Source organism: Somniosus microcephalus, unplaced genomic scaffold, assembly GCF_052327205.1.
Source record: "Somniosus microcephalus isolate GS21.2 unplaced genomic scaffold, FLI_Smic_1.0 scaffold1048, whole genome shotgun sequence".
Classification (NCBI taxonomy): domain Eukaryota; kingdom Metazoa; phylum Chordata; class Chondrichthyes; order Squaliformes; family Somniosidae; genus Somniosus; species Somniosus microcephalus.
The window spans coordinates 1-58,599 of record NW_028226235.1 but is presented as its reverse complement, the minus strand read 5'-3'; the positions used below and the strand labels follow the sequence as shown (position 1 = coordinate 58,599).

The window sequence follows — 58,599 nt, the reverse complement described above, 5'->3', positions numbered from 1 at the left end:
GCTCTCTCTCTTCCCCCCAGTCGCTCTCTCTCTCTCCCCCCAGTCGCTCTCTCCAGTCTTCCCCCCAGTCGCTCTCTCTCTTCCCCCCAGTCGCTCTCTCTCTTCCCCCCAGTCCGATCTCTCTCTTCCCCCAAGTCGCTCTCTCTCTCCCCCCAGTCGCTCTCCTCTCTTCCCCCCAGTCGCTCTCTCTCTTCCCCCCAGTCGCTCTCTCTCTTCCCCCCAGTCGCTCTCTCTCTTCCCCCAGTCGCTCTCTCTCTTCCCCCCAGTCGCTCTCTCTCTTCCCCCCAGTCGCTCTCTCTCTTCCCCCCAGTCGCTCTCTCTTCTCTACCCCAGTCGCTCTCTCTCTTCCCCCCAGTCGCTCTCTCTCTTCCCCCCAGTCGCTCTCTCTCTTCCCCCCCAGTCGCTCTCTCTCTTCCCCCCAGTCGCTCTCTCTCTTCCCCCCAGTCGCTCTCTCTCTTCCCCCCAGTCGCTCTCTCTCTTCCCCCCAGTCGCTCTCTCTCTTCCCCCCAGTCGCTCTCTCTCTTCCCCCCAGTCGCTCTCTCTCTTCCCCCCAGTCGCTCTCTCTCTTCCCCCCAGTCGCTCTCTCTCTTCCCCCAGTCGCTCTCTCTCTTCCCCCCAGTCGCTCTCTCTCTTCCCCCCAGTCGCTCTCTCTCTTCCCCCCAGTCGCTCTCTCTCTTCCCCCCAGTCGCTCTCTCTCTCTTCCCCCCAGTCGCTCTCTCTCTTCCCCCCAGTCGCTCTCTCTCTTCCCCCCAGTCGCTCTCTCTCTTCCCCCCAGTCGCTCTCTCTCTTCCCCCAGTCGCTCTCTCTCTTCCCCCAGTCGCTCTCTCTCTTCCCCCCAGGCTCTCTCTCTCCCCCAGTCGCTCTCTCTCTTCCCCCCAGTCGCTCTCTCTCTTCCCCCCAGTCGCTCCTCTCTTCCCCCCAGTCGCTCTCTCTCTTCCCCCAGTCGCTCTCTCTCTTCCCCCCAGTCGCTCTCTCTCTTCCCCCCAGTCGCTCTCTCTCTTCCCCCCAGTCGCTCTCTCTCTTCCCCCCAGTCGCTCTCTCTCTTCCCCCCAGTCGCTCTCTTCTCTTCCCCCCAGTCGCTCTCTCTCTTCCCCCAGTCGCTCTCTCTCTTCCCCCAGTCGCTCTCTCTCTTCCCCCCCAGTCGCTCTCTCTCTTCCCCCAGTCGCTCTCTCTCTTCCCCCCAGTCGCTCTCCTCTCTTCCCCCCAGTCGCTCTCTCTCTTCCCCCCAGTCGCTCTCTCTCTTCCCCCCAGTCGCTCTCTCTCTTCCCCCCAGTCGCTCTCTCTCTTCCCCCCAGTCGCTCTCTCTCTTCCCCCCAGTCGCTCTCTCTCTTCCCCCCAGTCGCTCTCTCTCTTCCCCCCAGTCGCTCTCTCTCTTCCCTCCCCAGTCGCTCTCTCTCTTCCCCCCAGTCGCTCTCTCTCTTCCCCCCAGTCGCTCTCTCTCTTCCCCCCAGTCGCTCTCTCTCTTCCCCCCAGTCGCTCTCTCTCTTCCCCCAGTCGCTCTCTCTCTTCCCCCCAGTCGCTCTCTCTCTTCCCCCAGTCGCTCTCTCTCTTCCCCCCAGTCGCTCTCTCTCTTCCCCCCAGTCGCTCTCTCTCTCCCCCCAGTCGCTCTCTCTCTTCCCCCCAGTCGCTCTCTCTCTTCCCCCAGTCGCTCTCTCTCTTCCCCCCAGTCGCTCTCTCTCTTCCCCCCAGTCGCTCTCTCTCTTCCCCCCAGTCGCTCTCTCTCTTCCCCCCAGTCGCTCTCTCTCTTCCCCCCAGTCGCTCTCTCTCTTCCCCCAGTCGCTCTCTCTCTTCCCCCCAGTCGCTCTCTCTCTTCCCCCCAGTCGCTCTCTCTCTTCCCCCAGTCGCTCTCTCTCTTCCCCCCAGTCGCTTCTCTCTCTCCCCCCAGTCGCTCTCTCTCTTCCCCCCAGTCGCTCTCTCTCTTCCCCCCAGTCGCTCTCTCTCTTCCCCCCAGTCGCTCTCTCTCTTCCCCCCAGTCGCTCTCTCTCTTCCCCCCAGTCGCTCTCTCTCTTCCCCCAGTCGCTCTCTCCTCCCCCCCAGTCGCTCTCTCTCTTCCCCCCAGAACGCTCTCTCTCTTCCCCCAGTCGCTCTCTCTCTTCCCCCAGTCGCTCTCTCTCTTCCCCCCAGTCGCTCTCTCTCTTCCCCCCAGTCGCTCTCTCTCTTCCCCCCAGTCGCTCTCTCTTCTCTTCCCCCAGTCGCTCTCTCTCTTCCCCCCAGTCGCTCTCTCTCTTCCCCCAGTCGCTCTCTCTCTTCCCCCCAGTCGCTCTCTCTCTTCCCCCCAGTCGCTCTCTCTCTTCCCCCCAGTCGCTCTCTCTCTTCCCCCAGTCGCTCTCTCTCTTCCCCCCAGTCGCTCTCTCTCTTCCCCCCCAGTCGCTCTCTCTCTTCCCCCCAGTCGCTCTCTCTCTTCCCCCCAGTCGCTCTCTCTCTTCCCCCCAGTCGCTCTCTCTCTTCCCCCCAGTCGCTCTCTCTCTTCCCCCCAGTCGCTCTCTCTCTTCCCCCCAGTCGCTCTCTCTCTTCCCCCCAGTCGCTCTCTCTCTTCCCCCCCAGTCGCTCTCTCTCTTCCCCCCCAGTCGCTCTCTCTCTTCCCCCCAGTCGCTCTCTCTCTTCCCCCAGTCGCTCTCTCTCTTCCCCCCAGTCAGCTCTCTCTCTTCCCCCCAGTCGCTCTCTCTCTTCCCCCCAGTCGCTCTCTCTCTTCCCCCCAGTCGCTCTCTCTCTTCCCCCCAGTCGCTCTCTCTCTTCCCCCCAGTCGCTCTCTCTCTTCCCCCAGTCGCTCTCTCTCTTCCCCCCAGTCGCGCTCTCTCTTCCCCCCAGTCGCGCTCTCTCTTTCCCCCCAGTCGCTCTCTCTCTTTCCCCCCCCCCAGTCGCTCTCTGTGGATGCATGTATCTTTGTCCAGTGCTCGTCAGGATTAAGCTCTCCATTTAAGCGGGCATTTGTGCAAACCCAGTCTGAAGAAGGATTAAAGTTTTGTTCTATACTATTACCAACTTTCCCCAGGATGCCTCATTCCTAACCAATCCCTTTGCAGTCTGAAGTTTAGATCATGTCATGGGAATCTGAAGACCGAGATGAAAGGGATAGACTGAAACCCCTGGTGCTGAAAAGTGCTTCACACAGTCTGAAACTCTCAAACACTCTAGAGCCCAGTGATTGGACTCTGAGAAAACATCACACGGTGCAGCAAGTCTGGCACGGCTCCTTGCTTTGTCGGACAGCAATTAGGCACAAAAAAAGCGATCGGAACCGATAAAGTGCTGGCTTTGGAGGTAGACAGCAACATTAAATGGGGTCTGCGATCTAACTCTGCAGTTGGTACTGTGCCTGCTTACATGCTCATGGTCCCCAGCAGCCTTTGATCGCAGTGACCCCGGACCTCCCCCCGCCCCAGTTGAGAACCAATGACCCAACCCATGTGTCCCCAGTAGCTAGTCACAGGAGGCGGTGACGGAGATGAATACAGCTGAAAAAAATCATGATTTATCTGAGGTGTATAGCATTAAAAAATTGCGTGCGAGAGAGTTGGCATTACTGACTACTATGCACAGGTAAACCCAATACACATGCATGCTTGTAAAGCATTTCAGTCTATTGAACAATAGGCCTAATAATTATGGCTAACGGGATCAAGGGATATGGGGCGAAGGCAGGGACAGGGTACTGAGTTTGGATGATCAGCCATGATCTCATTGAATGGCGGAGCAGGCTCAAGGGGCCGAATGGCCTACTCCTGCTCCTATCTTCTATGTTTCTATGGATTACAGATGGAATTTTTTTGATCTGTCCAACTATCCTGAATGTATCAGCTCTATATGCTAGGTTCAGTCAATGTTAGTGGCTTGTTCAGGTGGTTAATCTTAATGTATGAGCCTCAACAGCAATACTAAGGGCTTAATCAACTCTGACCCCATCATATCCAGGCCTGATCCTATTTACACATGAGTGCTTCCAACAGGCTTTCCTGGATAACTATTAGGTGCTGGTTGTCTTGGCCAATATCTCACTACTTTTCTTACTTAACTTGGAAATGCTCAAGCCAGTTATAGTGTTGTACTGAGAGGGTGGCTGCCACCTTCGTTGAAACTCCGCACAAACAAGGTATAGAATCTGGGGCCTACCTAGCTTATAAAGCTTCACCTGAGTCCATTTATCCACTGAGCTACGGGGGATCATGCAGCTGAGTATTTTTTAAAGCCAGCCTTTAGGTGTCAGCCTTGGCTCAGTGGTAGCACTCTTGCCTCTGAGTCAGAAGGTTGTGGGTTCAAGCCCTACTCCAGAGACTTGAGCACATAGAAACATAGAAGATAGGAGCAGGAGTAGGCCATTCGGCCCCTCAAGCCTGCTCCGCCATTCAATGCGATCATGGCTGATCATCCAAATTCAGTACCCTGTCCCTGCTTTCTCCCCATACCCCTTGATCCCTTTAGCCTTAAGAAATATATCCAGCTCCTTCTTGAATATATTTAATGAATTGGCCCCTACTGCCTTCTGTGGTAGAGAATTCCACAGGTTCACCACACTCTGGATGAAGAAATTCCTCCTCATTTCTGTCCTAAATAGCTTACCCCTTATCCTTAGATTGTGACTCCTGGTTCTGGACTCCCTGACCATCGGGAACATCCTTCCTGCATCTAGTCTGTCCAGTCCTGTCAGAATTTTATAAGTTTCAACGAGATCTCCTCTCATTCTTCTAAACTCCAGCGAGTGAGTATAAGCCCAATCGACCCAATCTCTCCGCATACGTCATTCCTGCCATCCCAGGTATCAGTCTGGTGAATCTTCGCTGCACTCTTTCCATGGCAAGAACATTCTTCCTCAGATAAGGCGACCAAAACTGCACACAATACTCAAGATGTGGTCTCACCAAGGCCCTGTACAACTGCAGCAAGACATCCTTGTTCCTGTACTCAAACCCCCTCGCTACGAAGGCCAACATACCATTTGCCTTCTTAACCGCCTGCTGCACCTGCATGCTTACCTTCAGCGACTGGTGCACAAGGACACCCAGGTCTTGTTGCACTTCCCCTTCTCCCAATCTGTTGCCATTCAGATAATAATCTGCCTTCCTGTTTTTACCACCAAAGTGGATAACCTCACATTTATCCACGTTATATTGCATCTGCCATGCTTCTGCCCAATCACCCAACCTGTCCAAATCATACTGGAGTTTCTCGGCATCCTCCTCGCAGCGCACACGCCCACCCAGCTTTGTGTCGTCTGCAAACTTGGAGATATTACATCTAGTTCCCTTGTCTAGATCATTAATATATATTGTGAATAGCTGGGGTCCAAGGACCGATCCCTGCGGTACCCCACTAGTCACTGCCTGCCACTCGGAAAAAGAGCCGTTTATTCCAACTCTTTGCTTTCTGTCTGCCAACCAGTTCTCTATCCTAGTCAATACCTTGCCCCCAATCCCATGTGCCTTAACTTTACACGCTAATCTCTTATGCGGGACCTTATCGAAAGCCTTCTGAAAGTCCAAATACACCACATCCACTGGTTCTCCCTTATCTATTTTACCAGTTACATCCTCAAAAAATTCCAGGAGATTAGGCTAGCAAAAATGTCCAGTAGATGAGACATAATCTCGGCTGACACTTCAGTAGTACTAAGGGAGTGCTGCAATGCAGGAGGTACCATCTTTCGGATGAGATGTTAAACTGAGGCCTTGTCTACCCTCTCAGGTGGACATAAAAGATCCCATGGCACGATTCGAGCAGTGAAGTTGTTTGTGTCCAGTCCAATATTTACGCCTCAACCAGCACCAGTAAACTGATTAGCTGGTCATTTGTCTCATTGTAGTTTGTGAGACTTTACTATGCAAATTGGCTACCACAATGCCTTATTACAAAAGTGACCACACTTCACAAAGTAATTCAATGGCTGTGAAGTGCTTTGGGTGTCCTGAGGTTGTGAAAGGTGCCATATAAATGGAAATTCTTTCATTTTAGTGGATTACCTTTTTTAAAAAAATAATATAACTTTGATTACATTTAAAATTGTTCTTTGTGCTCTACTGGTTTATGATGTTTACCTGAGAATTTGATATTTTTGTATTAGTGCTGGGTTCCCTGTATTTCAAGTCTTATGAAAATATTTAAAATTAATTTGATGACTTTTGGAAAAGGCTCCTATGTAACTCGAGACTGCTGTTTCCACACGGTTGTTAGCATTGCTTCACCAGTTTGAGATGCCTGACTAATGGAACCAAATTCATTGATTATTGTTGTGGTTTATTTTTGGTTGCAATCATTTTTTTTCTTTTTGCACTTTTTCTCCTAAAGTTGCTAACTCTTGTGGGAAGACTGCTTCATGGACATTAGGAGCTATCTTTTTTTATTCATTTATGGGATGTGGGCGTCACTAGCAAGGCCAAATTTATTGCCCATCCCTAATTTCCCTTGAGAAGGTGGTGGTGAGCCTTGAACCGTGCAGTCCGTGTGGTGAAGGTACTCCCACAGTGCTGTTGGAGGGGGAGTTCCAGGACTTTGACCCAGCGACGATGAAGGATCGGCGATATATTTCCAAGTCAGAATGGTGTGTGACTTGGAGGCGGTGGCATTCCCATGCGCCTGCTGCCCTTGTCCTTCTAGGTAGAAGAGGTTGCAGGTTCGGGAGGTGCTGCTGAAGAAGCCTTGGCAAGTTGCCGCAGTGCATCTTGTAGATGGTACACACTGCAGCCACGGTACGCCGGTGGTGGAGGGAGTGAATGTTTAAGGTGGTGGATCGGGTGCCAATCAAGCGGGCTGCTTTGTCCTGGATAGTGTCGAGCTTCTTGAGTGTTGTTGCAGCTACACTCACCCAGACAAGTGGGGCGTATTCCATCACACTCATTACTTGTGCCTTGTAGATGGTGGAAAGGCTTTGGGGAGTCAGGAGGTGAGACACTTGCTGCAGAATACCGAGCCTCTGACGTGCTCTTGTTGCCACAGTATTTATGTGGCTGGTCCAGTTAAGTTTCTGGTCAATGGTGACCTCCAGGATGATGATGGTGGATGATTCGGCGATGGTAATGCCGTTGAATGTCAAGGGGCGGTGGTTAGAATCTTGCTTGTTGGAGATAGCCATTGCCTGGCACTTCTGTGGCGTGAATGTTACTTGCCACTTATCAACCCAAGCCTGAACATCGTCCAGGTCTTGTTGCATGCGGGTATGGACTGAAACAAGTTGGCTTTTAATCACTAAGATCAGAGCTAACATCTCAACACGCCGACTGGTTCACAGGAATGAGTCATACAGATCCTGGGATCTTTATGTAAGAGAAGTCAGGGGCGGAGCCAAGAGCCAAGACCTGGAACCTCCCAGGTTAGTCGGGAAAGAGGAAGTGAAACTATACACAGTGGGGGAGGGTAATATACATGAGTGCAAAACGAATACAGGATCAAGACAAACAGATTTCATTACATTCACCCCTTCTATAGATTTAGTCCATCGGGGTGATGTTTCTTAAAAGTTGGTATAAGTGAGTCTGTCAGGAGGTTTTACAGTTCTCAGTGATCAGCGCAAAGCCGGTTGGGGTGCCTCTAGGGGAGTGGATTCTGGTTCCTCCGCTGTGCGGGCCTCCGCAGTGTCTTCCAGGTTATCTGCAGTGTCCTCCCGGTTAAAGTTGGGTATTGATACCTCTGGGCGTCCTGTCTCTTTGTAGTGTAGGTCTTCATCGGGTAGTCTCCCATCGTTCTCTCCGCTCCCCGAGGGAGCGAGGTCTTTTATAGAAACAGTGTCCTCTTGCCCGTCAGAGTATTCGATATAGGCGTACTGAGGGTTTGCATGGAGGAGCTGTACCTTTTCCACAAGGGGGTCTGTTTTATGGCCTCTCACGTGCTTCCGCAATAGTACTGTCCCCGGAGACGTCAGCCACGCGGGTAGAGATATGCCCGAGGTGGATTTCCGGGGGAAAACGAACATCTATTCGTGAGGGGTAGCGTTACTGGCAGTACATAACAGAGACCTTATGGAGTGGAGCACGTCTGGGAGGACTTCCTGCCAGCGGGAGGTCGGAAGGCCTTTTGACTTTAAGGCTAACGTGACAGCCTTCCAAACAGTAGCATTCTCCCTTTCCACTTGCCCATTACCCCGGGGGTTGTAGCTAGTGGTTCTGCTAGTGGCTATCCCCTTCGAGAGCAAGAACTGGCGCAGCTCGTCACTCATGAATGATGTCCCCCTATCGCTGTGTATGTAGTTCGGCATGCCAAACATGCAGAATAGATTACAGAGACACTTGATGACCGTGGCACTGGTCATGTCTGGGCAGGGAATGGCGAAGGGGAAGCGGGAATATTCATCGATGATATTGAGGAAGTATACGTTATGGTCGGCAGAGGGAAGGGGTCCCTTGAAGTCCAGACTTAGGCGCTCGAATGGCCGTGTGGCTTTGATAAGGTGTGCACGGTCAGGCCTGTAGAAACGAGGCTTGCATTCCGCACAGATGCGGCAGGCTCTGGTCATTGCCCTGACCTCCTCGATGGAGTGGGGCAGATTGCGGGACTTTATAAAATGGTATAGTCGGGTGACCCCTGGGTGACAGAGGTCGTTGTGGAGACCCTGTAATTTGTCCGTATGAATGCTGGCACACATTCCCCGCGATAGGACGTCTGGGGGTTCATTAAGGGCTCCCGGCCTGTACATAATATCATAGTCGAACGTGGATAGTTCGATCCTCCACCTGAGTATTTTGTCATTCTTGATTTTCCCCCTTTGTTTGTTATTAAACATGAAAGCCACCGACCGCTGGTCGGTGAGCAGGGTGAAACGTTTGCCGGCTAGGTAGTGTCTCCAGTGCCGTACTGCCTCCACTATAGCCTGTGCCTCCTTCTCGACAGAAGAGTGCCTGATTTCAGGTCCCTGAAGGGTTCGGGAGAAGAAGGCCACAGGTCTCCCAGCCTGATTGAGGGTCGCAGCTAAGGCAAAGTCTGACGCATCGCTTTCGACTTGAAAGGGAATGCATTCGTCCACTGCACACACTGCAGCCCTTTCAATGTCCTGTTTAATACTGGTGAAAGCCTCCCGAGCTTCAGCTGATAGTGGGAAGGATGTCGATTTAATGAGGGGTCGGGCCTTATCAGAGTAATTGGGCACCCATTGGGCATAATACAAAAAAAATCCCAGGCACCTTTTTAAAGCTTTGGGATTGTGTGGCAGGGGCAGTTCCTTTAGGGGGTGTAATCAGTCAGGGTCTGGTCCAATTACCCCATCTTCCACCACACAGCCGAGGATACAGAGACGGGTTGTGTTGAAGACACATTTTGTCTTCGTTGTAGGTTAGATTCAGCTTTAGGGCAGTTTTTAAAAATCTCGCAAGATTTAGATCATGGTCTTGCTGGTTGTGCCCGCAGATAGTGACATTGTCCAGATAGGGGTAGGTAGCTTGTAGTTTATTCTCGTCAACCATGCGGTCCATCTCACGTTGGAAGATCGAGACCCCATTTGTTACCCCGAAGGGCACTCTGAGAAAATGGTAGAGGCGCCCGTTCGCCTTGAAGGCGGTGTATGGGCGGTCCTCCGTTCTAATGGGGAGCTGGTGATACGCGGATTTGAGGTCGATAGTCGAGAAGACTCGGTATTGCGCAATCTGGTTGACCATTTCTGATATGCGGGGTAAAGGGTAGGCGTCCAGCTGGGTATAAATATTAACAGTCTGGCTGTAGTCAATTACCATCCGTTTCTTTTCGCTATTTTTAATATGACTACTTGGGCACGCCACGGGCTGGTACTGCATTCAATAATGCCTTCCCGCAGGAGTCTGTCCACTTCCGCCTTGATAAAGTGTCTGTCTTCCAGACTGTACCGTCTACTTTTGGTCGCTATGGGCCTACAGTTCGGAGCGAGATTAGCGAATAAAGAGGGCGGGCTGATTTTTAAGGTTGATAGGCCACAGACTGAGTGTGGCGGCTGGGACCCGCCATATGCTAGCGTGACACTTTCGTGGTGGCACTGGAAGTCCAGGCCCAAGATTACATTAACACAGAGTTCTGGCATCACGAGGAGTTTAAAATCCTTGTAGTCCGTGCCTTTTACAGTCAGTGTTACCACACAGTAGCCCAAAATGTCCGAAGTGTGGGGCTTAGCAGCCATAGCAATTCTGCTCCGTGTGGGGGTTACCGTTAATGAGTGCCGCCGTACCAGGCTAGGGTGGATAAAACTCTCGGTACTCCCACAGTCAATTAAACATTTTGTTAAATTCCCGTTTACCTGTATGTCCTTCATGGATTTTGTCAATGGGTGTGGCCTGGATTGATCCACCGTGATCGAAGCCACTGTTGGGCCCTGGGCGGCCGTTGAGTCGGGAAAAGATGGCGGATCCCAAGATGGCGGCCCGCACGGCACGCACGAGGCGGAGACGGAGTTGGAAATCGGATTCCCCCTGCAGACTTCGCTAAAATGCCCCTTTTTCTTACATTTGAAGCATGTAGCGTCCTTCGCTGGGCATTGTTGTCTGGGGTGCTTGGCCTGGCCGCAGAAGTAGCATTTCGGGCCTCGAGACATTGCCGCTGTCGTAGGACTCCTGGGTGAACTCCTGTGTGGGGACTCCGGCGACGTAGAGCTGGTCTGAGACCTGGATGGGGAAGATGGCTGATTCCAAGATGGCGGCCCCCTCGGTGCGCAGGAGGCGGTGAGGGCCGCATGGCCGGAAGAATAAGAGTCAGAGTTTCTCTGGGCCACGTCCAGCGATCGCGCAGTGGCCACTGCCTTTTTTAAGTCCAGGACCACCTCCTCCAGCAGTCTCTGCCGGATATAATTCGATTTGAGGCCCGTGATGAAGGAATCGCGTATGCGTTGGCCGTCACGGCCTTGCAGTTACAGTCCCGGACCAGGTCCTTTAGGCCCTGTAAGAAATCGTCCATTGATTCCTCTGGTCGCTGCCTGCGTGTAGCCAGCAGATGTCTGGCGTACACTTCGTTTACCGGCCTCTGGTATTAGGCCTTCAGGATAGTGATGGCCTCCGTGTAAGAGGTGGCGTCCTGGATGTACGAATAAATCCGATGACTTACGCGAGTAGTCAGTAGACTCAGTTTATCTACCTCGCTAGCGGATGAGGCCCCCGCGAAGAGTTCGAAGCATTTGAGCCAGTGTCCAAATTGATTTGATGCTTCAGCAGAATGTGGATCCAAGTCCAGACGCTCTGGTTTTAGGAGTCGATCCATCCTAGTATTCTTTAGTGATTAAAATTGATGGGCCTTCAATAACCACAAAACTAGAAGTTATAGACTTAAACAAGTTGGCTTTTAATCACTAAGATCAGAGCTAACATCTCAACACGTCGACTGGTTCACAGGAATGAGTCATACAGATCCTGGGATCTTTATGTAAGAGAAGTCAGGGGCGGAGCCAAGAGCCAAGTCCTGGAACCTCCCAGGTTAGTCGGGAAAGAGGAAGTGAAACTATACACAGTGGGGGAGGGTAATATACATGAGTCTGCAATCATCAGTGAACATCACTGTTTCTGATCTTACGTTGGAGGAAAGGTCATTGATGAAGCAGTTGAACCTCATCAAAATAGCTGTTCATATATGAGCCTGGAATAGTGTCTGCAGGTTGTTTTTCCAAGAAGGGCATCTCATCTGAGTCCATCTCTGCACTTTGCAATTCAGATCACTGGATTGGAATCTGAAATGGGAGCTCTGCTTCACTCCCCTCGCCCAGGTAATCTAAGGACTCTTGTAAACCTCTATTGGCACTCTTGCTAAGAACATACCATCACAGACCAGGGTTGGACTTTCTGAACTGTTAGTTCAGTACCTACAATGAGGTGCTTTTAGTCATGTTATTTACAAACATTAATTTGAAGGCAGCAGCAAAAAAAAGTTACTGTAATTCTACACTTTTGATCTCTTGTGGCTTTCTTGAGTGTCTGAGTCAGAAGGTTCTGGGTTCAACTCCAGAGACTTGAGTACAAAAATCCAGGCTAACACTCCCGTGTAGTACTGAGGGCGTGCTGCACTGTCGGAGGTGCCGTCTTTCGGATGAGACGTTAAACTGAGGCCTGGTCTGCGCTCTGAGGTGGATGTAAAAGATCCCATAACACTATTCTGAAGAACAGCAGGGGAGCTATCCCTGGTGTCCTGGTCAATATTTATCCCTCAATCAACATAACAAAAACATGATCTGGTCATTATCACATTGCTTGCTGAGCGCTAATTGGCTACCACGTTTCCTACATTACAACAGTAACTCCACTTCAAAATTACTTCATTGGCTGTAAAGCGCTTTGGGACGTCCGGTGGTCATGAAAGGCACTATATAAATCCAAGTCTTTTTTCTAGTGCAAGTTTAAAAAAAAAAAAAAAATTACAAATGTGAAAAATGGCAAACTGGAGGTCTGTTCTTTTATGATGGGAAACATTCCTCATAACTGTTCAGGGTTTACTGAATTTTTGTTATCCTTTTGCAGTATTCGTTTCACAGCATGCTACTGGCTAAGTTCTGTGAAGTTTTTAAATAGGCCAAAGCGTCAAGTTGTCATGAAGCATTTACCACTGCACCAGAACAATACTTATGCAACTTTCTTTATGAATATTGTTGATTTGTAAGCAAATGTTATTCTTGTTATGTAAGGTAAATGTGTACGTATATGTTGATTGCCATGTGTTGTAGTAGTCCAGTCAGATTTTGGTTATATAGAACCAAGACATTTATTATGTTCACATTTGTTTATTTCTCAGAAACCTGAAAAAGAAGAAAAAGAAAAAATGAAGAAAACAGCAACAAAAAAAACAAAAATCAAAGAAGCAAAGACGGTCTTGAAGAAAAATTTTAAAGTGAATACAAAAGTCACTTTTGATGAAGAGGGAGAGGTGAGTTTCAGGTCAACACATAGACAAGTAGATTATTTTTGTGACTCATTTCCCTATGACAATTAAACTTTAATAGTCTGACATTTTATGTCAAATATATTTTCAGAACTTAACCAATAGGTTTAAGTAAAAAAAAAAAAAAAAAATTGAAGTGCATGATTAGTGAGATATGAGACAGGAAGCAGTCACAAAGATTTGCTTTGAGTCGTGTTACACACACTGATCACTTGGCAGTATGGACCTTGTAGGAAAGTTTATCATCTCAAATTCTAGCTAGATGAAGATGATCATTTCGCAGAAGTTATAGGAAATTCTAGCATACGTCTCCTCTTCACCTCCCCCCAGATGGCCATGGGTTTCAGGTTATATCCTTTAGAGAACAACCGTTCAAATTTCTAAAATTATTAACTGCAGCCTGGCTACTCTGTTTAATCTCAAGTTAATATTCATTGTTTTCATAAGTTTATCTAAAAATCATGGAATAGTATCAAAGCTTAGCTATAAAATAGTTTTTGAATGCTTGTTAATTAAATCTATATTTAGGTATGGAGTATTTGTGCCAAACTTATTGAAATGAAACTAGTTGTCCTAAAATGTTTGTCACAAATAATTAACTTGAATTAAATAGACAGTAATGTTGCAACAAATCATATGATTTAAATATTTATGGCATGTGAAACAGGCACATAAGTATAATTATTGTATTATAATTTTGAGGTATAGTTAGTTTGTACAGTAACCACTAATTTATTCATACTGTGACTGAGCTTCACAAATGGCATTTGTCCTCTTCCATTTTATCGCATTGCTGTCATCCAAGCTTCCCAATGTCACCCTCAAGGTCTAAAGGCCATAAACTCTGGCCAGTTTTCCACTATTGCTGTAAATTTGTCTGTATCGATTAAATGAGACATTTTCTGCAGTGTAACATACATCACTTCCTGTTTCCTGTGGTGCCACCAATCCAATTATATTGTAGGAATTGACGAATTCCTAACCAATAACTGAGGTCGACTCAGGAGATCAATCAAACAGGTCTTTAATGTAAGACTAAACGAGTTCAAACAGTTTGTTGAGATCGATACAGGAGAACCACGAAAACAGGTCTTAACAAGATGGAGATTCCACAAGGACTGCCCGGACAGTCACGTGGTTTGCGACGTGACGTCACCGCGTTTGCCCGCGCTCTTAAAGGGGCCACGCCCCGTACATACAAACACTATATACAAAACACAGTAATGTCTAACACAATGGTACAGGCTTAGGCTGGTGTTAGAACATTGTTAAAGGGAATTATATACAGTTGCCCAGAGTCATTCAGTGGCTCCGCCACAATATAGTAATAAACTGACTATCACTGCAACAGCTAATTTACAAATATTCATTGACGTCCTTTTTTAAGCAAGTTGTGTTTTATGTGTTTAAAAATAATACCCTCCACAGGTATTCTGTTCTCAAGCTATATTTTACTGAAATAAGCTTAAATATTTTGTGTAATTCTGTCTTTGGTGATGTATCATCAAGTGCTGCTTCAGTGGTGTGAATAGGGAATGCTGTTCCCAGTTCATCATTCCTTTCTAGGTGTCACTGAGTGGAACATGGAAGTTATTCACAAAATGTTTTATTTCTTGGCTGTTTCTACAGCGCAATTTTAAAGACTCAAACACAAAAGATTACTAAGATTACTAATGCTTGTAATCAGTATCTCCTACTACACCATTTAGGAATGGGGCAATGCAGGTGAACACTCTTCGTCATTAAAGGATAAATGCTGATGTTTCAAATGCTCTTTAACTAAACACTTGCTCTTAATGCTCTTAAACACTTCATTTCAAAATTGAAAAATCTTATAATTCCAATTACTTCTCCATCACCTTATTTGCGTGCTTCTAGACATCCACCCTTCGCAAATTTCAAAACTCCTCCACCTGCAACCTGTCCTGCATTAAGCGCTGTTCACCTATTGCCCTCTGCCCCCCCTTGCTAATCTATAATGATTCTCTGTACCCCAGCTCATTAAATTCAAAATTTTTGTTATCGACTTATCGCTCCATGGGCTCACGTTCGTCCTTCCTCTACAACCTTCTCCAGATTTACGTCCACTCCAGTCCTCTGACTCTGGCCTTCTGTACATCATCATTAGTAGCAGAGCCTTTAGCTGTCTTGGCCCTACTCTCTGGACACCCTACGTAAACCCTGCAACTTTATACTTCTCTCCCCATCTTTTAAAGCCTTCTGAAAAACCACCTCTTCATCCAAGTCCTCGGACACTTCTCAACTCCCCAAAAAAGGCTCAGTGCTTGTTCCTCTCTTCTTCTGTAAAGCATGTTGGAGCATTTTTCTATGTTAAAGGCATTATATAAATGCAAGGTTTTGTTTCAGTTAGCTGTGTGAGTCCTCATGGGTAGGGCATTCTTCCTCAGTGAGGAAAAAATGATACAGGTTAACTTGTTCTGCCTGAATCTTCTCTTGTGATGGATTTTCACCTAAGAATATTGAGCACATTCATTCCATTCCATTACATAACCCTGTGAACTAGCTTTTAGTGATCTATGCATATGGACACCCAAATACCTTTGATCCTCTAGAGCTCCTAGTCACTCACCATTAAGAAAATATTCCTGTTTGTTTTTCTCTGATCCAAAGTGGATGACCTCTCGCTTCCCCACATTGAACTCCATCTGCCAAAGTTTAAGTCTGTCTGTGTCCCTTTGTAACTTCCTGCTCCCATCTACACAACTTACTGTTCCTCCTAACTTAGTGTAATCTGCAAACTTGGCTATACAACTCTATTCCTTTATCTAAGTCATTGATATATATGGTGAAAAGCTGAGACCCCAGTACAGATCCCTGGGGAACACCACTTGTCACATCTCGCCAATCAGTTAACGTTCCCGTTATCCCAACTGTCTGTATCCTACCTCCCAACCAATTACCAATGCATGTCACAAGGTTACCGCCAATTCCGTATTAGGTAAATATCAACTTGTTCCAGTATATTCGCACCATTGACTGCATGGAACATTACAGGGACATCACTCTACTGCAATAAGTTCACTACAAACATTGCATCTATAAAAACAAGCCACACACGTAGGACAATCACAAAATTAATGAGGAATTGTACTAATGTATCTGTCCTAAACAAACCTATCTGCATCAAGACTCTTAATTAACAAACCAAATTGAAGGCCTAAGACAGATGCTACCAAGAAGCAGAATGAGAGAGAGGACAAACTCCTGGGAAGCCCTCTGTTATGGAAAAAGAGTCTAGAGGATGAACCAATAACTAAAACAAAAATGAGAGGAAACTAGATAGCTAATGTTGGTCGCAGACCATATACTGGTAACTTGTTTATAAGTGCTTGATGCCAAACCCTGTCGAAGGCTTTGGAGGTGTCTGAGGTAATGAGAGATAATTCATTAAAATATTCATGAGCAGAGTTCCGAGATTGCATAACATAGGTAGCAAGATCATCAGTGGAATCTTCGATCTGGTCCTGTGTAATGAGACAAGATTAATAAAAAATGTCCTAGTAAAGGATCCCCTTGGAATAAGTGACCATAATATGGTTGAATTCCAAATTCAGCTTGAGGATGAGAGAGTTGGATCTCAAACCAGCGTACTGAGCTTAAATAAAGGAGACTATGAAGGTATGAGAGTAGAATTGACTAAAGTGGACTGGGAAAACAGATTAAAGTGTAAGATGGTACAAGAGCAGTGGTCTACATTCAAGGAGATATTTCACACCTTTCAAGATAAATATATTCCACTGAGGAAAAAGGGGAATAAAAGAAAAGACAGCCATCCGTGGCTTAGTAAAGTAATAAAGGATAGTATCCGACTGAAAACAAGGGCATATAAAGTAGCCAAATCTAGTGGGAGGATAGAAGATTGGGAAGCATTTAAAAGCCAGCAAACAATAACTAAAAGATTAATTAAGAAAGGGAAGATAGATTATGAAAGTAAACTAGCAAAAAATATAAAAACAGATAGCAAGAGTTTCTACAGCTATATAAAAAGAAAAAGGGTGGCTAAAGTGAACGTTGGTCCCTTAGAGGATGGGACCGGGAAACTAGTGGTGGGGAACATGGAGATGGCAAAGACGCTGAACAAATATTTTGTATCAGTCTTTACAGTAGAGGACACTAAAAATATCCCAACACTGGACAAACAGGGGGCAATGGGGGGGGGGGGGGGGGGGTGGAGGAGCTAAACACGATTAAAATCACTAAGGAGATGGTACTCAGTAAAATAATGGGACTTAAGGCGGATAAATCCCCCGGACCTGATGGCCTACATCCTAGGGTCTTGAGAGAAGTGGCGGTAGGGATTGTGGATGCATTGGTGATTATTTTCCAGAACTCCCTGGACTCAGGAAAGGTCCTGGCAGATTGGAAAACTGCTAATGTAACACCCTTATTTAAGAAGGGAAGTAGACAAAAAGCTGGAAACTATAGACCAGTTAGCCTAACATCTGTGGTTGGCAAAATGTTGGAGTCCATTATTAAGGAAACAGTAACAGAGCATTTGGATAAACATAATTTAATAGAACAGAGTCAGCATAGTTTTATGAAGGGGAAGTCATGTTTGACAAATTTGCTCGAATTCTTTGAGGATGTAACATACAGGGTGGATAAAGGGGAACCAGTGGATGTAGTGTATTTGGACTTCCAAAAGGCATTTGACAAGGTTCCACACAAAAGATTACTGATCAAGATAAGAAATCATGGGATTGGGGGTAATATACTGGCATGGGTGAAAGATTGGCTATCTAACAGAAAACAAAGAGTTGGGATAAATGGTTCGTTCTCGGGCTGGCATTCAGTAACTAGTGGTGTTCCCCAGGGGTCAGTGCTGGGAGCCCAACTCTTTACAATCTATATTAACGATTTGGAGGATGGGACCGAGTGCAACATATCCAAGTTTGCTGACGATACAAAGATGGGAGGGAAAGCAGTGAGTGAGGAGGACATAAAAAACCTGCAAAAGGACATAGACAGGCTAAGTGAGTGGGCAGAGATTTGGCAGATGCAATATAATGTTGGAAGTTGTGAGGTTATGCACTTTGGCAGAAAAAATCAAAGAGCAAGTTATTATCTAAATGGAGAGAAACTGCAAAGTGCTACAGTACAAAGGGATCTGGGGGTCCTGGTGCATGAAACACAAAAAGTTAGTATGCAGGTGCAGCAGGTGATCAGGAAGGCCAATGGAATCTTGGCTTTTATTGCGAGGGGGATGGAGTATAAAAACAGGGAAGTCTTGCTGCAGTTATACAGGGTATTGGTGAGGCCACACCTGGAATACTGCGTGCAGTTTTGGTTTCCATATTTAAGAAAAGATATACTTGCTCTCAAGGCGGTTCAGAGAAGGTTCACTCGGTTGATTCCGGAGATGAGGGGGTTGACGTATGAGGAAAGGTTGAGTAGGTTGGGACTCTACTCATTGGAGTTCAGAAGAATGAGAGGCGATCTTATCGAAACATATAAGATTGTGAGGGGGCTTGATCGGGTGGATGCGGTGAGGATGTTTCCACTGATGGGCGAGACTAGAACTAGGGGGCATAAGCTAAGAATAAGGGGCTGCCCTTTCAAAACTGAGATGAGGAGAAACTTCTTCACTGAGGGTAGTAAATCTATGGAATTTGCTACCCCAGAGAGCTGCGGAAGCTGCAACATTAAATAAATTTAAAATGGAGATAGACAGTTTCCTAGCAGATAAGGGAATTAGGGGTTATGGGGAGAGGGCAGGGAAGTGGACGTGAGTCTAGATTCGGATCAGCCATGATCCTATTGAATGGCGGAGCAGGCCCGAGAGGCCGTATGGCCTACTCCTGCTTCTTATGTTCTTATACCGAAGACCATGCTAGTGATCATAGATTTGATGAATAAATTGACAGTTAACAGCAGCTTTTATAACTTGAGAAAATGCTGATAGACCAGTAAATAGATTTGTAGCTAGACCATTAAGATAAATCACTTTGGGTATAGGAAAATTTTCACGGAAAAGGGAAGATGGATGGACTACAAGTAAAAAATGAAGAGGTTTCATAGAACACATGATGGGGGGTGGTGGGGGGGAACATTTGGTGACGTCCCCTTTGGGTGAATGGGACTTGCTGCGTGTTAGGATACGAGCAGCAGAGTTTTGGATGAGCTCAAGTTCATTGAAGGTGGAAGATGGGAGGCTGGCCAGGAGAACATTGGAATATTCGAGTCCAGCAAATAACACACAAATGTAATGTTATGCGACCAACACCGAATACGCTCTCATTTTCTAAATTCATTTATGTATTGCCCCTCCCTAGTTGCCCTTGAGAGGGTGGTTGTGAGCTTCGAACTGCTGCAGCCTGGCGTGGGGAGGAGAGGGGGAGGAGGCGGGGAAGGAGAGGAAGAACGTGGTACAGGTATAAAGGGGATGGGGGTGGAAGAATATGATCTATCTTTCCATCTGCAAATAATCACTCCGATATAAAATCTGTGTTTCTGTTTTATGGGAATTTCTTAAATACAAGTAATGCTCAATTTCCCCACTGATTTAAAAAAAAAAAAAAAAAATCTTAATTTCTGCCCATCCTGTTGCTCTAACTGTGGGCAAAAACCAATTCAGACAACCTGAAGCTTGGATTAGAATTTGAATTTAGACCACTAACCTGGGTCCAAAGCTGAATTAAAGATGCTGGATAGTCAGTATGTAGTTTTCGAGTAGAAGTTACATGAAGAATGTTCATGATTTTTAAATGTTTAGTATGATGACGTCCACCAATAAATTGTTTTGCTAAGTTGTTCAGAAGAAAACAGTTGGAGGATTTGTCAAATATCAGCCAATACCAGTCTGTTGTTTGTACCATTAACACTTTGCTATTCTTCCTATCCTGAAGATGGTTCAGCAGTGGCCACCAGTGCAGAAAAGCAAACTGGACGATGACCAGGATGATGACACAGGAGGAATAAATATGGAGAAAGCAAAAGAGAGGCTACGTGAAGAGGACAAATATGACAAGGAAGCTTATAGAAAAAAGATAAAAGAAAAACATAAGGTAAGTGGTATCCTGTAATTTGAAGAATGGAGCCAAAGTGGAAATATTTAAAATCGTTCACTTAAAAAAAAAAAAAAAAAAAAAAAAAAACTAACTTCTTTGAAGATTTTTGTTTTGGCTATATATCACTTCTCAAGAAGGTTGAAAAAGAATTGGGTTTTTGACCAGGACTTCTGGTTCCCTGATGAATATCTATATTAAAAGTCTTGAATATAATGTTCACTTTACGTAAGAAATATATTTTTTATACTCGCTTCCGAGTCGTTTAGCTCCCTGTTTGCAAGTGAAAAGTAGCTGATACTGTTCTCCACAGTGCTATCTGCCAGAGTCCTATGAAGATCAGGCATCTTGACCAACAACAACAACTATATAGCGCCTTTAACGTAGTAAAATGTCCCAAGGCGCTGCACAGGAGTATTTATAAAAAAAATTAAAAAAAATTGACACCGAGCCACATAAGGATAAATTAGGGCAGGTGACCAAAAGCTTGGTCGAAGAGGTAGGTTTTAAGGAGAGTCTTAAAGGAGGAAGGAGAGGTAGCGAAGCGGACAGGTGTTTAGGCAGGGAATCCCAGCGCTTAGGGCCAAGGCAACAGAAGGCATGGCCACCAGAGGTTGAGCGATTTATAATCAGGGATCCTCAAGAAGGCAGAATTAGAGGAGCGCAGATATCTCAGAGGGTGGGGGTTGTGGGGCTGAAGGAGATTAGAGGTAGTAAGGGGCGAGGTCATGGAGCGATTTGAAAACAAGGAAGGATGAGAATTTTGAAACTGAGGCGCTGCTTAACCGGGAGCCAATGTAGGTCAGCGAGCACAGGGGAGATGGGTGCGAGTTAGGACATGGGCAGCCGAGATTTGGATGACCTCAAGTTTACGTAGGGTGGAATGTGGGAGGCCAGCCAGGAGTGCGTTGGAATAGTCAAGTCTAGAGGTAACAAAGGCATGGATGAGGGTTTCAGCAGCGGATGAGGTGAGGCAAGGGCGGAGGTGGAAGTAGGCGGTCTTAGTTATGCCACGGATATGTGGTCAGCTCATTTCAGGATCAAATATGACACCAAGGTTGCGAACAGTGTGGTTCAGCCTCAGACGGATGGAGTCAGTGGTTAAGGAACGGAGTTTGTGGCGGGGACCGAAATCAATGGCTTCGATCTTCCCAATATTTAATTGGAGAAAATGTTTGCTCATCCAGAACTGTATGTCGGACAAGCTGTCTGACAATTTAGAGACCGTGGAGGGTTCGCGAGAAGAGGTAGTGAGGTAAAGCTGAGTGTCTCCAGCATACATGTGGAAACTGACGCTGTGTTTTCGAATGATGTCGCCAAGGGGCATCATGTAGATGAGAAATAGGAGGGGGCCAAGGATAGATCCTTGGGGGACACCAGAGGTAACTATGCGGGAGCGGGAAGAGAAGCCGTTGCAGATGATTCTCTGGTTACGATTAGATAGATAAGAATGGAATGCAGTCCCACCCAGCTGGATGACGGTGGACAGGCGTTGGAGAAGGATGGAGTGGTCAACCGTGTCAGAGGCTGCAGACAAGTCAAGAGGGACGAGGAGGGATAGTTTACCTTTGTCACAGTCACAAAGGATGTCATTTGTGACTTTGATGAGAGCCGTTTCGGTACTGTGGCAAGGGTGGAAACCTGATTGGAGGGATTCAAACATTGAATTGTGGGAAAGATGGGCACGAATTTGGGAGGCGACTCCCTTCTGCCTTTCCCACTCCCGCATGCCGGTCTCGTTCTTCTCCTCCCCCTTTCGCCAACTTGCCAGTCGAGTTTTCCCTTTCCTTTCACACCAATCCCCACTCTGGATCTGTACCTAGTTCTTCATACATTCTGTAAAGAAAGGATTAGGGTTTGTTTTAGGAACATAAGAAGTCGGAGCAGAAGCAGGTCATACGGCCCTTCGAGCCTGCTCCACCATTCAATAAGATCATGGCTGATCTTCGACCTCAACTCCACTTTCCCGCCTGATCCCCACATCCCTTGATTCCTTTAGAGACCAAAAATCTATCTATCTCAGCCTTGAATATACTCAACGACTGAGCATCCACAGCCCTTTGGGGTAGAGAATTCCAAAGATTCACAACCCTCTGAGTGAAGAAATTTCTCCTCGTCTCAGTCCTAAATGGCCGACCCCTTGTCCTGAGACTATGCCCCCTGGTTCTAGACTCTCCAACCAGGGGAAACAATCCCTCAGCATCTAACCTGTCGAGCCCTTATATGTTTCGATGAGATCACCTCCCATTCTTCTAAACCCCAGAGAGTATGGCCCATTCTGCTCAATCTCTCCTCATAGGACAACCCTCCCATCCCAGGGATTAATCTAGTGAAGTTAAATCAATCTAGTGATTTTTTTTTTAATCATCTCTGAGCAGATGGAAAATTAAAGGATGAGTACTGTGGATGATGATGGACATTTGCAGCTTTAGTATAACACTTACAATGTCTAACTGATTAAAAAAAGACAGCTTCAAGATTTTGTGTGGATTAATTTCTTGTTTGCTTGAAAAGATGAGGGTTGATAACATTTCTCCCTGACTCCCTGTTGTGTTACAAATCAGTAGTTACGATATCCTTGCTTCACACCTCCTCCCACCAAAAAATGCATCTTCAGTTACCACCAGCCGTAGTAAGTTTAGCCCATGCTGAAACTACGATCTTAACAGATTGTGTTACTTAAGCCTGAAAAACAATTCCTCCATTGAATTGGAAATCTGAAAAGCGACATCAAGAAATCCAGAATATGCGTGAACTATTTTGCAATTGTGTTGCATTTGATTTTCTTCAGGCACCTTTGTGAGTTTCTATGCCTCACTGTACACCTCAGAGTCCCAAGTCACGCTGTGAGGAAACAGATGGTTGCCTAGTTGGCCTCTCCTTCCTTCCACAGTTCAGGGGAAATCCAGTTACTGGACATCTGAATTCAAACTGATGACCCGCAGACAATCAGAGTGATGGTTTCTGGGAAACCCCCGGGCCGCCCAGCTGAATTCTACACAGCTGTACTACATAAACTTTCTTTTATTAGGTTGTTACAGAGTGAGGGGTTTCAGTTACAAAGAGAGGCTTTAGAAGTTGAGGCTTTTTTACTAGAGCTGAAAAAGCGAAGATGACGACCTGGGTTGTGATGAGGTAAATGGTGATGGATTATTTTTGTTGTCGGGACAGCAACAAGGTGGCATAAATTTAAGATGGTCAAACAAATAGAATTTAATAGCAAAATACTGCGGATGCTGGAAATCTGAAATAACAACAGAAAATGCTGGAAATACTCAGCAGGCCAGGCAGCATCCGTGGAGAGAGAAACAGAGTTAACGTTTCAGGTCTGGGACCCTTCATCAGAACTGGAAAAAGCTGGAAATGTAACATATTAAGCAGGTGCAGAGACGAGGGGGTGGGGGGTTTAGGAGGGGAGGAAGGAATTGAAAGAACATACTGTGAAAATGTTGCAAATGGGAATGGCAAAATCATACAGCATGAAAAATGGGGGCAGGGATTATTATCTGAAATTGTTGAACTCGATATTGAGTCCAGAAGGCTGTAAAGTGCCTAATCGAAAGATGAGGTCCTGCTTAATACCTGTTACATTTCCAGCTTTTTTCAGTTCTGATGAAGGGTCCCAGACCTGAAACGTTAACTCTGTTTCTCTCTCCATGGATGCTGCCTGGCCTGCTGAGTATTTCCAGCATTTTCTGTTGTTTTAAATAGAATTTAAGTTGAGGCTCGTAAAATTTCCTTACATAGAGGGTGGTTAGATCAAACTGTTGTTGAATCAGAGTCCATAAATTCTTTAAAAAGAAAATCAGTTGCTTGAAAAGAGGAATACTAAAGAATATAGGGGAGAGCTGGAGACTGGATTTTGCTTGATGGTTCATCTGCCAATGAATACAACTGCTTGTATTCTCACTCCAAAGAGGAACTAGATGGACCGGCTCCTCTTTTTTTGCCTGTGCTATGGACTCATTGGCAATGACCTTGAGGATGCAATCAGACAACAACAGACTGCAAGCTGGGACGAACCAAAAGTGTTGCTGTAAATGGGACATATTACTATTTATGGCTAATCCGTCACTTCAATACCTTTCAAGTTCTCAATCATTAAGGACAATCATTGAGCAGGTTCTCGTGTTGCAAGCTCAACTTTTACAAAATGAAGAGCATACAGGACAGACCAGTAATTCAAAAGGGTTGACAAAACTCCTATTTCAATGATGGGATTTCTCTGATGAAAGGTCAACGACCTGAAAGGTTAACTTTGGTTTTTCTCTCCACAGATGCTGCCTGACCTGCTGAGTATTTCCAGTATTTTCTGTTTTTATTTGATTTTCAGCATCCACAGTATTTTGCTTTTGCAATAGGATTTCTCAATCCATTTCTGCTTGACAGTGAATGTTGACCATTTTTGTTCAAAGGTACCACAGAGCCAACACTTCAACTGTAATATTATATCAAAATGTTAATGTAAGTCTTTGATTCTAACTTAGAAGAACATCATTAATTCCCCACTCAATTGTAAAAGTGAAGATTGAAATTTGAAAGTTTTCAAGGAATTGCAATTTTGTACTATTGAGTTATTTTCAAAGGAGCTGTGAAACCAAGGCTGCCTTAGCATCCCTTTATAGACCCTGGCCTCTACAGGCTTAAAACCCACATAAAGGCATCGACTCATAGTTTTCAGCCAAATCTAATAAGGGACGAAATACCGCATTAGGTACTTGTTAAATTACATTCGTGCAAGGCTTTCAAATGCTTCAAAAATATGTTTGTAGGCAAAATGTGATGAATTACTTCCTGATTCATATTTTGGCCTTCTATTTTGAAATAGGGATCCGTGAGTGATTATTTAAAAGAAATCTAAACTTGCACCATTTATAGTAATGATCTATTTAGTTGCCACCATGAAAAAATTATAAAGATTTTATTTTAAAGCTTATTCTAAACAAAACTTATGAAATGCAGCTGTCCTAACTGTGTAACCCATGCAACCTATGTATTGGATTGCATTAAGATGAGAGAATCAGATTCTACCTTAGTGTTTTGTTACATACAAGAACAATGGGGGTGAGTGGATGCATTGGGCATATACGGTGCACAGTCATTTCAGACAATGGTGGATCTGTTGATGCAGTTTGTAATGTATACAACATTGAAGGGACTACTTTGTTTTGCGGATGTACATCCTTAGTTGCGAGCGTATATAACAGACGCGTATCGATTTGTATAGTCAGTGCCGAAGTTCCAGTTAACCAGTAAAGATCACTTGAAGTTACTCTCAGTCTCTGCTGCTTTATTATTTTATGTAGTTGTGTATAGCGGTACAAACACAACAAATTGGCGATGAGATTTATGAACCTACGTCTTCCTATTCTGGCATCGCATCCAGAGGACACCGAAATTTGGAAGAAAGGAGCGAGAAGGTAGAGAAAACAGTACACTTGCTAAGCTAGGCAGGGGATACGTAAGTCAAGTGAAAAGTGCACAGGACTTGCATGACGCTAGCTAACTAGTAAAGAAAGAAAAACGGGTTTGGAAAAAAAAAATGGCGATGATTGGCACGATTGCAGCATTTGATAGCAGCATTGAAGACTGGGCAACTTACATTGAAAGAGTGGAGTTGTACTGTGAGGCTAACGGAGTGGAGGTAGAAAAGAAAGCCACTGTTTTGCTGAGTGTTATGGGCGCAAAGACATATGGGCTGCTACGTAGTTTACTAAGCCCTGAAAAGCCAGCAAACAAAACATTCAAACAAGTAGTGGACACGTTCCAAGACCATTTAAGCCCCAAACCACTGCTCATAGCTGAAAGATTTAAATTCCATAAACGGAACCAGAGCAAAAATGAAAGCATTTCTGAATATTTGGCAAAGTTACGCAAATTATCAGAACATTGCCAATTTGGAGTGGGCTTATCAGACGCATTGAGGGACAGATTTGTGTGTGGCATGCAAAATGAAAGCACACAAAAGAAGCTCCTGTCTGAAAAAGACCTCACATTGGAGAAGGCTCTGAGTATTGCAATATCAATGGAAGCAGCAGCACGTGGTGCTTTAGAAATTCAACAAAAATCCCTGGAATATTCAACTAATAAAATGTCACTGAAACAAGAAAAGAAGTGCTATCGCTGTGGCAAAATGTCACATGACCACAATGACTCTTGGTTTAAAGACAAAGACTGCAGACGAGGGCACATTGAAAGAGTCTGCAAAGCAAATAAGAAGCCGAAAACTGATACAATACAGAGTAACAAAAAGGTACATCAAGTGACTGAAAACAAGAAACCTTTCAAAGATAGATACAAGAAGGTACACTACGTGACTGGAGACAGTTCAGATAAAGAAAAAAGTGACACAGACTCAGAGGAAGAGGATCTGGCTTGTCTAAAACGACACAGTGTGAAAGAAACAGAGGATCACAGAATAATATGGATTACTCCGGAAGTGGCAGGAGTTAGGCTGAAAATGGAGTTGGACACAGGCTCAGCTTTAACAGTGATCTCTGTACATGACTACAAATGACTGTTTTCACACATACCGCTAAGGCCAACTAAAGTACTGTTAAAGACATACACAGGACAAAGAGTGTGCCCCAAAGGTAAAATAAAAGTGACAGTGACATACAGAGAAAAAAAAATACCGCAATTGAACCTCTACGTAGTGGAAAATGGAGGACCACCATTGCTGGGACGCGAATGGCTCAAGAAAATACAGTTGGATTGGCACACCATCCAAGCACTGTTTGTGTCAGCAAAGGAGGACAGCAACGCCACTCCTGAGAGACTGTCACAAATACTCTCTGACTCTCAGGAAGTGTTCAAGAAGGGAATAGGAACACTTAAGGGCATGAAAGCAAAAATTAAGATTGAGGAGAACGCAAATCCAAAGTTCCACAAGGCCAGACCAGTGCCTTATGCAATTCGCCCTTCAGTAGAAGCAGAGCTGGAGAATTTGGGGCAGTTAGGGGTCCTGTCCAAGGTGGATTGGAGTGAATGGGCCACACCTATAGTTCCAGTGATGAAGAAAACCTCCAGCACAAAACCAGGAAAGCCAAGAAAAGTGCGCATCTGTGGAGACTTTAAAGTGACTGTTAACCCAGTCCTCCACACAGTACAGTACCCATTGCCTCGCATTGAGGACATCTTTGCTTCCCTGTTGAGAGGGGAACGCTTCACAAAGATTGACTTGGCCCAGGCCTATCTCCAAATGGAAATTGATGATGCATCAAAGAAGTACCTGACAATAAATACGCACAAAGGCCTTTACCAGTACAATCGGCTGGTATTTGGAATAGCATCAGCTCCTGCAATCTGGCAAAGGGCAATGGACCAAGTCCTGCAGGGGATCCCAGGTACTCAGTGTTATCTTGATGACATCATCATTACTGGCAAGAATGACAACGACCACCTTTCTAACCTCGAACAGGTGCTCATCAGGTTACGGGAGTATGGGCTCCGAGCGAACCGAGACAAGTGTGAGTTTTTCAAAAAGGAAATCTCATACTGTGGACATGTGATTGACAAGGACGGTTTACACAAGTCTCCAGACAAGATTGAAGCTGTGATTAATGCACCAACACCTGAAAATGTGTCTCAGTTGAGATCATATCTTGGACTGGTGAACTACTATCACAAGTTCTTGCCCAACCTATCCACAGTGTTACATCCACTAAATGCACTGCTACAGACAGGGTCACAATGGAAGTGGAGTGACAGCTGTGAAGAGGCTTTTCAAGAGAGTAAAAGACTCATTACTTCAGAAGAGGTGCTAGCTCACTTTGACCCATCCTTACCTATTCGACTGGCATGTGATGCTTCACCCTATGGCATTGGTGCCGTGTTGTCACATAAGTTCCCAGACGGCTCAGAAATACCAATAGCCTTTGCCTCAAGATCATTGATTACAGCTGAACACAATTATGCACAGATTGACCGAGAGGCCCTCAGCCTTGTGTGGGGAGTCAAGAAATTCAACCACGACTTGTATGGTCAACAGTTTACACTGTTAACTGACCACCAGCCTCTCGTTTCAATCTTCAACCCAAGGAAGGGCGTTCCAGTGATGACGGCACAACGGCTGCAGCGATGGTCACTCTTCCTAGGGGCTCACCTGTATGACATTGAATACAAGGGGACCAAGCAACATGGCAACGCCGATGGTTTGTCACGTTTACCACTGCCGACCTCAGAGAACTACAACAGTTGACTCAGCAGAGGTATTTCACACAACAATAGTTGAGCAGCTACCAGTAACAAACTCCCTCATTGATAGAGAAACACGCAATGACCCTACATTGTCAAAAGTTTATGACCTCACTGTGAAGGGATGGCCAGCGCATGGTGACTCATTGTTTCCAGCATTCTCAGCTAGGAGGGAGCAGTTATCAAGTGTGTCGGGGAACACTGATGTGCGGCTCACGAGTTGTGATTCCTCCCAAGCTTCGTAACCGAGTGCTAGATGAACTGCATGAAGGCCACTTAGGTACGGTAAAGATGAAAAGCCTTGCCCGTGGTTACGTGTGGTGGCCGGGAATTGACAAACAGATCGAGGACCTGACAAAGAGCTGCTCAGGATGTCAAAAGGTCCAGAACGCACCACCACAAGCCCCTCTCCATCCATGGGAATGGCCCTCATCACCATGGCAATGTGTGCACATCGACTTTGCTGGACCGTTCATGGACTCCATGTTCTTGATTGCAGTCGATGCACATTCCAAATGGCCCGAGGTCATTCAAATGAAATTAACCACATCTGAAAAGACCATTTCAGTTCTGAGGACCATGTTCGCTAGAAATGGCCTACCAGAACAAATCTGCACAGACAATGGACGACAATTTGTCTCTGACGAATTCCAAGGTTTCATGAGGAAAAATGGGATCAAGCACTACACATCTGTCCCGTACCATCCAGCTACAAATGGCTTGGCAGAAAGATTCGTACAGAATTTCAAGAAGGCCATCAAAGCAATGTACAGCGAGAATCTACCACTGCAACACAAGATAGACAATTTCCTCTTTGCTTATCGGAACACAGTACACGCAGCCACTAATCAGACTCCAGCGATGATGTTTCTGAACAGGAACCTGAGATCTCGCATGGACCTTCTTAAACTGAATGTACGTCGTGATGTAGAGAACAAACAGTTCAAACATTTGAATGCTAAGCCAACAAGAAGCTTCAGTGTGGGACAGTCAGTTCTTGCTCGTGATTTCCGGATGGAAAAATGGCAACCAGGGACAATATCCACAAGAGAGGGACCACTGATGTATACAGTGGATGTGGGAGAGAACGTTTTGAGACGTCATGTGGACCAAATTCTGGATGTTCAGGTGGAAAACACCCCTATACCTCGCCCAGACTCACCTGACATGGAAACAGACACTCCTGATTCATCAGCATCAGCACCAGCCTCATCCACAGCTGAGAGCTCTACCTGTGCTGATAGCTCACCTGATGCAACTGTACCTGTACAGTCTCATTCCCCAAAGCAAAAGAGTCTGGAGAGACGTTACCCAGAGAGGCAGAGGAGGCCTCCCCAGAGACTTGACTTGGAAAAGGGCTGTTGACAAAATAAAATGTTATGTTGGAATTTGAATTTTGTTACTTTTAAGAAAACAAAAAGGTTACTGTAAAGACAGGCTCTGTATGTTAATTATAGAAATTTTGCATTAATATACTATTAAACTAAAGGGGGAGGAAGTGTAATGTATACAACATTGAAGGGACTACTTTGTTCTGCGGATGTACATCCTTAGTTGCGAGCATATATAACAGACGCGTATCGATTTGTACAGTCAGTGCCGAAGTTCCAGTTAACCAGTAAAGATCACTTGAAGTTACTCTCAGTCTCTGCTGCTTTATTATTTTATGTAGTTGTGTATAGTGGTACAAACACAACACAGTTAATGAGCACAAATGAGACAATACGGAAACAAATTAATAGAAGCAGCACCAACTTATCAGGGAGTGGAAGCAAACAACAATGTAGTATGATATTTACAGAGGCGTCATTGGCTAAATGTGATCAAAACCACAATAAACTACTGAGTAAGCAAAATAGCTTTCCTTGGGGCACAGGACTTTAAAGCGTATTCTGCAATTGTTGCGAAGAATTAGATTTCTAATGAATCAAATTCAACTAATGCAGTTTTAATTATATCACTGTGTTAGGTGCTTTTGAAAGTAAAAACTTCAGAGGGCTAATAAGGCACGGGAGGGCGAACAAGGCAAGGGAATACACAATAAATGGTAGGATACTGAGAAGTGTAAAGGAACAGAGGGACCTTGGAGTGCTTGTCCACAGATCCCTGAAGGTAGCAGGACAGGTGGATAAGAAGGCATAAGGGATACTTTCCTTTATTAGCCAAAGCATAGAATATAAGAGCAGAGAGGTTATGCTAGAGCTATTATAAAACACTAGAGGCGCCACAGCTAGAGTACTGCGTACAGTTCTGGTCACCGCATTACAAGAAAGATGTAGATACACTAGAGAGAGTATAGAAGTGATTTACGAGGATGTTGCCAGGGCTGGAGAATTTTAGCTATGAGGAAAGATTGGATAGGCTGGGGTTGTTTTCTTTGGAACAGAGGGAGCTGAGGGGAGATTTAATTAAGGTGTATAAAATTTATGAGGGGCCTAGATAGAGTGGATCGGAAGCACCTATTTCCCTTAGCAGAGAGGTCAATAACCAGGGGACACAGATTTAAAGTAATTGGTAGAAGGATTAGAGGGGAGTTGAGAACTTTTTTCACCCAGAGTGTGGTGGGGGTCTGGAACTCACTGCTTGAAAGGGTGGTAGAGGCAGAAACACTTACCGTATTTAAAAAGTACTTGGATATGCACTTGAAGTGCTGTAACCTGCAAGGCTATGGACCAACAGCTGGAAAGTGGGATTAGGCTGGATAGCTCTTTTTCGACTGGCACAGACACGATGAGCTGGATGGCCTCCTGTGCTGTAAATTTCTATGATTCTATATAGGAAATGTTTTAATCTTGTTTGACAAAAATGCTCTAGATCTTTAAGTATAAGGCAAATGTTTTGCTAAATCTTCAATAATACTAAAGTTCATTTTAAACTTTTCAAGACAGGGTGTAACTTATTTGCAAGTTGTGCAAAACAAAAAAATTGTGTTTAATATGGAATAGATTATGACTGGTGACAAGATTTAGCATATTTGATCAGCTACAGTCCAAATATGGACTAATTAGGAAAGATTTATTTCAATGTGGCAATTACTAAGTGTATCAATAGATCAACAAATATAGTGGCTCCCCACAGTTTTTGGAATATTTGGAAAACATTTTTGCAAATTACTACATTTTTATATGATGCTTCTGGGAAGGCAAATCAGAATAATGCATAGAATTTACTGCATCCCAGATCATCAGCACAAATTGACTGATACCTTGTAAGTGGAGCTGAAAGTCACCAAGGATAGGAGCAAATCTTCTGGCCACCGAACGGTTGAAACTTAATGACTGGATTCACAGGCTATCAGTAGGTTCTTTAAAGTGCATAGGCACGGGTATAAACAAAGCCTTTCAATGGCCTAGACATATGGAATTCTGGCACTTTCATCATAAATGTATCAGAATCGCCCCTGTCCCTCCACATTGCCATTGCTTTAGGTTTAAAGCTCTTTCTTTTCACTTCAATTGCAGGATAATTATGGATGAGGGAAGCCATTTAGTCCATCTCAATTCATCCGTCCAGAAGCACCGTAAAGTCACCATATTGCAGTATCTATGGGTTTATGCCTCTACTACTCTACCTGGGAGTGTATCCCATGTGTTGACCACTCTTTGTGTGAAGACGAATTTCCTAATATCAGACCTGAATTTGTCTCTTGCTAATCTTTGGAAATAATTTTCAGCTAAATTAGTTGCATTCTATTATAAAATTGATGCTGTCTAGTGAAATGCAAATTTGTTCCTGACATCCCTTGCTCCTCCTGTAAATATTGTTTGGCTACCACATGCTAATGAATAGCTTATTCAAAGGGGAGAGAAGATAGAATTCCCTGTGACACCGTCTTTTGTAAGCGTTTCCCCCACTTTCATTGTTCATAGAACTTCCACTACTTTCTTATTTTTGCTAGCACTTTTTTTGTCAATACATTAGGGAAGGACTCATCTTCACCACTGAAGTAAATCTCCTTGTACATTAATTTGTGTTAATAGCAGCCTTATACTTTGCAAACCTTTATGGAGATTTAGAGTTTCCATTTTCCCCCCGTATCGCTGCTTTTGCTAAGTCTTTGACTTTTTGTTTTGGAAAACACTTTGTTTACAACCTGAAGGCAAATGTGACACCATTGTCTAAGAACGGGTGTAAGGACAATCCGAGTAACTACAGGCCGGTCAGTTTAACATCGGTGGTGGGTAAAGTTTTAGAAACAATAATCAAGGAAAAAATTAATGGGCACTTGGAGAGGTTTAAGCTAATTAAGGAGAGCCAACACGGATTTGTAAAAGGCAAATCGGGTTTGACTAATCTAATTGAATTTTTTGATGAAGTAACAGGGAGGATTGATGAAGGGAATGCAATGGATGTTGTCTACATGGATTTTAGGAAGGCATTTGACAAAGTACCACATAGAAGGCAGGTTAACAAAATTGAGGCTCATGGAATAGGTGGGTCAGCGGCAGCTTGGATAAGGAATTGGCTTAAGGACAGAAAACAGCGAGTTGTGATAAATGGCTGTTTTTCAGACTGGGGGATGGTAGACAGTGGTGTTCCCCAAGGGTCAGTGCTGGGGCCACTGCTTTTTTTGATATATATAAATGACCTGGATATTGTAATACAGAGTATAATTTCTAAATTTGCCGATGGCACCAAACTTGGGGGTGTGGGTGATACCAATCGACTGCAATAGGACATAGAAAGGCTAGCAGAATGGGCAGACAAGTGGCAGATGGAATTTAATACAGAGAAGTGTGAGGTGATGCATTTTGGCAGAAGGAACAGGGAGAGGCAATATACACGTAATGGCACAGTTTTAAAGAGTGTGCAGGGACAGAGGGACCTGGGAGTTAATGTGCGTAGGTCCCTGAAGGTGGCGGGACATATTGAGAGAGTGGTTAGCAAAGCATATGGGATCTTGGGCTTCGTAAATAGAGATATTGAGTACAAAAGTAGAGAAGTTATGTTGAACCTTTATAAAGCGCTGGTTAGGCCACAACTGGAGTATTGCATCCAGTTCTGGTCACCACACTTTAGGAAGGATGTGAAGGCCCTTGAGAGGGTGCAGAGGAGATTTACCAGAATGGTCCTGGGGATGGGGGATCTTAGCTACAAGGACAGGTTGGAGAAGCTGTATTTGTTTTCATTAGAGCAAAAGAGGTTGAGGGGTGATTTGAAAGAAGTGTACAAGATTATAACGGGTTTGGATAGGCTAGATGGGGAAAGGCTGTTCCCACTAGTTGATGGCACAATGACTAGGGGACACAGATTTAAAGTTTTGGGCAAGAGATACGGGGGGGACATAAGGAAAAACTTTTTTACGCAGCGAGTGGGGAGGACCTGGAACTCGCTGCCGACGGAAGTGGTGGAAGCGGAGACACTCCGTGTTTTCAAGGGGAGACTGGATAGGCACTTGAGGGAAATAAACTTGCAGGGTTACGGGGATAGAGCGGGGGAATGGGACTGACTGGATTGCTCGACAGAGAGCCGGCACGGACTCAATGGGTCGAATAGACTACTTCTGTGCCATTATGACTCTAAGTTTGTCACTCCATCTGTTGTTCCGTTGACCAGTTTACATGTCTGGCCACTTCATTTTCTGCATTGGTCAGTGTCCATGCAGATTGCAACATCTGTATACCTTGACGTGGATCTTTTTTCAGAGACCATTACCCAAGTGTTTGTTGCCTTTTGATGTGCAGTTTTCAGACGGCCCAGACTCTTGCAAATTAAGCAGTAGAGGTTGTGCAACAGGAACAGATATTTTGTTGTAAAACTGAGACTGAATACACCACAAAATTGATGCCTCAGGTGCCGTCATCATCACAACTGAAGAACTCCTATGACCCATGAATTCATTGCAGCATTCCCTTGCGAAACAGAAAATTAACTGACCTAAATGCATGCTGGGAGAAAACTAGAAACAAATTTAAGAAAAATGCATCTCGTAGAATTTACATTGAATGACCTCAGGGGGATGAAATGCAACAGGATTGTCTCACATCCCGATAGAAAATGAACATAATGGCTATCTACTGTGTTGCGTTAGAGACAAGAAGCTTTGTAGAAGAAAAGCCAAGTTTGATCATTTGCTATATTACAATTATCTGTTGCTCTGTGATTTCATTGGATTAAGCGGCTGCTATAAGTTTCTATTTGTAGGATTAGCGCACAACCAGAAGTGTATAATGACTGTATGAGAGCAGTGGCGTACACTGAGGAGATTTGATTCATTTGACATGAATACATATGAACAGGAGTAGGCCACTGAGCCCCTTGAACCTGTTCTGGCATTCACAGCAGTTATCATGGGTGACTTTAATCTACATATAGATTGGGCTAATCAAATTAGTAACAATACTGTGGAGGAGGAATTCCTGGAGTGTATACGGGATTGTTTCCTGGACCAATATGTCGAGGAACCAACTAGAGATCAGGCCATCTTAGACTGTGTATTATGTAATGAGAAAGGAGTAATTAGCAATCTTGTTGTGCGAGGCCCCTTGGGTCAGAGCGATCATAATATGATAGAATTCTTCATTAAGATGGAGTGTGAAATAGTTGACTCCGAGACTAGGGTCCTGAATTTAAATAAAGGAGACTACGATGGCATGAGGTGCGAGTTGGGTAGGATTGATTGGGGAATGTCACTCAAAGGGTTGATGGTGGATGGGCAATGGCAAATATTGAAAGATCGCATGGATGAACTACAGAATTTGTTCATCCCAGTTTGGCATAAAAATAAAACAAAAAAGGTGACTCAACCGTGGCTAACAAGGGAAATTAGGGATAGCATAAGATCCAAAGAGAGGACATATAAATTGGCCAGAAAAAGCAGTAAACCTGAGGATTGGGAGCAGTTTAGGATCCAACGAAGGAGGACAAAGGGATTAATTAAGAGGGGGGAAATAGAGTATGAGAGTAAGCTTTCAGGGAACATAAAAACTGACTGTAAAAGCTTTTATAGATATGTGAAGAGAAAAAGATTGGTGAAGTCAAGCGTAGGTCCCTTGCAGTCAGAATCAGGGGCATTTTATAATGGGGAACAAAGAAATGGCAGACCAATTAAATACATACTTTGGTTCTGTCTTCACAAAGGAGGACACAAATAACCTCCCAAAGATGTCGGGGAACATAGGGCCTAATGAAAGGGAGGAACTGATAGAAATCAGTATTTGTAGGGAAATGGTGTTAGGGAAATTGATGGGATTGAGGGCCGATAAATCCCCAGGGCCTGATAATCTACATCCTAAGGTACTTAAGGAAGTGGCCCTAGAAATAGTAGATGCATTGCTGGTCGTCTTCCAAAATTCTATAGACTCTGGTACAGTTCCCATGGATTGGCGGGTAGCTAATGTTACCCCACTGTTCAAAAATGGGGTGGTAGAGAGAAAACGGGGAATTACAGACTGGTAAGCCTGACATCGGTAGTGGGGGAAATGCTAGAGTCCATTATAAAGGATGTAATAGCAGAGGACTTGGAAAACAGTGATCGGATCGGATAAAGTCAACATGGCTTTACAAAAGGTAAATCGTGCGTGACTAATCTACTGGAATTTTTTGAGGATGTAACTGGTAAAATAGATAAGGGAGAACCAGTGGATGTGGTGTATTTGGATTTTCAAAAGGCTTTCGATAAGGTCCCGCATAAGAGATTAGCATGTAAAATTAAGGCACATGGGATTGGGGGCAAGTTATTGACTTGGATAGAGAACTGGTTGGCAGACAGAAAGCAAAGAGTTGGAATAAATGGCTCTTTTTCCGAGTGGCAGGCAGTGACTAGTGGGGTACCGCAGGGATCGGTCCTTGGACCCCAGCTATTCACAATATATATTAATGATCTGGACGAGGGAACTAGATGTAATATCTCCAAGTTTACAGACAACACAAAGATGGGTGGGCGTGTGTGCTGTGAGGAGGATGCCGAGAAACTCCAGTATGATTTGGACAGGTTGGGTGATTGGGCAGAGGCATGGCAGATGCAATATAACGTGGATAAATGCGAGGTTATCCACTTTGGTGTCAAAAACAGGAAGGCAGATTATTATCTAAATGGCAATGGATTGGGAGAAGGGGAAGTGCAATGAGACCTGGGCGTCCTTGTGCACCAGTCGCTGAAAGTAAGCATGCAGGTGCAGCAGGCGGTTAAGAAGGCAAATGGAATGTTGGCCTTCGTAGCGAGAGGGTTTGAGTACAGGAACAAGGATGTCTTGCTACAGTTGTACAGGGTCTTGGTGAGACCACATCTTGAGTATTGTGTGCAGTTTTGGTCGCCTTATCTGTGGAAGGATGTTCTTGCCATGGAAGGAGTGCAGCGAAGATTCACCAGGCTGATACCTGGGATGGCAGGAATGACGTATGAGGAGAGATTGTGTCAATTGGGCTTATACTCACTGGAGTTTAGAAGATTGAGAGGGGATCTCATCGAAACCTATAAAATTCTGTCAGGCCTGGACAGACTAGATGCTGGAAGGATGTTCCCGATGGTCGGGGAGTCCAGAACCAGGGGTCATAGTCTAAGGATAAGGGGTAGGCCAGTTAGGACTGAAATGAGGAGGAATTTCTTCACCCAGAGAGTGGTGAACCTGTGGAATTCTCTGCCACAGAGGACGGTGGAGGCCAGTTCATTAAATATATTTAAGAAAGAGTTGGATATATTTCTTAAGGCTAAAGGGATCAAGGGATATGGGGAGAAGGCAGGAACAGGGTACTGAATTTGGATGATCAGCCATGATCTCATTGAATGGCGGAGCAGGCTCGAGGGCCCGAATGGCCTACTCCTGCTCCTGTCTTCTATGTTTAATGAGATCCTGTCTGATCTGTACCTCAACGCCATTTACCTGTGACCCGGGATCTCTGCACTCCTCCAGTTCTCATAAGACATAATCTGGCCTCTTGCGCATCCCCGATTTCTATTGCTCCACCATTGGCGTCTGTGCCTACAGCTGCCTAGATCCGAGGTTTGGGAATTCCATCTCCAAAAATCTCTGCCTCTCTACCTCTCTCTCCCTCTGTCCTCCTTTAAGATGCTCCTTAAAACCTACTGCTTTGACAAAACTTGTAGTCACCTGTCCTAATATCTCTTAAGTGGCTCGGTGTCAAATTTTGTTTGATAATGCTCCTGTGAAGTACCATGGGACATTTTACTATGTTAAAGGTGCTATATAAATGTACAGGAAACTTTGGTTTATCCGGAGGTTGTATGTCCGGAAACCTCGATCTACCGGCAGAAATCAGGAGCCGTTTTGTTAGTTTTTTTTTCTTCTCGCGGCTTTGTTTTCAACAGTCGGGCTCTGGAAAGTCTCTCTGAAGCTGTTGCTAAGCTACAGAGACGCTTCTAAGGTACCCGACTGTTTACAAGCTGTTGCTAAGCAACAATGTTTGTTGTCAGATACGGAGATGAAAACCTCCGTATGCTTCAACATTAACTTTGTATGTCCGGCAGTTTTGATAGATCGGCAACAGCTCGGTCCCGTCGGTGCCGGATATAACAAAGTTTCCTGTAAGTTGTTGTTACTGATATCAAAGTCTGTGCAATTTCATAGGAAGGCCATTTTTTTTTACATGAGAGCAAATGGAAGTTCCCAATATATTCCTATCACTAAGAGCTTAATCTAGTATCAAGACCATAAGGCTTGAGATTTAAAATAAAAAATAACCTGCAAATATATGAAACTGAAATTAGGGGAAATCATATTTCTCCTACTTGTGTAGAAAATGCACCAAAATGCTTTGGTAATTAATCATTTTATAGCTGAAAGTTGTTCATACTTGACCTGTTTCTCAATGGAAGAGGGAGGAATAATTTATGGCAATGGCTTCATGTTTTAATCCATACCTTGGGCCAAACTGTGTGAACCTGAAGCAGTTGCAGAAAGGCATCACTTCGATTGCATGGCCTCCAGGTTTCAAAATGAGTACCTCGAGGGTTTATCCCGAGAATAAAGGGAATATACCGTAGATTTTAAATTAAAATTTTCAGCAGAACCATTTGATTTAAAAACTGCTGCAGTTGATTGTTAAAGATGACAGCTGAGCAGATTACTTGAATGAGGTGTCTGACACTGAAAGCAGTCATTATTTGTATCCTGCTGCTTTAAACTGTAGGACCTGAAATTGGATTCCACTTTGGAGTTCGAATAGAAAGTTTAATGTTTGATTAATATGACTGTGTCACATGGAATACACAAATTGCACTTGACAGGTGACCGAGAAGAATTGTAAGTTTAAAAGATTTTACTTGTGGTTCTTTATTTCTGGTCTCCTCATTGAACCTTACCTTAGAACATTCAGTTTGCAACCTACAATTGATATTCGTGCAGGTCACCTCTTTAAATTATTCACTTGAGCCTCTTGTGCATGTGTCTGCTGTTTTAAATTACATAATCCAAGCATCTCTCATATACAGTATTTCTATATTCCTAACGGCAGTACAGCTCCTAAATACTAACCCTAAAACAAATTTCCTTATTTATCTGCTTGTTCTTGCAGATTTAAGCTCACGCTGTTTTAGCATTGAACTCCCACTCAAGTCATTCTGCCTCTTACCTTCTGTTTGCACAAACACAGTCCATCAATATTTCACACATGCACTTCAAAGTGAAAAATAAATTGTTCTGGAAAGAAAGAAAAAAATAGCATTTATATAGCGCCTTTCACTACCTCAGGACGTCCCAAGCGCTTTACAGCCAATGAAGTACTTTTGAAGTGTAGTCACTTGTGATATAGGGAAACAGCAGCCAAATCCTGCACAGCAAGGTCCCATAAACAACACGGACACAAATAACCTCCCAGAAATGCCGGGGTACATCGGGTCTAATGAAAGGGTGGAACTGAAAGAAATCAGTATTTGTAGGGAAATGGTGTTAGGAAAGTTGATGGGACTGAAGGCTGATAAATCCCCAGGGCCTGATAATCTACATCACAGGGTACTTAAGGAAGTGGCCCTAGAAATAGTAGATGCATTGCTGGTCATCTTCCAGAACTCGATAGACTCTGGAACAGTACCCATGGATTGGAGAGTAGCTAATGTTACCCCACTATTCAAAAAAGGTGGCAGAGAAAAAGCGGGGAATTATAGACTGGTAAGCCTGACATCGGTAGTGGGGAAAATGCTAGAGTCCATTATAAAAGATGTAATAGAGCACTTGGAAAGCAGTGACATGATCGGACAAAGTCAACATGGATTTACAAAAGGTAAATCATGCTTGACTAATCTACTGGAATTTTTTGAGGATGTAACTGGTAAAATAGATAAGGGAGAACCAGTGGATGTGGTGTATTTGGACTTTCAGAAGGCTTTCGATAAGGTCCCGCATAAGAGATTAGCGTGCAAAATTAAGGCGCATGGGATTGGGGGCAAGGTATTGACTTGGATAGAGAACTGGTTGGCGGACAGAAAGCAAAGAGTTGGAATAAACGGGTCGTTTTCCAAGTGGCAGGCAGTGACTAGTGGGGTACCGCAGGGATCGGTCCTAGGACCCCAGCTGTTCACAATATATATTAATGATCTGGACGAGGGAATTGGATGTAATATCTCCAAATTTGCAGACGACACAAAGCTGGGTGGGAGGGTATGCTGTGAGGAGGAGGTCGTGAAACCCCAGTACGATTTGGACAGGTTAGGTGATTGGGCAGAAACATGGCAAATGCACTATAATGTGGATAAATGTGAGGTTATCCACTTTGGTGGCAAAAACAGGAAGGCAGATTATTATTTGAATGGCAATAGATTGGGAGAAGGGGAAGTGCAAAGAGACCTGGGTGTTCTTGTGCACCAGTCGCTGAAGGTAAGCATGCAGGTGCAGCAGGCGGTTAAGAAGGCAAATGGAATGTTGGCCTTCGTAGCAAGAGGGTTCGAGTACAGGAACAAGGCTGTCTTGCTACAGTTGTACAGGGCCTTGGTGAGGCCACACTTTGAGTATTGTGTGCAGTTTTGGTCGCCTTATCTGAGGAAGGATGTTCTTGCCATGGAAGGAGTGCAGCGAAGATTCACCAGGCTGATACCTGGGATGGCAGGAATGACGTATGAGGAGAGATTGTGTCGATTGGGCTTATACTCACTGGAGTTTAGAAGATTGAGAGGGGATCTCATCGAAACTTATAAAATTCTGTCAGGCCTGGACAGACTAGATGCTGGAAGGATGTTCCCGATGGTCGGGGAGTCCAGAACCAGGGGTCATAGTCTAAGGATAAGGGGAAGCCATTTAGGACTGAAATGAGGAGGAATTTCTTCACCCAGAGAGTGGTGAACCTGTGGAATTCTCTGCCACAGAGGGTGGTGGAGGCCAGTTCATTAAATATATTCAAGAAAGAGTTGGATATATTTCTTAAGGCTAAAGGGATCAAGGGATATGGGGAGAAGGCAGGGACAGGGTACTGAATTTGGATGATCAGCCATGATCTCATTGAATGGCGGAGCAGGCTCGAAGGGCCGAATGGCCTACTCCTGCTCCTATCTTCTATGTTTCTTTCACCAGATAATCTGTTTGTGATGTTGTTTGAGGATAAATATTGGCCAGGACACCGTGCAGAACTCCCCTGCTCTTCTTGAAATAATGCCATGGGATCTTTTCTCCTTTAGATGGAGGAGTGGTCATTTTTTTGCAGAGGTTGAACAAATGAGGAAGAACCATTTTTATTCGCAATCAAATTCAAATGAACCACCTGAGAGGGCAGACTTCTTATCCAAAGACCACCCCTCTGACACTGAACTGACGTGTTAGCCTAGAATATGAGCTCAAGTCTCTGGAGTGGGGCTTGAACCCAACTAAATCACAGCTAGCTTCATTTCATTCCTCTTCGACCAACGAAACAACAGCAGGTTCCTGACCTATAGTCAGCTTAAAGCTCTTGAAAATGGCATCTATAAAAATATTGGGGTGATAACAGTCCTGTGCATCATGCAGGCAATCAGTCAGGTAAACAGCATTGGCTGTATATCTCAGATATGCACATTTCCCACAGTGTGGCACTGTATAGCAGAGTTGCAAGATAAACACACACGTGGCCAAATGCCAACACATTTACAGGTTGATGTCAGAAATCTTGGAGATTTTGCACCATTTATTTCTAAATAATGGTTATTTTAAGACACAAATTTGAAAATAAAACTACTAGATTTCATTTACCACACTTATAGTCTATAGTGATTCTAGATAAAGTTTAGTTTGCTTATTCAAAGCATTTTGTAAAGAATCTGTAGTGGTAGATATATCTAATGGAGATATTAGCTGCTTCAAAGTGGCATTGATTTAATAAGGGCCATAATTTACTGTAAATGATGAGCCAAGAGAAGGATAAAGTGTTGTAGAAATGCTAGAGATAAGTATTGCACTTTAAATAGCAATTCCTTTGGAGCTTTTGGCAGCAAGAGCTGGAAACCAGGCAATTTATTATAAACAGTCTCAGGTGATTAACCAAACCTGACTAAGGACTTATAAATGGTATGACAAATTGACTGACAACCCTGAACTACAGTAAGGCTTTTACTAGAGGCTTCTAATTTTGCTCAAAATAAGTTATATGTGCTGTATAACGGGAATTATGTCATTGTGATCTTTCCTAAGATAATATGAAGAAGGGGAGGGAGAAGAAACGGCCTATGTATCCTGTAATAGATTAGATAATACATAAACTAAAGTGAAATATAGTAGGTTTTTAAATGATATCCAATATTAATGAAAATTATGTCCTTGCGATTGATAGGTTCTCATTAAATAGGAAATGGTTCATTTGAATTTGATTGCGAATAAAAATGGTTCTTCCTCATTTGTTCAACTTCTGCATAAAAATGACCACTCCTCCATCTAAAGGAGAAAACATCTGGGATTTATTCCCTTTTGGGATTCACATCATTCTGTGTTCATCTGGGTCAAGCGCTCTCGCCCATCCCCATTAACAACGATAACTTACATTTATGTAGCGCCTTTAACATTGCACCGAGCCACGTAAGGCGATATTGGCCCTTATTTTCCGATCGCAGGCCTCCTCCCGCGGGAGGCCTGCGATCTGGAAAAATCTACGCCCTTACCTGAGGGCTCCCGGGACGCACACGCTTCCGCTCCTGGGCCTCTCCAAACTTGTGCAGGGCTTGCATATCCCAGGGGCGCATGCGGTTCGCAGCGTCCCTTGGATCACGTGGGCTATGGGGAGCCAATCACAGAAGGGAATCTCCCTTCATACACTTGACGGGAAGACCTGTCAAATATATGAATGGAGATCACCTCAAAAACATAGTAAATCTTTAAATAAATCACATTTTTAAAATGACTTGAAATTGCAATAAATTAAGTATTTTAAACAAAAATTAAATTTTTTGAAAAAAGTAATTAAAGTTTTTTACGGGGCTAAAAATAAACTTACCTTTTTTTAAAAGTATTTTTAAATGATAAATCAGTGAAAATTATTTTTTTACTTTTTTCAACTCTTTTATCCAGATATAAAAGTAGGCCTTACGCCTGCTTTAACAAGCGTAAGAATTGTAAGGGTTTTCTGCAGGCGGCGGGTCTCCAAAAAGCAGAACTATCTGCACACAGAGGCCCTTCTCCAGGGTAGCCGGAGGATCTGTCAAGACCATTCTTGACGGATTGGAAATGCCAGTTTTCAGCGCATGCGCTGTGCATGCCTGAAACCGGCATTTCTGATGTCCCTACGGGTGGGTACGCAGCGCGAACCCACCCGTAGGAATCGGAATATCTGGGCCATTGTTACAGGTAACAAAAGCTTGGTCAAAAAGGTAGGTTTTAAGGAGCATTTTTGAAGGAGGAGAGAGGTTTAGGGAGGGAATTCCAGAGCTTAGGGCCTCGGCACGGCCACCAATGGTGGAGCGATTAAAATCAGGGATGCGCAAGGGGCCAGAATTGGTGCAGCACAGAGATCTCGGTGGGTTCTGGGCTGGAGGAGGTTACAGAGATGGGAAGGGATGAAGCCATGGACGGCTTTGAAAACAAGAATTAGAATTTTAAAATTAAGGCGCAGCCGAACCAGGAGCCAGTGTAGGTCAGTGAGCATAGGGGTGATGGGTGAATGGGACTTGGTGTGAGTTAGAACATGGGGTGCAGAGTTTTGGATTAGCTTAAGTTTATGGAGGGTGTAAGGTGGGGCAGCCAGGAGAGCATTGGAATAGTCGAGTCTAGAGGTAACAAGGGCACCAATGAGGAACTATTGATGTAAGGGCCTCATTTTGAATCAAACCTCCTTTTATTGTAGGTAGTCGTGCTTTCTCTTTGTGCGCACAGAAAAGAGTTTCAGTCCATTTAAGCTGTGCAGTTATTGTAGTTTCTGTGACAAAATTCTGTAGCCTTGTAATGCTTTTCTTGGTCTTCAACCATAGTTTCATTCTGTATTGCTGACACTGACTTTGCGAAGTTTTCTTTCTTTGTGTATGCAGTATTGGCCCTTCAAGACCCACCATCACTGGCAGATCTCCAGTCAGATATCTGGTTTTTACAATCCATGCAGTTTGTCTTGGGCCCATTACAATAATCTGTGTTGTTTACTGAGGATGCAAGATTCCAGAAGCGCAAGATCTTTTCCAAGCTCAACAAAGGGGCCTGATCATTTTACTTCAGATAAGAATAGCCTCCTTCAGCACCTTATGCAGAGAGACCTCTTGAAGAAGCACACCTTCATTCCTACTCTGAAAGATCAATTGCAACTGGAGTTAGTTCTCCAGAAAAATCTAGAAAAGAAGCACTGGCCAAGCTACACTTTGTATCTGACCTGGATAAATGAGGGCACAGCCAAGCCATTCAATTCAAATAAAAGCACTTTGTGGGTTTTGGTTGAATCCAAGATTGATTCCCTTGACCCTCTATCCTTGCAAACTACTGCCCATCTCCAACCTCACTCTCCTCTACAAAATCCTTGAACGTGTTGTCATCTTTCCCACAACTCCATGTTTGAACCTTTCCAATCAGGTTTCCGTCCGTGCCACAGCACTAAAACAGCTCTTATCAAAGTCACAAATGACATCCTATGTGACTGTGATTGTGGTAAACTATCCCTCCTCATCCTTCTAGATTTCCTGCAGCCTTTGACATGGAACTGCCCTCGCCTGGTTCCATTCTAATCTATCCAGTCGTAGCCAGAGAATCACCTGCAATGGCTTCCCTTCCTGCACTGTTACCTCTGGAAACCCCCAAGGATTTCTCCTTTGCCCCTTCTTATTTCTCATCTACATGCTGCCCCTCAGCGACATCATCCAAAAACACAACGCCAAGCTGCACATGTATGTTGATGACACTCAGCTCTGCCTCACCACTACTTCTCTCAACCCCTCCACTGTCTCTGATTTGTCACGCTGTTTGTCCGACATCCAGTCCTGGCTGAGCAGAAATTTCCTCCAACTAAATATTGAGAAGACCGAAGCGATTGTCTTCAACCATGGCACCGACTCCATCCCTCTCCCTGGTCACTGTCTGAGGCTGAACCAGACCGTTTGCAACCTTGGCGTCCTATTTGACCCCGAGATGAGCTTCTGACCTCCTATCTTCTCCATCATCAAGACCGCCTACTTCCATCTCCATAACCTCGCCCGACTCCGCCCCACCGCAGCTCACACGCTACTGAAACCTTCATCCATGCCTTTCTTACCTCTAGACTTGACTATTCCAATGCTCTCCTGGCCGACCTCCCATCTTCCACCCTCCGTAAACTTGAACTCATCCAAAACTCTGCTGCCCGTACCCTAACTTGCACCAAGTCCCGTTCATCCATCACCCCTGTGCTTGCTGACCTGCTTTGGCTTCCAGTCTGGAAAAGACTTGATTTTAAAATTCTCATCCTTGCTTTCCAATCCCTCCATGCACTTGCCCCTCCCTATCTCTGTAACCTCCCCGAGCCCTACAATCCTCCGAGATCTTTGCAATCCTCCAACTCTGGCCTCCTGTCATAGTCATAATGGCACAGAAGGAGGCCATTCGGCCCATCGAGTCCGCGCCGGCTCTCTGCAGAGCAATGCAGTCAATCGCATTCCCCCGCTCTATCCCCGCAGCCCTGCAAGATTATTTCACTCAAGTGCCAATCCAGTCTCCCCTTGAAAACATTGAGTGTCTCCGCTTCCGCCACTTCCGTCGGCAGCGAGTTCCAGGTCCTCACAACTCGCTGTGTAAAAAAGTTTTCCCTCACATCCCCCCGTATCTCTTGCCCAAAACCATAAATCTGTGTCCCCTAGTCCTTGTACCATTAACTAATGGGAACAGCCGTTCCCCGTCGAGCCTATCCAAACCTGTCATAATCTTGTAGAAACATAAAAGATAGGAGCAGGAGTAGGCCATTCGGCCCCTCGAGCCTGCTCCGCCATTCAATGCGATCATGGTCAATCATCCAAATTCAGTACCCTGTTCCTGCTTTTTCCCCATATCCCTTGATCCCTTTAGCCTTAAGAAATATATCCAATTCCTCCTTGAATATATTTAATGAATTGGCCTCTACTGCCTTCTGTGGTAGAGAATTTCACAGGTTCACCACTCTCTAGGTGAAGAAATTCCTCCTCATCTCTGTCCTAAATGGCTTACCCCTTATCCTTAGACTGTGACCCCTGGTTCTAGACTCCCTGACCATCGGGAACATCCTTCCTGCATCTAATCTGTCTAGTCCTGTTAGAATTTTATAAGTTTTAATGAGATCCCCTCTCATTCTTCTAAACTCCAGTGAGTACAAGCCCAATCGACCCAATCTCTCCTCATACGTCATTCCTGCCATCCCAGGTATCAGCCTGGTGAATCTTCGCTGCACTCCTTCCATGGCAAGAACATCCTTCCTCAGATAAGGCGACCAAAACTGCACACAATACTCAAGATGTGGTCTCACCAAGACCCTGTACAAATGCAGCAAGACATCCTTGTTCCTGTACTCAAACCCTCTTGCTACGAAGGCCAGCATACCATTTGCCTTCTTAACCGCCTGCTGTACCTGCATGCTTACCTTCAGCGACTCGTGCACAAGGACGCCCAGGTCTCATTGCACTTCCCCTTCTCCCAACCTATTGTCATTCAGATAATCTGCCTTCTTGTTTTTAACACCAAAGTGGATAACCTCGCATTTATCCACATTATATTGCATCTGCCATGCTTCTGCCCAATCACCCAACCTGTCAAAATCGTCCTGGAGTTTTTCGGCATCCTCCTCACTGCACACACGTCACAGCTTTGTGTCGTCTGCAAACTTGGAGATATTACATCTAGTTCCCTCGTCCAGATCATTAATATATATTGTGAATAGCTGGGGTCCAAGGAGCGATCCCTGCGGTACTCCACTAGTCACTGCCTGCCACTCGGAAAAAGAGCCGTTTATTCCAACTCTTTGCTTTCTGTCTGCCAACCAGTTCTCTATCCAAGTCAATACCTTGCCCCCAATCCCATGTGCCTTAACTTTACACGCTAATCTCTTAAGCGGGACCTTATCAAAAGCCTTTTGAAAGTCCAAATACACCACATCCACTGGTTCTTCCTTATCTATTTTACCAGTTACATCCTCAAAAAATTCCAGTAGATTAGTCAAGCACGATTTACCTTTTGTAAATCCATGTTGACTTTGTCCGATCCTGTCACTGCTTTCCAAGTGCTCTGCTGTTACATCTTTTATAATGGACTCTAGCATTTTCCCCACTACTGATGTCAGGCTTACCGTAATTCCCCGTTTTCTCTCTACCACCTTTTTTGAACAGTGGGGTAACATTAGCTACCCTCCAATCCAGGGATACAGGGTACAGCTCTATCAAATCACCCCTCAACCTCCTTTGCTCTAATGAAAACAAATACAGCTTCTCCAACCTATCCTTGTAGCTAAGATCCCCCATCCCCGGAACCATTCTGGTAAATCTCCTCTGCACCCTCTCAAGTGCCTTCACATCCTTCCTAAAGTGTGGTGACCAGAACTGGGCGCAATACTCCAGTGGTCTAACCAACGCTTTATAAAGGTTCAGCATAACTTCTCTACTTGTGTACTCAATACCTCTATTTATGAAGCCCAAGATCCCATATGCTTTGCTAACAACTCTCTCAATATGTCCTGCCACCTTCAGGGACCTATGCACATTAACTCCCAGGTTCCTCTGTCCCTGCACACCTTTAAAACTGTGCCATTAAGTGTATATTGCCTCTCCCTGTTCCTTCTGCCAAAATGCATCACCTCACACTTCTCTGTATTAAATTCCATCTGCCACTTGTCTGCCCATTCTGCTAGCCTTTCTATGCCCTGTTGCAGTCGATTGGTATCATCCTCACTGTTTGCCACACCCCTAAGTTTGGTGTCATCGGTAAAGTTAGAAATTCTACTCTGTATTCCATTATCCAGGTCATTTTGGCCCCAGCACTGACTCTTTGGGAACACCACTGTCTACCATCCTCCAGTCTGAAAAACAGCCATTTACCACAACTTGCTGTTTTCTGTCCTTAAGCCAATTCCTTATCCAAGCTGCCACTGACCCACTTATTCCATGAGCCTCAATTTTGTTAACCTGCCTTCTATGTGGTACTTTGTCAAACGCCTTCCTAAAATCCATGTAGACAACATCCATTGCATTCCCTTCATCAATCCTCCCTGTTACTTCATCAAAAAATTCAATTAGATTAGTCAAACACGATCTGTCTTTTACAAATGTGTGTTGGCTTCCCTTACTTAGCTTAAACCTCTCCAAGTGCCCGTTAATTTTTTCCTTGATTATTGTTTCTAAAACTTTGCCCACCACTGATGTTAAACTGACTGGCCTATAGTTACTAGGATTGTCCTTGCACCCTTTCTTGAACAATGGAAGGTAGTGCAGAAATCCCCTGGGGTTGTCTCCCTTAGCAACAGGTTCACCGCCTTAGGTACTGTTGTCGGGGGGGGTGACACATCGGGGGAAGGCACCAGCAGCCAGGCTCATGGCACCATGACTGGCTCTGTTGCAAAGAAGGGAGGGAAAAAGAGTGGCAGGGCTATAGTAATAGGGGATTCGATTGTAAGGGGAATAGATAGGGGTTTCTGTGGTCGCGACCGAGACTCCAGGATGGTATGTTGCCTCCCTGGTGCAAGGGTCAAGGATGTCTCGGCGCGGGTGCAGAACATTCTGGAGGGGGAGGGGGAACAGCCAGTTGTCGTGATACATGTTGGTACCAACGACGTAGCTAAAAAAAGGGAAGAGGTCCTACAAGTAGAATTTCGGGAGTTAGGAGCCAAGCTAAAAAGTAGGACCTCGAAGGTAGTAATCTCTGGATTACTACCAGTGCCACGTGCTAGTAAGAGTACAGAGAACAGGATAGTTAGGCTAAATACGTGGCTTGAGCAGTGGTGTAAGAGGGAGGATTTTAAATTTTTGAGGCATTGGAACCAGTTTTGTGGTAGGTGTGACCTATACAAAAGGGACGGTCTACACCTGTGCAGAGATGGAACTGATGTTCTCGGGGTAATTTTTGATAAAGCAGTTCGGGAGCATTTAAACTAGTATGGCAGGGGGCTAGAAACCTATGTAGTGAAATAGAGGAAAGTGAAAGGCAGACAGAAATAAATGATAAAAGGGTGAGGAACAAAAAACAAAGGGCCAAACTAATTCATAAAAAATGTGAGCATAAAAAAAGCCTGAGGGTTTTATACCTTAATGCGAGAAGCATCAGGAACAAGGTAGATGAATTAGCTGTGGAAATAGAGGTTAATAATTATGACCTAATTGGGATTACGGAAACATGGTTGCAGGGTGAGCAGGGCTGGGAGCTTAACATACAGGGGTATTCAGTATTTAGGAAGGATCGACAAAAAAGAAAGGGAGGAGGGGTAGCATTGCTAGTAAAAGAGGGGATAAATGCAATTGAAAGGAAGGATATTAACTCAGTTAATACAGAATCTATATGGGTGGAGCTAAGAAATAGCGAGGGGCGGAAAACATTAATAGGAGTGGTATATAGGCCTCCAAATAGTAAAATAGAGGTTAGGGAGGGCATCACGAGGGAAATTAGAGAAGCGTGCAATAAGAGCACAGCTGTCATCATAGGTGACTTTAACTTACATATAGATTGGACTAGCCTAATCAGTAAAAATAATGAGGAGGAGGAATTCCTTGAGTGTTTGAGGGATGGTTATCTGGATCAATATGTCGAGGAACCAACTCGGGAACAGGCTATATTGGACTGGGTACTGTGCAATGAGAAGGGACTAATCAGTAATCTTGTTGTACGGGGACCCTTGGGTCAGAGCGATCATAACATGATCGATTTCTCACTCGAAATGGAGAGCGAAGAAATTGACTCAGAGACTAAGGTCCTGAATTTAAACAAGGGGAATTATGATGCCATGAGACGGGAACTGAGTAGGTCTGATTGGACAACGTTCCTGGGAGGACTGGAGGTAGATAAACAATGGCAAACATTTAAAGATAGAATGACAAAATTGCAAAAATTGTTTATACCAATCTGGCATAAAAGGAAATCTAAAAAGGTGACTCAACCGTGGATAACAGGGGAAATTAGAGACAGCATAAAATCCAAAGATAGGGCGTATAAAATAGCCAAAAAAAGCGCCAGAGCGGAAGATTGGGAACAGTTTAAGATAGAGCAAAGGAGGGCAAAGGGCATAATCAAGAGGGGCAAAATAGCTTACGAAAACAAGCTGGCGGAAAATATAAAAACTAACTCCAAAAGCTTTTATAAGTATATCAAAAGGAAAAGACTGGTGAAAACCAAAGTTGGTCCATTGCAGTCAGATACGGGGGAATATATAATGGGAAATAAGGAAATGGCAGATCAACTAAATGCATACTTTGGGTCAGTCTTTACGAAGGAAGACACAAAAAACCTCCCTGGGATATCGGGAAAAATAGGGACATTGGCAAAGGAGGAACTGACGCAAATCAATATCTCTAAGGATATGGTGTTAAGGAAGCTAAAGGGATTGAAGGTGGACAAATCCCCAGGGCCTGATAACATGCATCCTAGGGTACTGAAGGAGGTGGCCCTAGAGATAGCGGATGCACTAAGGATGATTTTTCAGAATTCATTAGACTCGGGAACAGTGCCGATGGATTGGAGGGTAGCTAACGTTACCCCACTATTCAAAAAGGGGGGTAGGGAAAAAGCAGGTAATTACAGACCTGTAAGCCTTACATCAGTTGTGGGCAAAATGCTGGAGTCCATCATTAAGGATGAAATAGCGGAGCACTTAGCAAATGGGGACAGGATAGGACAGAGTCAACATGGATTTACAAAGGGTAAATCGTGCTTGACTAATCTATTGGAATTTTTTGAGGGAGTAACTGGTAGAATAGATGGGGGAGAGCCAGTAGATGTGGTGTACCTGGACTTCCAAAAGGCCTTCGATAAGGTCCCACATAAAAGATTAGCATGGAAAATTGAGGCTCATGGGATAAAGGGGAAAGTTTTGGCGTGGATAGGGAACTGGCTGTCAGATAGAAAACAGAGAGTTGGAATAAACGGCTCATTTTCTGAATGGCAGGCAGTAACAAGTGGGGTACCACAGGGATCTGTCCTGGGCCCCCAGCTGTTCACAATTTACATTAATGACCTGGATCAGGGAGTCGGATGCAGCATTTCCAAATTTGCAGACGACACTAAACTAGGAGGGGGGGTGGGCTCAGAGGAAGAGACCAGGAAGCTCCAGAGCGATTTGGACAGACTGGGCGATTGGGCGGATAAATGGCAGATGCACTATAATGTGGACAAGTGCGAAGTTATCCACCTTGGGTGCAGGAACGGGAGGGCAAATTATTATTTAAATGGCAATAGATTGGGAGAGGGGGAAGTACAGAGAGACCTGGGTGTTCTTGTACACCAGTCACTGAAGGCGAGCATGCAGGTGCAACAGGCGGTCAAGAAGGCAAACGGTATGCTGGCCTTCATAGCAAAAGGGTTAGAATACAGGAACAGGGATACCTTGCTGCAGCTGTACAGGGCACTGGTGAGACCACACCTCGAGTACTGTGTACAGTTTTGGTCGCCTCATCTGAGGAAGGATGTTCTTGCCATGGAGGGGGTGCAGCGGCGATTCACCAGGCTGATACCAGGAATGGCGGGAATGACCTATGAGGAGAGACTATGTAGTTTAGGGATGTACACACTGGAGTTTAGAAGATTGAGAGGGGACCTCATAGAAGTGTATAAAATTCTGACAGGTCTAGACAGACTGGATGCAGAAGGAATGTTTCCCTTGGCGGGTGAGAACAGAACTAGAGGACATAATTTAAGGATAAGGGCTAAACCATTTAGGACAGAGATGAGGGGGAATTTCTTCACTCAGAGAGTGGTGAACCTGTGGAACTCATTGCCACAGAGGGCAGTGTACGCCAGCTCATTAAATATATTTAAGAGGGAATTAGATATATTTCTACGGGCAAAAGGGGTTAAGGGTTACGGAGAGAAGGCGGGGACGGGATACTGAATTAAAGGATCAGCCATGATCTCATCGAATGGCGGAGCAGGCACGAAGGGCCGAATGGCCTACTCCTGCTCCTATCTTCTATGTATCTATGTATTTGCCACGTTCCAATCCCCAGGCACCCCCCTCGCATCTAGGGAAGGTTGGAAAATTATGGGAAGCCCTTCTTTCCTGCCTCTTACAAAAGTACAGGGTGTTCTTTCAATTCCTTCCTCCCCTCCTAACCGCTCCCCCCGCCCCGTTGTCTCTGCACCTGCTTAATATCTGTTACATCTCCAGCTTTTTCCAGTTCTGATGAAGGGTCCCAGACCTGAAACGTTAACTCTGTTTCTCTCTCCACGGATGCTGCCTGGCCTGCTGAGTATTTCCAGCATTTTCTGTTGATACAAAGTACTCATTGAATATTCTAGCCTTGCCCTGTGCCTCTAAGCATATATCACCACCTTTGTCCCTAATAGGCCCCACCCCGCCTCTTACTACCTGCTTACTGTTTACATGCCAGTAGAAAATTTTTGGGTTCCCTTTTATGTTAGCTGCCATTCTACTTATTTTCTCTTCCCTTCCCCTCTGAACTTATTGTATTTGGTCTGGTTCTCCCTTGAAGAATTCACTTGACATGTATCATACACCCTCTTTCTTCGTTTCATCATCTCTATCTCCCTTGTCATCCAAGGAGCCCTTGCTTTAGTTCCCTTACCCTTCCCTCTGGTTGGAATGTACCTAGCCTGTACTTTGAACATCTCCTCCTTAAAGATCACCCATTGTTCCATTACAGTTTTTCCTGTCAGTTTTTGGTTCCATTTTCTCCAGGCCAAATCCTTTCACATCCCATTGAAGTTAGCCCTATTCCAGTTCAGAAGTTCCACTCTAGATTGTTCTTTGCTCCTCTCAATTGCTAATTTAAATCTTATGATACGATGATCACGCGTACCCAAGTGTTCTCCCACAGACACTTGGTCGACCTGGCCCACCTCATTCCCCAGCACCAGATCCAGCAATGCCTCCTTTCTAGTTGGGCCAAGAACATACTGGCCATGGAAATTCTCCTGAACACCTTTCAGAAATTCCTCCCCCTCCTTTCCCTTTACCCTAGCATTATCCCAATCGATATTTGGGAAATTAAAGTGCCCCAATATCACCACTCTATAGCTCTTGCACATCTCTGCGATTTCCCTGCAAATTTGCTCCTCTACCTCCCTCTCACTATTTGGAGGCCTATAGAATACTCCCAATAGCATGGTCATACCCTTTTTGCTCCTCAACTCTAACCAAATGGATTCTGTCCTTGTCCCCTCTAGAACATCCTCCCTTTCCAACACTACAATGTCTTCTTTAATCAGCACTGCCACCCCACCTCCCTTTTTCCTTCCCTATCTTTTCTGAACACCTTGTACCCTTGAATATTAAGTGCCCAGTCCTCACAGTTTTTAAGCCACATTTCCGTTATTGCCACATCATATTGCCACACGGCTAATTGTGCTTGTAGCTCACCAACCTTATTCACCACACTTTGTGCGTTTATGTACATGCATTCTAAACCCATTTTTGAATTTTTCGTAGTCTTTCCTAGTTTGCTCCTATCTAATATGGTACTACTACCGCCTCTAGTACTACTTTCTTCTCGAGTACTATCCAACACCTTATTCCTCTTTTCTACTCCTATATGCTGGTGCTCATCCCCCTGCCAAGCTACTTTCAACCCTCCCCAACAGCACTAGCAAACCTACCCATGAGAATATTGGTCCCGGCTCTGTTGAGGTGTAACCCGTCCGGCTTGTATAGGTCCCACCTTCCCCAGAAATGGCCCCAATGCCTCAGGAATCTAAAGCCCTCCCTCCTGCACCATCTCTCCAGCCACGCATTCACCTGTTCTATCTTCCTATTCCTGTACTCACTAGTACATGGCACCGGGCGTAATCCGGTGATTACTACCTTGAGATCCTGCTTTTTAATCTCTTTCCTAGCTCCCTATAATCTGCCTGCAGGACCTCATCCTTCTTTCTGCCTATGTCGTTGGTACCGATATGGACAACGACCTCTGGCTGTTCACCCTTCCCCCCCCCCCCCCCCCCCTCAGAGTGTCCTGCAGCCGCTCAGTGACATTCTTGACCCTGGCACCAGGGAGGCAACATACCATCCTGGGGTCACATGTGCGTCCACAGAAACGCCTATCTGTTCCCCTAACCAATGAATCCCCTATCACTATTGCTCTTACACTCTTCTTCCTTCCTGTGCAGCTGAGCCTGCCGTCGCCTTGGCTCTGGCTGCTCTCCCCAGAGGAGCCATCACCCCCACCAGTTTTCAGAACTGTGAACTGGTTAATGAACTCGATGCACTCTGTGGATTCCTGCCCTACCTGCCTGGTCCTCCTTCTCTGTCTGGTGGTCACCCATTCCCTCTCTGCCAGCACATTCTGAAGCTGCGGGGTGAGCACTTCTAGAAACGTGCTTTCCAAGTATTTCTCAGCCTCGCAGATGCACTGTAGTGACTCCAGCTGCCGCTCAAGCTCCGAAACCCGGAGCTCGAGTCGCTGCAGTTGGTGACACTTCCTGCACACGTGGTCGTCCAGGCCGCAAGAAGTGTCCAGGATTTCCCACATGGGCAAATCACGGGACTGAGCTGCCCTGCCATGCCTCCATTTACCAGACTATGGAGGTAATTTAGTGGAAATAAACTTAAAACTTAACAAGAAACTCTCAACAGCTACCCACCAATCAGCACTTCCCTCTATTAGATAGGCTATGAACTACTTAGCAGAAATATACTCGAAACAGAACCAAAAGAAAACTTACCACAAATACTCACCCCTCAGCTCCCTGGTGCCAGCGACAGCTTTGAATTCTGACGTCACCCCTTCGTTGTGTCACTTGCCGACTGTCTCCCTCGCAGGTAGTCTGCTCACTCAGACTGTGTGACTCCGATTTTAATCGCTCCACCATTGGCAGCTGTGCCTTCAGCTATCTGGGCCCTAAGCTCTCGAATTCCCCCTCTAACCCTCTCTACCTCTCTCTCCTCCTTTAAGACGCTCCTTAAAACCTACTTCTCCTAATATCTCCTTATGAAGCCCGGTGTTTGCTAAGACTCCTGTGAAACGCCTTGGGACATTTTACTATGTTAAAGGTACTATATAAATGCAAGTTGTTGTTTGGTGGCTCTATTTGAATTTGAGGACATATTGAAATTTCTTTTGTGCTGGTCAAATTTTGAACATATATCTCAACCTGGCTTGCTCAAATTAAATAGTCCATTTGAAAGCATCGGACAGATATATAGGAAAGAGAGGTGTGGAAGTGAGCCACTCCATAAGTCAGTAACCTTATGCCAGGTCCAGTTCACGTTGAAATTTAGCACAAACACAATTGTATTTTTCTATCACAGAAACCCCACAGTGCAGATAGAGGCCACTTCGGCCCATCGAGCCTGCACCGACACATATCCCACCCGATCCCCGTAACCCCTACACCAACACATATCCCACCCTATCCTGTAACCCCACGTATTTAATCCCCCTAACACTAAGGGTCAATTTATCATAGCCAATCAACCTAACCTGCACATCTTTGGACTGTGGGAGGAAACCGGAGCACCCGGAGGAAACCCACGCAAACACGGGGAGAATGTGCAAACTCCACACAGACAGTCGCCCGAGGCCGGATTCGAACCCGGGTCCCTGGCGCTGTGAGGCAACAGTGCTAACCACTATGCCACCGTGCTGCCCCTTCAGAGGTGGGATAATTAACTAACTACAGTAAACCTACATTATAGCGTTGCTTCTATTCACATATCCATTTATAAAGGTTAAAAACTCTCAGCACCTGATAGCCCTGTTACCTTCCAAACTCGAGGAAAATCGGGTCTGTTCGATGCTAGCAATAAAACAACAAGCAAGGAGGAACCAACAAAACCTATCCAATTATTGTTTGGAAACACTTTAAGTTGCTGCCTTGTTTTCTCGGTAACCTGAGGATACTGCAGTAGTTTTTTTGGGCTTTCGCATAAAAAGTATATTAAAATTTTAATAATTCACAAAAAAATCTTTAAATTAATCCATTTCCTCTTAGAAATACATCGACTAAGTTTGCCCCCAGAGGCCTACCTTCTCATGAGCGTAGGGCATAAGATTGTCTCCTTTCCTGGGTTATGTGTGCACGTGTGTGGAAATTGGCTTCAATTTTATGCGCTGTGCCCAATCCCAGTAGAAACTGGGCTGAGACTGCCAAGACTCATTAACTTACAAACAACAGACAGAAGAGGTTTTTATTCCATTAGTTTGGGCTGGATTACCACAGGTCTTAACACTCTGCACCATTCAAACCTCATGGGAAATTTTTTAAATCACAAGAAGCAAAAAATAATTATGAAATGATGCTTGTTACCTTAGGCCATAAAGAAACAGAAATTACTTCTTGCTGAAAAATAAATTGAACATAAAGGATTGGTTCACTATGTATTTTGGTGGTTCTTGCAGTTCAACTCATAGAACTCAATTTTCCTTTTGTTTTAAGGTCAAGCGGCTTAAGGAGAAAGCAGCAAGAAAGGCTACCAGAAAGAAAGATGTAAGTGTTTTGCTTTTATATGTATTATCAATATACCCATAAGCAGCAGGTATAGAATTCAAACAGCACACTGTAGCAACAGAAAAGAATCTTTGTTACAAGTCCATTAATAAACTGGTACAGATAGTTCAGATCAGCAGATTTGACATCTACTCTTAATTTTCCAGTTATATATTTGATGGTACCGGAACCCAAACTGAAGCGAATTGTCGAAACTGCCTTATTACTAGCATCTAAATGTATGCAATGGGCCTGTTGAGCAATTACTTGGTTAAAAAAATTTTACAGCCTTAAAACTTTTTTTTATTTTGTAAACAGCATCTCCAAGCCAATTCACAGCTTTGACTTTCAGGTATTTCAAACAATGAACTATAGGTTTCCAGTAGTAACTTCAATCAGAAGAGCACATTAGACAAATGCATCTAGTAAACAGTATACCAGTAACATTTTTAAGGTGACAATCACCGCTTAGAAGTAATGTAATAGTATTTTATCTTTTCTGAGTTCTTATTGGCAGATCCTTTACTCATTGAATGCAAATCCTGTGGGTTTTATTTGCTTTTTAATTTTTAGCCAAGGTGGGTTTGAAATCTTGGATATGAGGCTTGGTGCAGGGTCCTGTTGAATTAAATAGTTCTAATATGTATAGATTACTGTTGGTAAGGATTGTAAATGCACCACACAGGAGTTATTGGCAAAGAACAGAATAAGGAATGCTATGGTTATGTAGGTGTGAACAGTATTTGTTTCTTAAAGAAGCTTTATCCACTTCTACTGAGCACGCGATGAGATGCTTGTGTACAGAAACTTTGCAGGGTTGAGGACAGGGTACTAGCAAGTTCCCTTTCCCTCTCCTCCCTATAAAATGCATTGGCATGATCCAACTTTCGGATTAATTGGTGGGGGGGTGTGGGTACGGTACACTGACAATGTATGTCCAAATCAGTGTGATTTGTCACTTGGAGAAGAACTTGGAGATGAGTGCTGTAACAGCACCCATTCAGATAAGTGGATAGATGTATCTGCAACAGGTTGGTTGGTGAGGACGAGGTCAAGTAGGTTACTTCCTCATGTTGGTTCCTTCAGCACATGATGCCAGCCCAGCAGTGCCCTTTAGAACTTGGCCAGCTTGATTAGTGGTGGTACTACCAGACCACTCTTGGTGGTGGATATTGAAGTGTCCCTCCCCCCCCCCCCCCCCCACCCCCACTCCCCAGAGAACATTCCCTCAGAGCTTCCTCCAATTGGTGTGCCCCATGGAGGAGTACTGATTCATAAGTTCAGGAAGGGCGATGGGTGCTAATCAGCAGGAGGTATTCTTGACCTGGTTTGACCTGAAGCCACAAGACTTCATGGGGTCCGGACTCGATGTCGACTGCATATCCAACCTCTGGAGAGCCTATCCTGCTAATATTTGATGTGTGGCCTGTTTACAAATGTAGATAGACAAAGAAAAATAGAAGACAACTGTTTTCGAAATGCCTGCTTTGAAACTAGTCAGCCATTTGAATCTATATATCTGTTGGTTTATAGACTAATATTGAGATGTTAATTTATGTCAACTCAGATGTTTTACAAAATGTTAAATTAGCCATCCTGTACAGAGCAGTATTTCAGAGAGCTTTTAACTGAACTGTTTAAGAAATGCAAATATATTTTCATGTGCAGTCACCAAAGTGAGTAACAAATGAGTATAGATTTCACCATGCCTTAATAAAAATGAAGAGCCTCAATAGCATATAGAGAAAGTATTGAATTAGTTCTTATCGTGTGCAGTTATAAGGTGAGAGAGGTGATATTTAACAAAATAGATTCCTGTATAAGAGCAAGAATGAAAAATAAAGCTCTTCACATATTGTAAAATGAGAATTAGACTTTGCATATTGCATTGCTTTAATACTGTAGTGTGGGGGAAGTGATTGTGTAGCTTAAGAAAGCATTTAAGGGTGCAAAAAGCAAAAAAGCTGCATCAATCAAAAATTAATCAAGAATGATTCTCAGCACATCAGGGAGAGAAGAGATAAGGTAATGTTTCGGGTGCAGACCCTTCAAAACTGAAAGGGTGCACCCATTTTGGATGCATGAAATAAATTCAATCTTCTGTTTGTGTCTTATAACTTTCATATTGTTTGTGATAGCATGAACTCAATCTTAATTCACTTTAAACTCAAATTAAAGCTCAAATTGTTTTTTTTTTGAAGATTTGTTTTTCAAAAATAAGCTTTTGGCCAATTATTTTCTCCTTTTTTGGCCACTAAGAGTTCTATCAGGACACATTTGATGTCAAATAGCAATTTTTATAAATGATGTGTGCATAATAAATTAATACACAATAATTTCATCAGCATATTCATACAAACATGTAGCTACTTCAAATTTATTTAGTAATTTTATAATGTACTAGCTGGAGTGCCCGACGGTGCCGAGGGTTTTTTGAGGGCATGTTATGAAAAAAGTAGAAATAATTTCTATATATGTAAATGAGTTTGTCTGTCTGTCTGTGTGGAAGAGAGAGAGGGAGAGAAAGGGGGAAGGAGAGAGAGAGAAAGGGGGAAGGAGAGAGAGAGAAAGGGGGAAGGAGAGAGAGGGAGAAGGAAAGAGAGAGACTGGGGGGAAGACAGAGAGAGAGAGACTGGGGGGAAGACAGAGAGAGAGAGACTGGGGGGAAGACA

The 58,599-nt window shown here is 44.6% G+C and overlaps 1 protein-coding gene across 1 annotated transcript; it reads left to right on the top strand.

Moving 5' to 3' along the window:
- The first annotated feature begins 12,616 nt into the window (after positions 1-12,616).
- LOC147080881 (putative ATP-dependent RNA helicase DDX10) lies at positions 12,617-57,107 on the top strand. The gene is made up of 3 exons (XM_085981050.1): positions 12,617-12,786; positions 19,668-19,826; positions 55,877-57,107. The coding sequence occupies exons 1-3, from the start codon at positions 12,682-12,684 to the stop codon at positions 55,967-55,969; spliced, it is 357 nt and encodes a 118-aa protein (XP_085837176.1). The 5' UTR covers positions 12,617-12,681; the 3' UTR covers positions 55,970-57,107.
- Positions 57,108-58,599: the final 1,492 nt, after the last annotated feature.

What these genes read in the sequence shown, in the direction of transcription:
- LOC147080881 (XM_085981050.1), top strand. Translation starts at nt 12,682, where the DNA reads ATGAAGAAAACAGCAACAAAAAAAACAAAAATCAAAGAAGCAAAGACG. An exon ending in CTTTTGATGAAGAGGGAGAG is followed by an intron (nt 12,787 to 19,667) that starts GTGAGTTTCAGG and finishes CCTATCCTGAAG; the next exon opens with ATGGTTCAGCAGTGGCCACC. An exon ending in AGATAAAAGAAAAACATAAG is followed by an intron (nt 19,827 to 55,876) that starts GTAAGTGGTATC and finishes TTTTGTTTTAAG; the next exon opens with GTCAAGCGGCTTAAGGAGAA.